The following is a 72089-nucleotide window of genomic DNA, read 5'->3' as shown; positions in this document are numbered from 1 at the left end:
GTGGTATGCGGCTGAATCTTTCTCACATAAGCTCTCAGATGCATCTGAGGACAGGACGCACCATCGTACTTAGTGAAAGTGGGGATTTTGAATTTGCGAGGAATGGTCACATCGGAGACCAGACCCAAACTTTCGAAATCTAGACCGGGTGCCTTCTGACCCTCCATAGCTAGCATACGTTCTTCCAGCAACTTGTACTTATCATCTCTTGGAGAGTACTGTTCATTTTCATAATCTTCATCGTCATCCTCAGGGTTGGAGAGATCAACATTCTCTTCCTCTGAATCATTCTCCGCCCCCTCTTCTGGACCATTCGGGATTCCAAACTTGACTCCTGTGGCCTGTCCTTTACGCCTTCTTCCCGGGTTAATGAAACTCACAACTTTCTTGTCTTTCTTCTTTTCGAGCAAAAGAGCCTTCAGTTCCTCCTGCCCCTTGGATAAGCTTAGCATCATCTCCTTGAATTGAGCATTCTGAGTCTGGAGATCTTTGACAGTTTGTTCGAGATCCATTTTTCTGTTTGTAATGAAGACCGTGAGAACATTGAACTTGTAGAATACCTGTTATGCAGTGTTATGTTATGTTATGCAATGCATGAAATGTTTTCAAGGACTTTTGGAATTTAACTTTGCGTAAATCACCAACAAGAGAGAAATGTTTATTGCTAATTTCTTTGATCAATGTTCATTACAAAAGGAATAATAATAAAAATACAATGAAAGCTCAAGTCTCCCAGGGGCGACTTCTTTTTGGGCGAAGATATGCATTGAGTCTTCGTTCCTCATTAAGCTGACTGGTAAGTTCTAGCACTTTCTTCCTTTCTGCGACGAACTGAGTCTCGAAAGTATCCCATTCTTCTCTCAACTGGATCCAGGATCTCTTTAGTTCCTCAACATTGGTAGGCATATCTGGATAAGGAATGATCTGAGGAGCACCTCCTTCAGCTTCAGGTTCGACAATCTGAGGTCCGATTGCAAGATATGGCATGACAAGTTCATGAGCTCTGGCGCGTACCCATCTGAGATAAGGTTCCATAGGAATAGAATTTTTCTGTCCTAACGTACCTCTCTTCACCATGCCCCAAGCTCGTACAAATCTTTGACGGAGGCCTTGGGAATCGTTATCATAGTCGAACATGATGCCTTCGATGATCATTTCATGTGGACCATCTCTTCGAGCACAACCAAACTGTCGCAGAGCTAAAGCAGGATTATAAGTAATACCTCCTCTTATTCCTAGGAGTGGTACATTAGGGAACTCGCCACAACGGTCAATGATGGTAACATTTTCCTTGAACTGAGGACACCAACAGATGTCTGGGTGGGAGAGCGACATTATCCTTTGAGACCATTTCAAATTCTGCTCGTTCTTCAAGACTGATTGAGGAAGGTGCGAAATAAACCACCTAGACAACAAAGGTATGCAGCACATGAGAGTCCCTTGCTTCTTCATGGTACGAGTGTGGAGGGAATGCAAAATGTCTCCCAGCAAGGTAGGTACAGGGTTATGAGTGAGAAATATCTTAATAGCATTCATGTCTATGAATTGGTCTGGATTAGGGAATAACACCAAGCCATAGATTAGCAATGCCAGGATGTCTTCGAAAGCACGGACATTCATAACTTTTAAGAATTCTCGGGCCTTATTTGTCATGAATTTGGCAAGTAAACCCTTAACTCCACTCCTTGTTACCCAATTAGCTTCAATGTCGGACTTCGTCATGTGTAAAGCTGCGGCAACTTCTTCAGACTTCGGAACCTTTTCTAAACCACTGAAAGGTATTTGATCAAGGATAGGTATCCCAAGCAGTCTGGAGAATTCTTCCAGTGTAGGTACCAACTGATAATCTGGGAATGTGAAGCAATGATGTTTAGGGTCGAAGAACTGGAATAACTCTCATCATATCTTCCTTGAAACCAGTGGTAACCAAATTGAGAAGAGAGCCATGTTTCTGGATGAACTAAGCATGATCGGGAAGTTCTGACACTAAATTCTTGAGTTGCGGAGAGATTGCTACAAGATTAATCCGGATGGTCTTCCTGGGAGCCATAGCCTTACAAAACAGAGCAAAGTTAAATCCCTAAGTCCTTGAAATGGTTAGTACAATGTTATGATGTCATGATGTTATGATGTTATGATGTTATGATGTTATGATGTTGAATAAATAACAAGCACAAGCAAGTCACACAACCATCATTCCTAGGTTTTAAGGCTTGCATGAGTTCCATAGGTAAGTACCCTCCCCACTGAAGTTTAGTTGGTTCAACCTGTCCTAGAATAGTAACCGGGTTCTAAAAGGATCTCAAATCATCGACCTTTCCTTAAGTCCACTTCAGTGCAACATCAAGTGGTTGACCGAAGCTTCCCTAAAGTCCAATCTCAAAAAGTGTAGTATCGAGTCTCAACCAACCCCAGTCGGAACCGAAGTCAGTTATCTCACTACTTTCTAATGGCCAGGATGAGTCAATTAGGGTTCTAAAGGTCTGGTTAATGCTTTAATGACACCACGCGGAAGCCAAATTTTTACTCAAGTGAACATGAGGAACATCAGGACAACCAAAGTGTCACATTAACCGTAGCCATCATTTTAACCATTCCAGTATACGCCGGATAGTCGCGATGATCTATTGCTACTTACCTAAGGTACACTAGATCCGGGTGTAGGATCTTTCACTCAAAAATACCCAAGCAATCCCTTAAAAGTAAATCAGACAATTTGGAATAAGTGATCTTGTTTTTAAGGTAACCTCTCTTTTTAAAGTGTCCCCAACAGAGTCGCCAGTTCTGTCATACGGTGAACTGACTTGGGGTATTTTGCTTTTTATCGCAATGTCGCGGATAGCAAGAGTCGCCACCGACTTTTCTTTTATCCAATAAGGAAAGGTGGAAAAGAACAGGAAAGACCTCAATAGATTTTGGGTTCGGGAGGTACATTATACAAAGGGAAGGTGTTAGCACCCTTTGTATCCATGGTTATCCATGGGCTCTTAATTGCTGGATCACTTATATTTTGTCTGAAAAAGTGTTCGTGAATTGCTTAAAATGTTTTGAAAAGAGAGTTTAACTTTGTAATGATTCTCGTATGAATGTATACAAAGTATTTATCTCATTTGATTTTGAAAACGATTTAGAAAAATATAACTTGGTAATGATTCTAGTATGAATGTATACCAAGTGGTGATTTTCTAGGATTTGCAAAGTGTGAGGGGTGGAAAATGTTTTAGGTTATGATCCAGTAATTGAGAGTTATACCTTCCTAAGGTCGTTATGGGCATTTCCTATCCTTATGAGGGTAAAACTGTCCTTACTATTGAGAAGTAAGTAATTTTACCCTTTGGATGTTTAAGGGTCATCGTAGGGTCATCGATAGGTCATTGAAGGCAACAGTTGTAAGGATACCTTAGCATTCGAAGGGACGATCATCATTTAACCGTAGGCTACACCGAAGGGTCATCGAGGGACAAAATCGTATTTTCGAAGGCAACATCCGAGGGACCATGATTTATTTTATGATGATTTAATCGAAGGGTCTTTGCTAAGTGTATCCCTACATTCGCGGGACATGACCGTAATACCGTAATATCGTAAGGCAAAAGAGAGGTCCAAGATCACATATTTAAAGGTCATATTTTAAAGTTAATTAGGTAATTAGGATGAATCTCCACATTAAAATCAATACATTAAAAATAATACATTAAAATTAATACATTAAAATTAATTATTAAAATTAACACATTAAAATTAATTATTAAAATTAACACATTAAAATTAAGTAAGCAATTTAGGGTGAGCCTCCACAAGGGTATCCCACAAATAAAGTGGAAGACCTAACGGCGGTCTTTTTTTCTAGGACATATGAACCTTTGCAACATTCAACAAACGGGTTAGCATACCAAATTAGGGTGCAATCGAGGATTACACCGCAAAAGAAATCACAACAGTAATAGGATCAAATAAACAATGCCTGGCTATGATAAAACATGAATGAAAAGTCAGAACAGAAAAGTTGGCTACTGTCAGGTTCGCGCCTGCCTCGCCTAGCGAAGGCTTAGCGAATACTCGCTGCATGCTCGCTTAGCGATGTGCTAGCGAGCGGCTGCCGATTCCGGTTTTAATAACGATATAATGGCAGCAAGCTTCACACTTTATAGCATTCATTACAGAGATTATGTGGTTAGACATTCAACGGTTCATGCATACTTAAATTCATATGTAAAACTTAAGATAGTTTCATAAATTCAATCATGATACCATGTGCAAATTAAGAACATAGGGTAGTAATAGCAATGCCAACCTGTTTGTAATCGAATTGTAACCTTGAATTGGCTGATCGGATCGAATTGAGCGGAAGTGACCTTGCCGCCGCCGGCTTTTCCTTCAGGGCTTCCTTTAGGGTTTTCCGTCTGTGAGCGCTAGGGTTTGCTTGCAAGAGTTCTCCTCTCTCCTTTTTCGTTTTTTATTTTCATTACTGAAGTGCTGGTATTTATAATGCCCTTTTTCATGACCTAATGGGCTCAGAACGAAGCCCGAAATTTTTTGTTGTCTGTCAGCTTCGCTAGGCGAGCAGGTAGCGAACGTTTGCTTCGCTAGGCGAGCGTGTAGCGAACGTAACGTTCGCTAGGCGAGCGTGTAGCGAACAGGCCATTTTGGGCCATTTTCTGGATTGGGCCATTCGTGAGCTGGGCCTTTGTCCCTTTAAGATCAGTGTCATAAAAATGAGTCGGAATGCCCTGCAAAATGTCTTAAAATATTAATGGGCAAATTTTGGGGTATGACAGCTAGTTCTGTCATACGGTGAACTGACTTGGGGTGTTTTGCTTTTTATCGCAATGTCGCGGATAGCAAGAGTCGCCACCGACTTTTCTTTTATCCAATAAGGAAAGGTGGAAAAGAACAGGAAAGACCTCAATAGATTTTGGGTTCGGGAGGTACATTATACAAAGGGAAGGTGTTAGCACCCTTTGTATCCATGGTTATCCATGGGCTCTTAATTGCTGGATCACTTATGTTATTTTTCGTGTCTGAAAAAGTGTTTGTGAGGTGCTTAGAAAATGTTTTGAAAAGAGAGTTTAACTTTGTAATGATTCTCGTATGAATGTATACAAAGTATTTATCTCATTTGATTTTGAAAACGATTTAGAAAAATATAACTTGGTAATGATTCTAGTATGAATGTATACCAAGTGGTGATTTTCTAGGATTTGCAAAGTGTGAGGGGTGGAAAATGTTTTAGGTTATGATCCAGTAATTGAGAGTTATACCTTCCTAAGGTCGTTATGGGCATTTCCTATCCTTATGAGGGTAAAACTGTCCTTACTATTGAGAAGTAAGTAATTTTACCCTTTGGATGTTTAAGGGTCATCGTAGGGTCATCGATAGGTCATTGAAGGCAACAGTTGTAAGGATACCTTAGCATTCGAAGGGACGATCATCATTTAACCGTAGGCTACACCGAAGGGTCATCGAGGGACAAAATCGTATTTTCGAAGGCAACATCCGAGGGACCATGATTTATTTTATGATGATTTAATCGAAGGGTCTTTGCTAAGTGTATCCCTACATTCGCGGGACATGACCGTAATACCGTAATATCGTAAGGCAAAAGAGAGGTCCAAGATCACATATTTAAAGGTCATATTTTAAAGTTAATTAGGTAATTAGGATGAATCTCCACATTAAAATCAATATATTAAAAATAATACATTAAAATTAATACATTAAAATTAATTATTAAAATTAACACATTAAAATTAATTATTAAAATTAACACATTAAAATTAAGTAAGCAATTTAGGGTGAGCCTCCACAAGGGTATCCCACAAATAAAGTGGAAGACCTAACGGCGGTCTTTTTTTCTGGGACACATGAACCTTTGCAACATTCAACAAACGGGTTAGCATACCAAATCAGGGTGCAATCGAGGATTACACCGCAAAAGAAATCACAACAATAATAGGATCAAATAAACAATGCCTGGCTATGATAAAACATGAATGAAAAGTCAGAACAGAAAAGTTGGCTACTGTCAGGTTCGCGCCTGCCTCGCCTAGCGAAGGCTTAGCGAATACTCGCTTAGCGATGTGCTAGCGAGCGGCTGCGGATTCCGGTTTTAATAACGATATAATGGCAGCAAGCTTCACACTTTATAGCATTCATTACAGAGATTATGTGGTTAGACATTCAACGGTTCATGCATACTTAAATTCATATGTAAAACTTAAGATAGTTTCATAAATTCAATCATGATACCATGTGCAAATTAAGAACATAGGGTAGTAATAGCAATGCCAACCTGTTTGTAATCGAATTGTAACCTTGAATTGGCTGATCGGATCGAATTGAGCGGAAGTGACCTTGCCGCCGCCGGCTTTTCCTTCAGGGCTTCCTTTAGGGTTTTCCGTCTGTGAGCGCTAGGGTTTGCTTGCAAGAGTTCTCCTCTCTCCTTTTTCGTTTTTTATTTTCATTACTGAAGTGCTGGTATTTATAATGCCCTTTTTCATGACCTAATGGGCTCAGAACGAAGCCCGAAATTTTTTGTTGTCTGTCAGCTTCGCTAGGCGAGCTGGTAGCGAACGTTTGCTTCGCTAGGCGAGCGTGTAGCGAACGTTCGCTAGGCGAGCGTGTAGCGAACGTAACGTTCGCTAGGCGAGCGTGTAGCGAACAGGCCATTTTGGGCCATTTTCTGGATTGGGCCATTCGTGAGCTGGGCCTTTGTCCCTTTAAGATCAGTGTTATAAAAATGAGTCGGAATGCCCTGCAAAATGTCTTAAAATATTAATGGGCAAATTTTGGGGTATGACAGCTGCCCCTGTTCAATATTCTTGAACCGAGAGAGTCAGAATGGTATGTACGCCATTCGTGGTCTGGAGGTGGAAGATTATTGAACACTTAGAATGCCCCAAAAATTTGCACTTGTCAAGTAGTTAGTCTTGATGGAGATGGGCTTAAAGATGCCATCTAGGAAGTTTGATGATGAGAGCTTCAGAGTGCGTCGTACGTTAGACGATATCCGAAGTCATGGGTGTCACTGGGTCATACGCCAGACCGTATAGTGAGTCATTCATTAGGCCGTCGACTTCACTGGGGAGTTAGAATGGGTCATACGCCGTTGGGGATAACAGCTCAGAATGGATCATACGCTAGATCGTATCTGAGTTGCAGAATGGGCCATCTGTTAGGCTGTATCTGACGAAAAGTAGTCGTACGCTAGACTACACCTCGGGATGTACCGTACGCTAGGTAGTATCTGAGGAATGAAGACCCGAATGGGTCGTACGCTAGACCGTATTGTTGGAGGAGTAATATGCTGGGGATAAAGGATCAGAATGGATCGTACGCTAGATCGTATCTGAGTTGCGGAACGAGCCATCCGTTAGGCTGTATCGTTACTGGGGGTGAAGCATCAGAATGGATCGTATGCTAGATCGTATCTGAGTTGTAGACTGAGCCGTCCGTTAGGCTGTACCTGATGATGAAGGGGGTAGTCATACGCCAGACTACACTCCAGAATGTACCGTACGCTAGGTAGCATTTGAGGGGATGAACATCCAAGCGGGTCGTAAGCTAGACCGTCTCTGAGTAGCAGAACGAGCCGTCTGTTAGGCTGCATCTGATAATAAAGGGGTAGTCATACGCCAGACTACACTTCAGAATGTACCGTATGCTAGGTAGCATCCGAGGCCTTGAAGGTCCAAATGGGTCGTATGCTGGACCGTATTGGAGTTGTTGAAGGTCGGAATGGATCGTACGTTAGATCGCATCTGAGTTGAAAGAGTCATATGTTGAGCTGAATCAGAATGAACCGTACGCTAGGCTGTATCTGATAGTATTTGAATATGTCGTATTTGCAATAAATGTCTGGGATGGGCTTATAGATGCCATCACTAGGAGGTTGTCAGAATGAATGTTGACATGGAGTATATCTGAAAGATGTAGTTGAATCCTAAACGTAATTGATGAGGATGTCCGTCTGAATGGACCTTTGTTTTGACTGTATCAGGGGAATAATTAACCTGAAAAATAAAGTTAGCTTCATGCCATGTCATGATGCATGAGATGTTTTATGCTTTCGAAAATAACTGCGAACGATGTATGCATGCGTATGTTGTGAAATGATGTAATGAATGAATTATGCATCGGAAAAGTTCTTCCAGGGGACTCTACTGGGGAAAATAACTCTCAATCCTCTGGTTGGGAGATACTGGTATCGATGACCCTTTCTTAGCCGGGGATGCTTGATTTCTGTCTGATGGTAGAAATGTTCAACAGAAGCCTGGCTGGGGGTGGAAGAGATGACCCATTTGTCTAGTAATGCCACTCTCTTCTGGGAATGACTGGCTTTGCTGGGGAATAGGATTAGCAACGGATTCATTGGAAAGCATGATTAGACCTTCTCCTCGATCCTGAAGCCTAGTAGTAATCGCTATTTCTATTTTATGCACGCATTTTTGGTAAACATCGATCATATCCAAATGCATATATTAATTCGAATTAAATCAATGGACGTTTATGCAAACAAAACAGAGAAAGTAAAACAAGAGCATTTTTTTTTTGAAACTAAAATTATATTGATTTCGAAAGAGGGCCTATAAACAGGCAATCTGTGTACAAGGAGACAAAAATCCTAGTAAGAGGAAATTGTCAAGAAAACAAAGAGAAAGCTATGCCGAAAACGTCCTATTGACTTTAATTCCACTACTGCCATTATGTCTTCAAGCCTCTCATCTCCTGCTGTCGGATAGAAGTGATTGGCTTGTTCAGTCCTTGGAACTTGGTGGAAGCTGACAGAGAGCGGGACATAGTCATACGCTTTAATCCCTAATTTTTGCCTGGACCGCCTTTTCAGGTTTTCAATCCACCAGGATACCCCTTTTTGCCCAAGCCGCCTTTTCAGGTTTTCGACTTGCCGGGTGCACATTTTTTTTGTTTATCCCTAATTTTTGCCCGAACCCTTTTGGTTCGCCGGGATGCCCTAACTTTTGCCTAGGTACGTCGACCTAGCGGGTCTCTTTTATGCGTAGTATTTTTTGACTATGTCTGCGTTCACGGGATGCGGGAAGTCTTCGCCGTCCATTGTGACTAGTATCATGGCTCCACCAGAGAATACCTTCTTAACTACAAACGGCCCTTCGTACGTGGGAATCCATTTGCCTCTGGGATCACCTTGTGGTAGAGTGATGCGCTTTACCACCAAGTCGCCAATTTGATACACCTGTCTCTTGACTCTTTTGTTAAATGCCTGGGTCATGCGCTTCTGATATATCTGTCCATGACAAACAGCCGCAAGTCTCTTCTCATCAATCAAGTTTATCTGATCGAGTTGAGTCTGAATCCATTCATCTTCATCTAAGCCCGCCTCTTTCATGATTCTTAGAGAGGGAATCTGGACTTCCACTGGTAAAACGGCTTCCATTCCGTAGACTAAAGAGAAAGGAGTTGCTCCTGTCGAAGTGCGTACTGAAGTGCGATAACCATGAAGAGCAAATGGTAACATCTCATGCCAGTCTTTGTACGTTACTGTCATCTTTTGTATGATCTTCTTAATATTCTTATTAGCAGCCTCCACGGCGCCGTTCATCTTTGGTCGGTACGGAGAAGAGTTATGGTGCTTTACGTTGAACTGCGTGCAGAGTTCAGTAATCATCTTGTTGTTCAAATTAGTACCATTGTCAGTAATAATTCTTTCAGGGATGCCATATCGACAAATGAGATTATTCTTGATGAATCGTGCCACCACATTCTTGGTGACAGAAGCGAATGAGGCGGCCTCTACCCACTTTGTAAAGTAATTGATAGCAACAAGGATGAAACGATGCCCGTTAGAAGCAGTAGGTTTAATCTCCCCAATCATATCAATGCCCCACATTGCAAAGGGCCAAGGTGCGGTCAACACGTTCAATGGAGCAGGAGGTGCATGTACTTTATTCGCATATATCTGGCACTTATGACAGGTTCTGGAGTGATGGTGGCAATCAGCTTCCATGGTAGACCAATAATACCCTGATCTCAGAATCTTCTTGGCCATCGTATGTCCACTAGAATGAGTCCCGAAAATACCGCCGTGCATGTCTTCCATAATCTCTTCTGCTTCCTTTTTATCCACACAGCGAAGCAAGGTCGAATCGTGGTTACGTTTGTATAATACTCCATTACTCAAAAAGAATTTAGCAGAGAACTTCCTCAGGAATTTTCTATCATCGATAGATGCCCCCTAAGGGTACTCCTGAGTTTCTAAATATCTTTTTACTTCGTGGAACCAAGGTTTCTCTTCCACTTCATCAGTATTAAGCTCATAACAATGTGCTGGTTCATCCAATCGCTCAATAGTGATCATGGGAGCTTCATTACCCCATCTGACTCTGAACATAGATGACATGGTAGCCAATGCGTCTGCCAACTGATTCTCTTCTCGTGGGATATGTTCGAATGTAATCTCTTCAAAGTATGGGATTAATGTCATCACCTGTTCTCGGTAAGGGATGAGATTCGGATGCTTAGTGTCCCATTCTCCTTTGATCTGACTGATTACTAATGCTGAGTCTCCGTACACACTCAAAAACTAGACCCGCCGGTCTATAGCAGCCTTGAGTCCCAAAATACATGCTTCATACTCAGCCATATTATTGGTACAATGAAAACATAGTCTAGCAGTGAAAGGCGTATGGTAACCCTCGGGAGAAATGATTACCACACCAACACCATTGCCCAATGCATTAGAAGACCCATCGAAAACCATAGTCCATCGGGATCCTAGTGCGGGTCCTTCATCCGGTCCAGGTTCTTCATAATCAGTAACAAGCATGACATCCTCATCTGGGAACTCAAAATTCATAGATTGGTAATCATCCACTGCTTGATGAGCCAATGATCAGCTAGCACGCTTCCTTTTATTGCTTTCTGGGTAGTATACTGGATATCATACTCTGTTAAAATCATCTGCCATCTTGCTATTCTTCCGGAGAGGGCAGGTTTCTCGAATATGTATTTGATGGGATCCATCTTAGAAATCAACAAAGTGGTATGATTCAACATATACTGTCTTAGTCGGCGAGCAGCCCAGGCCAAAGCACAGCAAGTTCTCTCGAGCAGTGAGTATCTTGTTTCACAGTCGGTAAACTTTTTGCTAAGGTAGTATATGGCATGCTCTTTTCGACCAGACTCGTCATGTTGCCCCAACACACACCCCATTGAATTTTCTAACACGGTCAAATACATGATTAGAGGTCTTCCTTCAACTGGTGGCATCAGAATTGGAGGTTCTTGAAGATACTTCTTGATTTTGTCAAAAGCTTCTTGACATTCCTCATTCCATATCATCTCTTGATTTTTCCTCAGTAGCTTGAAGAGGGGTTTGCAGGTGGCAGTCAAGTGGGAGATAAATCGGGCAATGTAATTCAAGCGTCCCAAGAAACCTCTGACTTCTTTATCTGTACTGGGAACTGGCATTTCTTGAATAGCTCTCACCTTGGCTGGGTCAACCTCGATTCCTCTGCCACTGACAATAAATCCCAAGAGTTTACCGGATCTTACTCCAAAGGTGCATTTGTTCGGGTTCAATCTCAACTTGTATTTCTTCAACCTCTCGAACAGTTTGTATAAATGATCGAGATGTTCCTCCTCAGTATGAGATCTGGCTATCATGTCATCCACATATACTTCTATTTCATGATGGATCATATCATGGAACAAAACCACCATAGCACGCTGGTACGTTGCCCCTGCATTCTTTAAACCAAATGGCATTACTTTATAACAGAACGTGCCCCATTGCGTCACAAACGTAGTTTTCTCCATGTCCTCAGGCGCCATCTTAATCTGGTTGTAACCTGAGAATCCATCCATGAATGAGAACACCTTGTGTTGAGCGGTGTTATCTACCAGAACATCAATGTGCGGGAGTGGAAAGTCATCCTTGGGACTCGCTTTATTCAGGTCTCGGTAGTCTACACACATTCGCACCTTACCATCCTTCTTTGGCACTGGTACCACATTAGCAACCCATTGAGGATAAGAAGTAACAGCCAGAAAACCTGCATCAAATTGTTTCATCACCTCGGCTTTGATTTTCTCAGACATTTCAGGACGCATGCGACGAACCTTTTGCTTAACAGGACGACATTCTTCCCTCGTTGGCAGTCGATGCACTACTATATCGGTATCCAGTCCTGGCATGTCTTCATAAGACCAAGCAAAAATCTCTACATAGTCATGCAACATCTGAATCAACCTTCTTTTGACACTGTTTTCCAAGCCTGCTCCTATTTTGACTTCTTTCTTGTCTACTTCGGCACCCAGATTTACAGTCTCAACTGACTCCTCGTGTGGCTGTATAGTCCTTTCTTCCTGCAGTAACAGTCTGGTAAGTTCTCCAGGTACTTCACAATCTTCCTCACTTCCATCCTCGGCTTGGTAGATCGGATTTTCAAAGTCATAATGAACAGTAGTAGAACTATTGTCAACAGGATCCAGAGTGGGTATGGATCTGCAATTCCTTACGTGAGTGTGTGTAAGAAAACATAGCTCGTTTGGAAGATGACAGAAAAGATAAAGAGCGCAATATTTGAATGCAAAAAGTCCATTGATTTATTGAATATGAATATGCTTATGAAGATGACAAAACCCTTAACAAATTAGCTATTGTGCCCCGGGCATGGACACAACGCTTGGAGAAGTTCAATTGTAAAAAAAACAAAATTTGCAACACTAAAATAGACAATAACAATTACTCCTGACTAAAGGAAATCGGGATAGTGTCTTCAGCATTCCAATTATTGAGTCCGTCGCCAATTGTTGGGAAAATCCAGCTATCCAGGTCGCAATCGCTGTCAGCGTCTTCTACAGCATTAATTTGACTCTTGGCTACCTTCTCAGAGCTAAACCCCAGGCCAAATTTGTCAGACTTGTACGGTACGTCGATCAGTTGACCCCAACCAGTACATCCACCATCTTCAACCACAGCTTGAGCGTCCTTCAGGGAAATCATAGCAGGAGGAGTCCGAATAACCTTGGGCACACCGGAAGTTGGCTTAAGGACAGGATTGGTCGGAGGAACTACTTCAAATGACTGACAAGGAGTCTCAATGAATTCACCATCCATCTCGATGTATCTGAAGGTATGCACACTACTGACAATGTACTCTTCTTCTCCACACACGGTGACAATCTTATCCTCTGTGGGATATCTCAACTTTTGATGGAGAGATGAAGCTACAGCACCTGCCCCATGAATCCAAGGGCGTCCCAATAAGCAGGAATAGGCAGGACGAATGTTCATTACATGGAAGGTAGTGTTGAAGACTTGCGGTCCTATCTTGATAGGAAGGACTACTTCGCCATGGACAACACTCTTCGCACCATCGTAAGCACGTACCACAATGTCACTAGGTTTCAGTTCAATGCTTTTACAATCCAGCTTATCCAGCACAGCTGTCGGCAGCATATTCAGGGAAGAGCCATTATCGATCAACACATGAGACAAAGTGATTCCCCTACACTCAATGGAGATATGCAGGGCTTTATTGTGATTCTTTCCTGCTGGTGTCAGATCAGCGTCGGAAAAGCCTAGGCCATTGTCAACAGCCAAGTGAGCAACATAATGTTCGAACTGATCGACAGATGTCTCCTGAGGTACATGAGCGGTCTTCAAGAATTTTATCAATGCATTGGCATGAGGTTCAGAAGATAACAGCAGGGATAACATCGAGATCTTAGACGGGGTATGCCCCAACTGTTCTACAACATCAAAATCACTCTTGCGAATGATTTTCAGCACTTCTTCCATTTCTTGTTTGGCAACATCTTCGGGAGTAACTTCGACCGGTGTCTCTGACTGAGAAGGATTGACTGGTTCCTTTCCTCGAGTTTCAAGGACAGGAGGTGAGATTTCTGGAGAGAAGATCCTTCCGCTTCGAGTAATTTTACTAGTCCCAACAATGCCACTAGTATTAGCAGCATTATCCACTTGCTTCACGCCATGGACGTAAACATCACCGCCATAATTCCACGGAATAGCTTTGCTTGAGGAATACGGGATCAGGCCAGGTGCAGTGATGATTAGGGGAGCAACCCTGGGCTCAGCAGTAATCTTCACAGGCGCCCTGGTAGCGGTAATCTTCACTGGAACTTTGGACCTAGCAACCACAGATATTTCTTCAATAGGGTTTTCCGCCTTAGGAACCCTTTCGAAGAGAACTGTACGATCGTCCATCAGCCGTTGAATACCATTCTTCAATTTCAAACAGTCCTCGGGCCGGAGTATGCAGAGATTGCAATCTTCAGCACAACCTGGAAATAAACCAGCTTGCAATAAATTCCTCTTTATGATCGGGAGAGGAGATGTTAAGTCCGCCACATTGGAAATGCGAGAATCGTCATCCATAGCATTAACAGTCTTGTCATGGTTAGGCATAGGAGCAGTGATGACATTAGAAGTCTCCGAAGGCTCAAACTCAATTTCTCCAGCTTCGATCATATCCTGAATCTTATTCTTCAATGACCAGCAATCGTTTGTATCATGCCCGGGGCTATCGGAGTGATATGCACACCTGGCATTGGGATTATAACGAGAAGAAGTATTGTTGGGATTCGTAGGAGGATCTCTGAGGGTGATCAAATTTGCCTTTAGCATTCCCTGCAGTGCCTGTGCCAAGGTCATATTGATCCTGGTGAACTGCCTTCTTGGCCTGTCTTGTTTGGGCTGGAAGTTTTGAGATGGTGGTGCTGCAATCGTAACTGCTCCAATGTCGTGGTCACGGTTTTTCTTGTTACGACCCTTTTGACCGTACACAGCATTTGATTCGTTCCTCCCCTGATAGGACCTTTTGGTGCTTGCAGAGGTAGCCGCCTGTATCTTTCCACTTCGGATGCCGCTTTCAACACGTTCACCTGTTAATATAAGTTCAGTGAAACCTGATGAAGAACTTCCCAGTAGATGGTTGTAGAATGGGCCGATCAGTGTGCCCATGAACATGTCCACCAATTCTCTGTCAGTCATAGGGGGTTTGACTCTGCCAGCCAAATCTCTCCATTTTTGAGCATATTCTTTAAAGCTTTCTTTAGATCCCATAGTCATATTCTGCAACTGTAGCCGGGTAGGTGCTAGTTCAGAGTTATACTGGTACTGTTTATAGAAAGCTGTTGCTAAATCAGTCCAGGTGCGGATGTCAGAGCTCTCGAGCTGATAATACCATTCCAACTGTGTGCCAGACAGGCTCTCTTGGAAGAAATGGATCCATCGCTTCCTGTCTGTGGTATGCGGCTGAATCTTTCTCACATAAGCTCTCAGATGCATCTGAGGACAGGACGCACCATCGTACTTAGTGAAAGTGGGGATTTTGAATTTGCGAGGAATGGTCACATCGGAGACCAGACCCAAACTTTCGAAATCCAGACCGGGTGCCTTCTGACCCTCCATAGCTAGCATACGTTCTTCCAGCAACTTGTACTTATCATCTCTTGGAGAGTATTGTTCATTTTCATAATCTTCATCGTCATCCTCAGGGTTGGAGAAATCAGCATTCTCTTCCTCTGAATCATTCTCCGCCCCCTCTTCTGGACCATTCGGGATTCCAAACTTGACTCCTGTGGCCTGTCCTTTACGCCTTCTTCCCGGGTTAATGAAACTCACAGCTTTCTTGTCTTTCTTCTTTTCGAGCAAAAGAGCCTTCAGTTCCTCCTGCCCCTTGGATAAGCTTAGCATCATCTCCTTGAATTGAGCATTCTGAGTCTGGAGATCTTTGACAGTTTGTTCGAGATCCATTTTTCTGTTTAGGAGGAAGACCGTGAGAATATTGAACTTGTAGAATACCTGTTATGCAGTGTTATGTTATGTTATGCAATGCATGAAATGTTTTCAAGGACTTTTGGAATTTAACTTTGCGTAAATCACCAACAAGAGAGAAATGTTTATTGCTAATTTCTTTGATCAATGTTCATTACAAAAGGAATAATAATAAAAATACAATGAAAGCTCAAGTCTCCCAGGGGCGACTTCTTTTTGGGCGAAGATATGCATTGAGTCTTCGTTCCTCATTAAGCTGACTGGTAAGTTCTAGCACTTTCTTCCTTGCTGCGACGAACTGAGTCTCGAAAGTATCCCTTTCTTCTCTCAACTGGATCCAGGATCTCTTTAGTTCCTTAACATTGGTAGGCATATCTGGATAAGGAATGATCTGAGGAGCACCTCCTTCAGCTTCAGGTTCGACAATCTGAGGTCCGATTGCAAGATATGGCATGACAAGTTCATGAGCTCTGGCGCGTACCCATCTGAGATAAGGTTCCATAGGAATAGAATTTTTCTGTCCTAACGCACCTCTCTTCACCATGCCCCAAGCTCGTATAAACCTTTGACGGAGGCCTTGGGAATCGTTGTCATAGTCGAACACAATGCCTTCGATGATCATTTCATGTGGACCATCTCTTCGAGCACAACCAAACTGTCGCAGAGCTAAAGCAGGATTATAAGTAATACCTCCTCTTATTCCTAGGAGTGGTACATTAGGGAACTCGCCACAACGGTCAATGATGGTAACATTTTCCTTGAACTGAGGACACCAACAGATGTCTGGGTGGGAGAGCGACATTATCCTTTGAGACCATTTCAAATTCTGCTCGTTCTTCAAGACTGATTGAGGAAGGTGCGAAATAAACCACCTAGACAACAAAGGTATGCAGCACATGAGAGTCCCTTGCTTCTTCATGGTACGAGTGTGGAGGGAATGCAAAATGTCTCCCAGCAAGGTAGGTACAGGGTTGTGAGTGAGAAATATCTTAATAGCATTCATGTCTATGAATTGGTCTGGATTAGGGAATAACACCAAGCCATAGATTAGCAATGCCAGGATGTCTTCGAAAGCACGGACATTCATAACTTTTAAGAATTCCCGGGCCTTATTTGTCAGGAATTTGGCAAGTAAACCCTTAACTCCACTCCTTGTTACCCAATTAGCTTCAATGTCGGACTTCGTCATGTGTAAAACTGCGGCCACTTCTTCAGACTTCGGAACCTTTTCTAAACCACTGAAAGGTATTTGATCAAGGATAGGTATCCCAAGCAGTCTGGAGAATTCTTCCAGTGTAGGTACCAACTGATAATCTGGGAATGTGAAGCAATGATGTTTAGGGTCGAAGAACTGGAATAAAACTCTCATCATATCTTCTTTGAAACCAGTGGTAACCAAATTGAGGAGAGAACCGTGTTTCTGGATGAACTGAGCATGATCGGGAAGTTCTGACACTAAATTCTTGAGTTGAGGAGAGATTGCTACAAGATTAATCCGGATGGTCTTCCTGGGAGCCATAGCCTTACAAAACAGAGCAAAGTTAAATCCCTAAGTCCTTGAAATGGTTAGTACAATGTTATGATGTCATGATGTTATGATGTTATGATGTTATGATGTTATGATGTTGAATAAATAACAAGCACAAGCAAGTCACACAACCATCATTCCTAGGTTTTAAGGCTTGCATGAGTTCCATAGGTAAGTACCCTCCCCACTGAAGTTTAGTTGGTTCAACCTGTCCTAGAATAGTAACCGGGTTCTAAAAGGATCTCAAATCATCGACCTTTCCTTAAGTCCACTTCAGTGCAACATCAAGTGGTTGACCGAAGCTTCCCTAAAGTCCAATCTCAAAGAGTGTAGTATCGAGTCTCAACCAACCCCAGTCGGAACCGAAGTCAGTTATCTCACTACTTTCTAATGGCCAGGATGAGTCAATTAGGGTTCTAAAGGTCTGGTTAATGCTTTAATGACACCACGCGGAAGCCAAATTTTTCCTCAAGTGAACATGAGGAACATCAGGACAACCAAAGTGTCACATTAACCGTAGCCATCATTTTAACCATTCCAGTATACGCCGGATAGTCGCGATGATCTATTGCTACTTACCTAAGGTACACTAGATCCGGGTGTAGGATCTTTCACTCAAAAATACCCAAGCAATCCCTTAAAAGTAAATCAGACAATTTGGAATAAGTGATCTTGTTTTTAAGGTAACCTCTCTTTTTAAAGTGTCCCCAGCAGAGTCGCCAGTTCTGTCATACGGTGAACTGACTTGGGGTGTTTTGCTTTTTATCGCAATGTCGCGGATAGCAAGAGTCGCCACCGACTTTTCTTTTATCCAATAAGGAAAGGTGGAAAAGAACAGGAAAGACCTCAATAGATTTTGGGTTCGGGAGGTACATTATACAAAGGGAAGGTGTTAGCACCCTTTGTATCCATGGTTATCCATGGGCTCTTAATTGCTGGATCACTTATGTTATTTTTCGTGTCTGAAAAAGTGTTTGTGAGGTGCTTAGAAAATGTTTTGAAAAGAGAGTTTAACTTTGTAATGATTCTCGTATGAATGTATACAAAGTGTTTATCTCGTTTTAATTTTGAAAGCGATTTAGAAAAATATAACTTGGCAATGATTCTATACCAAGTGGTGATTTTCCAAAAGAGGTTTTGAAAGGTGTGAGGTGTTGAAAATATTTTAGGTTATGATCCAGTAATTGAGAGTTATACCTTCCTAAGGTCGTTATGAACGTTTCCTATCCTTATGAGGGTAAAACTGGCCTTACTATTGAGAAGTAAGTAATTTTACCCTTTGGATGTTTAAGGGTCATTGTAGGGTCATCGATAGGTCATTGAAGGCAACAGTTGTAAGGATACCTTAGCATTCGAAGGGACGATCATCATTTAACCGTAGGCTACACCGAAGGGTCATCGAGGGACAAAATCGTATTTCCGAAGGCAACATCCGAGGGACTATGCTTTATTTTATGATGATTTAACCGAAGGGCCATTGCTAAGTGTATCCCCACATTCGCGGGACATGACCGTAATACCGTAATATCGTAAGGCACAAGAGAGGTCCAAGATCACATATTTAAAGGTCATATTTTAAAGTTAATTAGGTAATTAGGATGAATCTCCACATTAAAATCAATACATTAAAAATAATACATTAAAATTAATACATTAAAATTAATTATTAAAATTAACACATTAAAATTAATTATTAAAATTAACACATTAAAATTAATTAAGCAATTTAGGGTGAGCCTCCACAAGGGTATCCCACAAATAAAGTGGAAGACCTAACGGCGGTCTTTTTTTCTGGGACATATGAACCTTTGCAAAATTCAACAAACGGGTTAGCATACCAAATCAGGGTGCAATCGAGGATTACACCGCAAAAGAAATCACAACAGTAATAGGATCAAATAAACAATGCCTGGCTATGATAAAACATGAATGAAAAGTCAGAACAGAAAAGTTGGCTACTGTCAGGTTCGCGCCTGCCTCGCCTAGCGAAGGCTTAGCGAATACTCGCTGCATGCTCGCTTAGCGATGTGCTAGCGAGCGGCTGCGGATTCCGGTTTTAATAACGATATAATGGCAGCAAGCTTCACACTTTATAGCATTCATTACAGAGATTATGTGGTTAGACATTCAACGGTTCATGCATACTTAAATTCATATGTAAAACTTAAGATAGTTTCATAAATTCAATCATGATACCATGTGCAAATTAAGAACATAGGGTAGTAATAGCAATGCCAACCTGTTTGTAATCGAATTGTAACCTTGAATTGGCTGATCGGATCGAATTGAGCGGAAGTGACCTTGCCGCCGCCGGCTTTTCCTTCAGGGCTTCCTTTAGGGTTTTCCGTCTGTGAGCGCTAGGGTTTGCTTGCTAGAGTTCTCCTCTCTCCTTTTTCGTTTTTTTTTTCATTACTGAAGTGCTGGTATTTATAATGCCCTTTTTCATGACCTAATGGGCTCAGAACGAAGCCCGAAATTTTTTGTTGTCTGTCAGCTTCGCTAGGCGAGCTGGTAGCGAACGTTTGCTTCGCTAGGCGAGCGTGTAGCGAACGTTCGCTAGGCGAGCGTGTAGCGAACGTAACGTTCGCTAGGCGAGCGTGTAGCGAACAGACCATTTTGGGCCATTTTCCGGATTGGGCCATTCGTGAGCTGGGCCTTTGTCCCTTTAAGATCAGTGTCATAAAAATGAGTCGGAATGCCCTGCAAAATGTCTTAAAATATTAATGGGCAAATTTTGGGGTATGACAGCTGCCCCTGTTCAATATTCTTGAACCGAGAGAGTCAGAATGGTATGTACGCCATTCGTGGTCTGGAGGTGGAAGATTATTGAACACTTAGAATGCCCCAAAAATTTACACTTGTCAAGTAGTTAGTCTTGATGGAGATGGGCTTAAAGATGCCATCTAGGAAGTTTGATGATGAGAGCTTCAGAGTGCGTCGTACGTTAGACGATATCCGAAGTCATGGGTGTCACTGGGTCATACGCCAGACCGTATAGTGAGTCATTCATTAGGCCGTCGACTTCACTGGGGAGTTAGAATGGGTCATACGCCGTTGGGGATAACAGCTCAGAATGGATCATACGCTAGATCGTATCTGAGTTGCAGAATGGGCCATCTGTTAGGCTGTATCTGACGAAAAGTAGTCGTACGCTAGACTACACCTCGGGATGTACCGTACGCTAGGTCGTATCTGAGGAATGAAGACCCGAATGGGTCGTACGCTAGACCGTATTGTTGGAGGAGTAATATGCTGGGGATAAAGGATCAGAATGGATCGTACGCTAGATCGTATCTGAGTTGCGGAACGAGCCATCCGTTAGGCTGTATCGTTACTGGGGGTGAAGGATCAGAATGGATCGTATGCTAGATCGTATCTGAGTTGTAGACTGAGCCGTCCGTTAGGCTGTACCTGATGATGAAGGGGGTAGTCATACGCCAGACTACACTCCAGAATGTACCGTACGCTAGGTAGCATTTGAGGGGATGAACATCCAAGCGGGTCGTAAGCTAGACCGTCTCTGAGTAGCAGAACGAGCCGTCTGTTAGGCTGCATCTGATAATAAAGGGGTAGTCATACGCCAGACTACACTTCAGAATGTACCGTATGCTAGGTAGCATCCGAGGCCTTGAAGGTCCAAATGGGTCGTATGCTGGACCGTATTGGAGTTGTTGAAGGTCGGAATGGATCGTACGTTAGATCGTATCTGAGTTGAAAGAGTCATATGTTGAGCTGAATCAGAATGAACCGTACGCTAGGCTGTATCTGATAGTATTTGTATATGTCGTATTTGCAATAAATGTCTGGGATGGCGACTTCACTGGGGAAAATAACTCTCAATCCTCTGGTTGGGAGATACTGGTATCGATGACCCTTTCTTAGCCGGGGATGCTTGATTTCTGTCTGATGGTAGAAATGTTCAACAGAAGCCTGGCTGGGGGTGGAAAAGATGACCCATTTGTCTAGTAATGCCACTCTCTTAATTTGCACATGGTATCATGATTGAATTTATGAAACTATCTTAAGTTTTACATATGAATTTAAGTATGCATGAACCGTTGAATGTCTAACCACATAATCTCTGTAATGAATGCTATAAAGTGTGAAGCTTGCTGCCATTATATCGTTATTAAAACCGGAATCCGCAGCCGCTCGCTAGCACATCGCTAAGCGAGCATGCAGCGAGTATTCGCTAAGCCTTCGCTAGGCGAGGCAGGCGCGAACCTGACAGTAGCCAACTTTTCTGTTCTGACTTTTCATTCATGTTTTATCATAGCCAGGCATTGTTTATTTGATCCTATTACTGTTGTGATTTCTTTTGCGGTGTAATCCTCGATTGCACCCTGATTTGGTATGCTAACCCGTTTGTTGAATTTTGCAAAGGTTCATATGTCCCAGAAAAAAAGACCGCCGTTAGGTCTTCCACTTTATTTGTGGGATACCCTTGTGGAGGCTCACCCTAAATTGCTTAATTAATTTTAATGTGTTAATTTTAATAATTAATTTTAATGTGTTAATTTTAATAATTAATTTTAATGTATTAATTTTAATGTATTATTTTTAATGTATTGATTTTAATGTGGAGATTCATTCTAATTACCTAATTAACTTTAAAATATGACCTTTAAATATGTGATCTTGGACCTCTCTTGTGCCTTACGATATTACGGTATTACGGTCATGTCCCGCGAATGTGGGGATACACTTAGCAATGGCCCTTCGGTTAAATCATCATAAAATAAAGCATAGTCCCTCGGATGTTGCCTTCGGAAATACGATTTTGTCCCTCGATGACCCTTCGGTGTAGCCTACGGTTAAATGATGATCGTCCCTTCGAATGCTAAGGTATCCTTACAACTGTTGCCTTCAATGACCTATCGATGACCCTACAATGACCCTTAAACATCCAAAGGGTAAAATTACTTACTTCTCAATAGTAAGGCCAGTTTTACCCTCATAAGGATAGGAAACGTTCATAACGACCTTAGGAAGGTATAACTCTCAATTACTGGATCATAACCTAAAATATTTTCAACACCTCACACCTTTCAAAACCTCTTTTGGAAAATCACCACTTGGTATAGAATCATTGCCAAGTTATATTTTTCTAAATCGCTTTCAAAATTAAAACGAGATAAACACTTTGTATACATTCATACGAGAATCATTACAAAGTTAAACTCTCTTTTCAAAACATTTTCTAAGCACCTCACAAACACTTTTTCAGACACGAAAAATAACATAAGTGATCCAGCAATTAAGAGCCCATGGATAACCATGGATACAAAGGGTGCTAACACCTTCCCTTTGTATAATGTACCTCCCGAACCCAAAATCTATTGAGGTCTTTCCTGTTCTTTTCCACCTTTCCTTATTGGATAAAAGAAAAGTCGGTGGCGACTCTTGCTATCCGCGACATTGCGATAAAAAGCAAAACACCCCAAGTCAGTTCACCGTATGGGGAGGGTACTTACCTATGGAACTCATGCAAGCCTTAAAACCTAGGAATGATGGTTGTGTGACTTGCTTGTGCTTGTTATTTATTCAACATCATAACATCATAACATCATAACATCATAACATCATAACATCATGACATCATAACATTGTACTAACCATTTCAAGGACTTAGGGATTTAACTTTGCTCTGTTTTGTAAGGCTATGGCTCCCAGGAAGACCATCCGGATTAATCTTGTAGCAATCTCTCCTCAACTCAAGAATTTAGTGTCAGAACTTCCCGATCATGCTCAGTTCATCCAGAAACACGGTTCTCTCCTCAATTTGGTTACCACTGGTTTCAAAGAAGATATGATGAGAGTTTTATTCGTGGTCTGGAGGTGGAAGATTATTGAACAATAAGTAAAATACTAATAGGGTGCCCTTAATACGAGTTGTAGAACTTTACTCCCAAAACATCCCTAAACATACTAATTTCATCCATAATCATTTAGATTCATTTCTAATAATTCTCATCCATGATAATTCATCATTTCACATAAACACAATCATCAATAGTTCATTTAAACCTAAATCCTCAATCATGAAAATTATATTTTTTTCTTAAATAGATCAAGCTTAGAAGAAGCCCACCTTTTGAAGAAGACAACAATGTTGATGATGATACCTCCATGTATGTGAGCTCGGTTCATAAGCTTAACCATTTCCATTTTTCTTCAATTTTGCACCCTTCATCTTAGCAATAACCTTCATGTTATTTTCAACCAAAATTCAGGGCTTGAGCATGCTTGCAACACTACTGATTTTGATTTTAGCAAGTGTATTAAATCATGCAAGTAATAAAAATGATAGAGTTACCGAGTGTCAGACTCAAAGACTGCTAATATTGTTGATTTTAATTTCATGATTCAGATGAACAAAAGGTTATGGTTGAGGTGTTTGAATATTTATATAAAAACTGAAATTGATTTCTTTTGAATTTAATACGGGGCTAAAATATGTTAGGGATGGGTGGCATTGCCTCCCCTTAGTATGCTAAATTAACCCTACTGCTACAATCTATTATTCGATATGGTTACTATTCTTCCGTAGTATTTATCCCTAATTCTTTAGTCAATAGACTTTTAGCCCTAAACTAATCACTAAAGTTATTAGTGAACTACAAATAAGACTAAGCATTTCTATTAACAAGAGCAATGCAATTTCAACGTGCTATTGATAGGCTTATATGAAAACTATCAACAATATTTTCATCAAAGTATTATAAGTTGAAATTACCTTCTAACAGATAATTATAGAAAAATTTACAGTTGGACAAAAAGTAAAAAGCATTAAGCACAATTCAAAATAACCCATGCATGAATAATAATATTTCAATTACAAAGATCAATTTAGAATACAAAGGTTAATCAATTACAAAAACTTATCCTTAACACTAGAAAATGTAACTACTCATAATTCTAAACAGGATAACTGAATAATTAAACAGGTTACTTATGCAAAAGTAATGAGGAAGCTTCAACCTAGAAACTTGTAGAGTCCTGCCTCTTTAAGCCTCCAATGTGTTTTTCAGCTCTAAAAAATGTATCTTGACATAAAAATATGATCCCTTATAAAAATGACATCTCTCTTTAAATAGATAAGATTGGGCGTACGCATACAAGTTTGGGTGTACGTACGCCATTTTCCAGAGGAAGATAACGTATGTATGCTATCTAGGGCAGATGTATGTTGACCTAAATCTTAAGTTTGTGTATGTATGCGATCTTGCACATACGTACGTGTACATAAATCCTCATCATGGTGTATGTATTCTCCTTAGCGCGTGCATATGTAGGTATTCTTGGTCGCAAGGGCGTACAAACACAAATTACGGTGTACTTACGCTAGCCTATTTTCTTTGTGGATGCATGTCTGCTCGGAAAGGCGTATGTATGCTCAACATTAGGATTATGACCGCATTTTTTTCTCTTTCTTTGACTTCCCAATATCTATAAAATAACTTCAAACCTAGGGGTGGAAAATAGACGTGTACATCTCGTTTAAGCCCGCCCCGCAAAAGCCCGCAAAAAATAAGACGGGGCGGGGAGAACATAGTTGAGGGTGCGGACCTAAAACTTTGGTCAGTTGTGCAAAAAATTAAGGATGAGGCGAGAAGGGCTCACAGACACTACATATTTTAAAACTAAAAATATAAAAAATATATGTGAATGCCCGCTGTCGCATTACGCGAAAAACCGGCGGGAAAACAAGAACAACAGAGCCGCCACCGTGCGTTATTTATCCCAAAAGAGGGAAAGGAAACGCTCAGAGTAAACCTGGAAAACACGTGGTCTCGCGACCAAAGAGAATGGGATCGGGAGTCGGTTATGCGAAGGGAAGGTATTAGCACCCCTACGCATCCGTCGTACTCGACGGGATCCACGCACAAAAGGAAGGAAAAATGGTTGCTAAAACACTGCTCACACACACACACTGGCTGAAAGAGACACAAGAAAACAGACTGAAACTGACTCGGCAGGATATCGCATCCTGGGCCTACTTAGTCTATCAAGCATAGACATCAGAGTCTAAGTAGTTCGGACTGGGGAAACGACACATGCTCGCTAGGATATCGCATCTTATGCATACGTATCTCCTTTGGACGAAGGAGAATCAGAGCATTCGTAGCTCGGCTAACACGCACACAAACAAACACAGGCAAAGGCAAACGTGGAGCTTGAATGCCAATCACTGGACTTATATCAGCATCCGAACCAAAACACACACAGGAAGGCAAACGTGGAGCCTGAATGCCAATCACTGGACTTACATCAGCATCCGAACCAAAACGCACACAAGGGGGTTGAAACACAAAGGTTGAAAAAGAAAAAGGGCGCCCAGAGAGATCAGCTCATCTCCTGCCTACGTACCTCATCTGGTATGAGGATCAGGGCGACGTAGTTCCCCTACGAAGGGACACAGGTCTAGCCTAACCAGATAACAGAGGGAGACACAACTAGGGAGACTACGACTCGAGCCTAGATGTTATCATGCAAATTCATCCCTAAGTTAAGGTTTCTAGCTAACTTGCACAGGAAGCAAGCCTATCCTAAACATGACTTCACAGGAAGCAAGCCAAACCAAACCTATCTTGCACAGGAAGCAAGCTAAAGCAAACACACAAGCACAAGTAGCACACACTATATGCAAGCAATGGGCTCAATCAAGGTTAGGTTTTAGTCGAGGGGTCATATCAACCTCAACAAACAAACCACTGTAACTGGGTAGTGTTAGCTCTTAACCCTAACATTGAGAGTTAGGGTGAAGCCGATGAAAGGTGAGTGAAGATGAGACTTCACAGCTCTTATCCCTGGCCTGGGAGAGCTTAAGACAAGAATGTGTGGGTTCAGAAAGCGGGAACCCTTCTACACATATGACACTGACTCATTGTACAATGATCTTGGGTTAATATCTGCAATGCATCAACACAGTGGTGTGAGCAAAGCAGATGACACACAAAATAGCAGGGGATGGTTTGCACATCCCTTGTGTCTGCCAATGCCTCTTCACTTAGGAGGTCTTTGAATAAATGCAAGGACAAAAGTAAACAGTCACAAACATTGCCTCTTAAGGAGGACTTCAGACAGGTGCCTGGCCAAATAACAGGCCAGGTCTTCCAGACTACATGGAGTAAGGAAATTATACCTCAATGCAAATTGCTATCAAGCAAAGCAAATTTCTCAAAGAACTAATAGCAACTAATGTACCTGAAATCAGTCAAACACAATTAGTATACTAGACACAAAGTTAAAACAAACAGCATAAGCCAACAGACAACACAGTCAAGCATATGTGCAAAGCACAAGCTCATAACAAGTGAGCTAAGAAACCTACAAAACAAACAAGTTAGTTAATGATAAACAATCAAACTCATTCAACTTGTATTGATCTCTTTGAAGCATTTGTTGCTTAACCTGAAAAACCAAGCTTAAACATGAGCAACAAGACCACTAGGACAAGCCTAGGGTCAAAAGGGGATAAAAAATTCAAAACAGCAAGGGACAAGTGTCCAAAGTCAAGATAAATCAATCAAGAAACAAACCCAAGTGGTTTCACATTCACATCATTCATCATTATCATTTCACAAGCAAATTAGGTCAAAGCATGGCATAGAGAACCTCAAAGAAGTCAACATAATGTCTCAACTCAAATTAAATCACAAACATTCCAAAAAATCCTTAAATAAATCATGATCAAACACCATCCACAACATGATAAGCACACCAAATTTCAGCTCATTTGGATCAAAAGAAGTAGGTCAATGAAAATCAGAAAGTCAAAGCAAGTTCAAGCATACTCATACAAAGCATCAAAACATGCACCAACTTCAATTAATCATAAAACAGAAACAACATATGATAAATGAATGGGACTAAAACCATGACAAGATATAAGATGTCTACAATCCACATGTTAAATTTCAAGTCCATCCAATTAATCATTAGAATTTCACAAATCATATGGCATCATGTGTCACAAACGTCAACAATTTGGTCAAACAGGGGAGAAATTATCAATCAAATAGGAAATGCATTCAAAAATTCCATAAAAATTCACACACATTCTCAACATGCACAAGTGTCTTCATGCAAAAATTCAAACCATTTTGAGTTCAATAAGCAGGGTAATTAAAATCATGAAGTTGGACATGACTGGTGTGACACAAATTGTCACACCCCTACTCAAAAAATCATATCTCCACAACCAGAAATGATAAAATTACAAACTCTATACCAAAATCACCATGAACATGTCTAGTTTAAGCACAAAAACTTTGAGAGGCATTCGATCATGTATCATCATTTCACAAGCAAATTGGCAAAGCATACACAAAATGGACACACATGAACAAACCCTAGCACATTTAAAAATCTACACGTGCAAAAAATCTGGAAAAATCATCATAATAAACTAGAGGTCATGAGGAGCATTTCACAAAAAATCCCATCAAATTTGGATTAAAAATGAGTGACTTATGAATTTTCTAAGTTTGCTATGCCAAGTGAAATAACAATTGAAAAAAGAAAATGAATTAAATTAAATTAAAACCGGCAATGGCACAATGGTAATTATACGGCCACTTAAGTGAAACGCCGCGTTTCACTTAAGGGCGTGTTAGCTGGCGATTGGTCATGGCCAATGAAACAGGAAAATCCATGCAAAAACCAGCCAAACGCGATCTGAAAAACGCAGCTAGGGTTTATGCGCCATCTTTAACGTGTTCATCATCTGGATGAACTTTTGTTCCAGAATTGGGCAAACAATATACCAATCGAACCATCTAAACATGCTCAATACTAATCCAGCCTCAATCGAACTTAATTCAAGCTAAATAACTCGGATCGATCCAAAACACATTTGAACATAAAACTTCAAATCCTAATATCTCCTTCAATACTCGATGAAATTCCATGGTTCAAAGTTCATTGCAAACTACATTCAAGGATCTACAAGAATCCTACAATAATTTCATGAATCAAGACTATGGAAAACTGACCTCTAATTCATGGCAGAGCTGGAATCGTGATCCTTGAGCTATGAAAGCTGAAAACAGAAGCTCCTCCAGGTCTAGGTTAATGAATGGATGAAGTATCTCAGTTCACTTGTGCTCCATTTTCCTCTAATCACAAGCTGCCATGGGAGAAGCTAAGCATAACAGTTCCACGAATAGGCTTTACAGTGGCAAATCCTTGCTTGCAGAAGCTTTAACCACACTTGGAGATGAAGAATCTTTGATAAACAATGCAAGTTTCTTGAAGAATTAGCAGAAAAAATGCAAAAAGAAGTTGAGAGAATTTTGATCTTTTTGATTCTAGATCTGAGTCTTTGTGGATGTCCCGTGTATTTTCTGTTTTGATTAACCATATATGTCCACTGTTAATGAAATGTGTTAATCCAACTTAAGCCAAACTTTGCCAATTAGTGAAAATGACCATTATGTGCAAATTGCTAAATCCAACCATTATGCATGGGGGTGCATGCTACTGTACGAAAATGGGCTTGGGCACACTCCAAATGTAGTTTTTGATCACTTGTAATTGGTAGAATGTGTAGGAAATGGTTAATTTGAAAGTCCATTTTTCAACTCTCCCTTTTTAATTCAATGCACTTGAAAAATGCCATTTTGATTGGATGACTTTTGGTGAATTGTGATGAAGGATTTGGATAGAGCATATCAAATGTGACTTGTAGCAAAAAACCTCACTCAATTTGGCCAAATGGTTTGGAAGATATGCCACTTTGAAGTTCAAAAATTCTTGAGAGTGATTTGATCATAACTTGCCAACCATAAATGAGAAATGAGTGTTCTTGGACTTTTTGGAAAGGTGAGAGCAAGATCTTCAACTTTCATGTTGGACAAAATTTCATTTGAATCTTGTATGATGATGTAAATTTGAGGAGAAAATCTTTCTATTTTTGGCAGTTTCCAATTACAGGTCACCTGCCATTTTAGGAAACTTTTTGTCTGACTTTATTTTCTCCAATCCTGATCTTTGAAATGTCAAATGAGACTTGTATGGACATGAATGAACCCTTTCAAACCATCTCCCACCTTGAAATCCTTGAATTCAAGCACAGTTGACCACAGTTGACTTTCTAGGGTTTCTGGTGGAATTCAGCTTGACTGATGACTTCTGAACATCCAATCTTTGGCCAAACCACTGCAAAATGATCCCTAGGTCACATGAACTTGTTGAACCAACCCTAGGGCTTTGCTTCCTTGAGAAATGCACTTGCTTGCTTGCTTGACTGGTCCACTGATCATCTTGACCTAATCTTGCCTGAAGAACTTGCACTTGGGCAAAGGACAATGCAATGCTATGCAGTGGACTATGTAATGTTAATGACCTAATATGAGAATGTATGTACAAAAGGTAGGTGCAAATTTGAGGTGCTACAGGTGGAATGTCCAGACGTAGTCCCGAGTATTAGACCCAAGCTGTAAGAGCTTGTAGGTCACAAGTACTCGTCTTTCAAACTTCAAAATACCTAATTCCTACCTTAATACTTTTTCAATAAAGATGGAAATGGAACATGGTGTATACCATGCACTCCTGAGACTAGGATTCGAGATGTATATCTCGCTCATCCAAGTTCTCGCCATCACTCAAAATACACCCAACCAATCAAACTCTTTTTCGCCGTCGTGCGACTAATCAAAAAACATTTTTCATAAATGAAAGATATATTGTCTTAAGGTGATGCAAAACAATGTTTCGGCCACGATTGCTGAGTAGAGATAAATGACGCTTTTCCGAATGTAGATTTATAAATTCGTTCGATGTGTGGTATGCGTCTACTCCTCATCTGTTTTGGGTAAAATAATGTTTTCGTCGATTAATACAGTATAACTTTCGCTAAAATCGACCAACAAACAAACATTTTTCTACCCAGAATTACGTAAGCCTTGATTTCTCTATTGAGATACGTAGGAGCAGGATTTATGAATCTTGTCAGGCCCACTAAAAAAAAACTTAGGTTTAGTCCTTCGTTAAAAAAATCCAAAAACATTTCTTCTTTCTTCTGTTCTTTCTTTCCCACCTAATAACTTGAAAAGCCTAATATTTTAACTAACACTAACGCACACAACTGACCTAATGGTTCCCGTTGAGTACAACGGACATGAGGGGTGCTAATACCTTCCCCTTGCGTAATCGACTCCCGAACCCTGATATTGGTTGCGATGACCATATCTTATCCTTTCTTTTGTCTTGGGTTTTATCGATATTTCCCCTTTCCTTTTTAGGAATAAATAAAGTTCGGTGGCGACTCTGTTCAGTCCATCATTGCGAGCGTGCGATCGCGCTTCGCTTTGAGGTCGTATCCCCATTTTTCGAGGTGCGACAGATGGCGACTCTGCTGGGGAGTCCATCCCTAAGTGAGTCAAGCCTAGTTAGGTCGTTTGTGTGCCTTTGTTTGTTTACTTGTGTGGCTTTTCTTTATTGATTTTGTTATCTTTATTGTCATATTGATATAATCTGTTATATTGGTTCGATATGCTTGGGTACTTGGATACTCTGATTGCAAACCTTGTGGGAAAGACTTTTTACCCGAGTCTCGACTAAAAACATAAGATAGGACGAGGTTGAGTAGTACGGGTCCGCGAGATGTATTTCTCGTTGGGTCGGTACGAGAACCTTACTTAGAGTAGGTTCTTGAGAGGATGTTGTCGCTCGGCAAGTAAGTTGCCGTAAGCTTCGATGTTTTCTTTAGGATCCATGACTCTGAGAACCATTTGTAGAACCTTAGTTCTTTGTCCAACTAGGAAAGATGGTTGCGTAGTGTGGGTCTGCGAGATGTATTTCTCGTTGGATCGATGCTAGAACCTCACTTAGAGTAGATTCTTTGGATGGAGTTGATGTCCGACAAGTAAGTTGCCGTAGGTAGCAAACAGTCTAATGAATCCATGACTCTAGGAACCTTTGTAACCCTAGATCATACCCGGTGAGAACCTATTCTTGGAGAGCAATCTGATTCATCAGTACCTCAGACTTTTGAACCCGTGTATTGAAAAAAAAAACAAATGTGCATGGCTTGCATTGCATTCATTCGCATTCCATTGCATCTGCATCGCATCATAATGCATGTCATTTTCCAGACAAAATACCAAAAGAAACTCATCTATCCTTTGTCCATGATAAGCAAAGTGATTCCTGACACACGTTTAGAACAAAGAACCATGTCTTAGGAGATGATGGAAAAGCTAAGGAAAAGCCAAGAAGCACTGAAGGAGGAACTTAATCTTCTAAAGAGCCAAATGAGATGGGTCTTGGAAACCCTGCAAGTCTTGTTGAGAAAAGAGTGTCACCCAATATACGCTGCTGCAACAAAGAGAGCAACTACCCCACATCCATCTGGTGTTACCCCAAGTCAAGGGAAATTCTATGTGGCAACTCCTCGTCTACCGGCGTATGACCTTCCCTCAAGACGTCATCATCAACATCCTCCGGCTATTCCTCCTCAAAGTCACCGAAGCCAGGTTCAGAACAAAAATCAGAATCAGAACAAGAGGAACAAGGATCACAATGACTCGATTCCGGTGCCATATAGCAAGCTCTACCCGCAACTGATCCAAAATGCTTTGGTGACCCCTCGAGCTCTCACACCTGTGTCACCATACCTGTCATGGTACAATCCAAATGCAACACGTGAATTCCACAAAGGAGCATTGGGACATGACCTGGATTCTTGCTTAGCGCTGAAAGCCTTGGTGCGAGGGTTGATTAACAAAAAGAGCTTAATCTTTGAAGAAGATCATCCCAAGGTCAAGTGCGAATACCATACTGGGACAATGGGACACTCCATCGAGGAATGCAAGAGTTTTAAGCTCAAGTTGCAAGGATTGATTGACATAAGGTCACTAACACTCAAGGAGGAAGGCTCAGGTACATATACCTTGATTTCTGAGCCAGGTAATGAGAAAGGGAAAGGACCCTTGAAACCCCTCAAGGTTTTGTACCACAAGGAAGATGTCAGGGATGTGGCTAATGAGCTATCATTGTTTCCTGGTAAGAGCATTGAGATACCACCTTGGACTTCCAATGTCACGACCCATACCAATGAAAGAAAAGGAGAAGTGAGTAGTGGATCCAAGAGGGTTGCGTTCAACAATGAGATTGAAGGAAAAGAATTTGAAGATCATCATGCCAATGTCAAAAAGTTTATTGATCCCAACCTTCAAGTTTGAAGAAGTCAATTCCCTAAAGTTGGCAATCATTTGGCTGTCTCAGCATTTCTTTGTAGTTTCCTTGCATGTTGATTGTTAATTGCTTTTAAGCATTGTTGTTATTTGAATTGGTAAGATTAATGAAAGGATTATGCATCTTTTGAATTAATCCATTCGTATTCACTCGTTTTTCATTTATGTTAAAAAAACAAAAAACAAAATACTCCTCTCATTCATTTTTGTTTATCAAATCATTGTGTTAACAAAGATTGGAAGGAGGATGATGAAAATAAAACACCTGAAATTGTTGTGGTATGCTTTTGAGTAAAACCTTGTCGATGATGTAAGGCATTGTTTCAAATCCCCAAACACTGAAGAGATAAGGAGTTAATCCCTAGTCAACCACTTTGAGCCTAGAAGTTGGTGTTTATTTCGGATCTAAAACCCTTAATCTTAACCTGGGGCAAGGTAGTTATGTTCAAATAGTTTGATCGCGCATTCGATCTTTCAAAAAAATCGTCCATATGTACACCCTCCAATTAGGTTCAACCACACGTTATCTTTCGCGCACATGTTGAAGTGTCGAAGAAGCTAAGAAAAGCTAAAATTAGTGTTGGTTGATCCTTATCCACCAATAATGTGGCAGTCAACACCTTTAAAAAATAAAAAAGCCCGCTAAGTCAAATACCACAAAATGACTTAGGCAAAAGTTAAGGCATCCCGATGGACCGAAAGCTTCAAAGAAGTGGTCCAGGCAAAATTAGGGATAAAATAAATCAATCAAAGGAGGTCATTAAATCCTCAACAAAAACAAAATAAGATGACTGCCATTTCAAGAAATTCGTCTTGAATCCTCATCACACCTTTCAACCCTTTTGGAAGTCGAATGCGTGTATCGAATTAGCTGAACGTAGGATCTGGAGATCATCAAGAAGAAGGGGTGGGTAAAAATAATTTTTGAGCCTTATATCCTTTTGTTTTAAAAAAAACCGTGAACCAGACCACGTTACAACCCTTAAAAGACCTAATTGAGGCAGGGTTTATTTTGAAAGCATACTATAACAAGGTTGTGTTAACTTGACTCCAAACGATTTTTGTTAATCATTTGATAGCACCAACTTGCATACTGTGAATGACTTGATCACCATTGTGTTCTTATCAACGACTCTTTCATTGTATTTCACCCATTCATATCAATAAACTTTGATTTCAAATTTTGGCATAAGTATTGAATTAAAATTACCATTTTCAAATGAACAATCTTATTTGCGATTCAACACTTAGCATCAAGGAAATTCAATACACAGTTGAGGAACTTGATGGAGTGAAAGAAGTCTATTCAGGGGCAAATCGTTTTGAGCATCGGTTAATTCGAGCTAATCACCCTAAGGGTCATCTAGCCAAGAGTAATCTGCTTCAAGAATCAGACCGGGGCAAGCCACCTCAGAGCTCAGTAAGTCCAATCACTCCAAGGTTCAGTTAGACAAGAGTAATTTGCTTCAAGACTTAGACTGGGGGCAAGCCACCTCAGAGCTCAATGAGTCCAACTATCCAAGGAGAGTCAATCAAGAGTCTAGCATTCCAACATTTGGTTAGTCAAGTTCAGACCATTGCAAGTTTCAAACACTTGGGGCAAGCCATCTCGAGGTAGTCTCATGGAAATTTGTTTCCAAACTCACTTTCAAGGTGAACATTTTCAAAGTCCTAACAGACTGGGGCAAGATGAGCCACAGAGGGGCAGAACCTCTTTCTTCGTGCTTTCAAACTGCTCAAACAAATTCTGCCATACGTCAACAACTATTGAGTTTAAGACGAGTGCCCGAAAATTATGCTAGCACGACTCATTAATCCTCCAAAAGGATCCATTGGCTAAGCTGTGGCTATCAAACTGGATAGAATCCTCCTTTGGCAACATCTATCATAAAATATTTGGTTGAGTTCTCGGTGTTGAGGAATCATGAGCTTCCATAAAAAGCCTTTACAAACTCCCAGTCTGCCCAGTGTCAGCATTCTCATAATCATGATCATTCATATATCATGCATAAAAGGAAATTCAAATCATGCATAGCCGAAATGTACTTCGTGCTCATTTTGCATTGACCCAGGTCTTGTTGTCGATCCTATGATCCTTTGACCTTTGATTCCAGTTTGTATTTGGTGCCCTTAAACCCACATCCGGTTTTCGCAGTCATTTTCAAATCCAATTTTTGTTCAATACTATTCAGGTCATATATGAACCTGTTGTTGAGCCTTTATTCCGGGGTCAGGTCATACATGAACCTGCTTTGAAGAGTTTTTCCAATTTTTGTTCAATACTATTCAGGTCATATATGAACCTGTTGTTGAGCTTTTATTCCGGGGTCAGGTCATACATGAACCTGCTCTGAAGAGTTTTTCCAATTTTTGTTCAATACTATTCAGGTCATATATGAACCTGTTGTTGAGCTTTTATTCCGGGGTCAGGTCATACTTGAACCTGCTCTGAAGAGTTTTTCCAATTTTTGTTCAATACTATTCAGGTCATATATGAACCTGTTGTTGAGCTTTTATTCCGGGGTCAGGTCATACTTGAACCTGCTCTGAAGAGTTTTTCCAATTTTTGTTCAATACTATTCAGGTCATATATGAACCTGTTGTTGAGCTTTTATTCCGGGGTCAGGTCATACTTGAACCTGCTCTGAAGAGTTTTTCCCATTTTTGTTCAATACTATTCAGGTCATATATGAACCTGTTGTTGAGCTTTTATTCCGGGGTCAGGTCATACTTGAACTTGCTCTGAAGAGTTTTTCCAATTTTTGTTCAATACTATTCAGGTCATATATGAACCTGTTGTTGAGCTTTTATTCTGGTGTCAGGTCATACTTGAACCTGTTCTGAAGTTTTTTCCTTTTGTTCAATACTATTCAGGTCATATATGAACCTGTTGTTGAGCTTTATTCCGGTATCAGGTCATACATGAACCTGTACTGAAGATTTTGTTTCTCTGTTTGTTCAATACTATTCAGGTCATATATGAACCTGTTGTTGAGCTTTATTCCGGTATCAGGTCATACATGAACCTGTACTGAAGATCTTGTTTCTCTGTTTGTTCAATACCATTCAGGTCATATATGAACCTGTTGTTGAGCTTTATTCCGGTGTCAGGTCATATATGAACCTGTTCTGAAGAATTATTCTCCATGATTATTCCCCAGCATTGTCAGGTCATATATGAACCTGTTTGTTGTGTCTGAGCCGGTTGTGCATTTTCTTTCTTATTCAGGTCTGGTAAGTCATATGTGAACTTACTCCCTAAACCTCTTGTACTCTGAATGCTGCTTATCAAATCCCACTTCGATTACTCCCCGATGTGTGTTTGACTCTCCAGCAGGATTTGGTTTTCCCCAGCGAGTTTGTTTCTTACCACTTGTCTGTCTTCCTGTGGACCATTAGCATCCCCCACAAATCTTTGTTTCATTCTGTATCCATCATAAAGCATCATGCTAGGGTTTATCTTATGTCTGATCATATCCCTAGCAAATCAAATAAAAGAGGGTCATTCATTCAGGCACTCATCTCATATCATATCCTGTCATTTGCATTTCAGGATCAAAATTCGGGTCTTCTTAGTATTTAACTATCTCCCACTATGATCATATGAAGAGTGTACTTCTTCATATTCTCATGTTGAAGATACTTAAATAGGGGCAACTGTCACACCCCAATTTTGACCCTGAATCGTTGATTCAATACATTCATCATAGCTATTGCATGTCTACATAGCATACCATGCATTCCATACTGCATAGTGCCTAAAATATCAGTCGAAATAATTTTTTCGGATCTACAGACAAACCGGTTGAATTAATCAACGGATGTGCGTCAAATCAGTGGACGAAAAATTTTAAGATCAAGCTTCTAGACATCAATTTTATTAATCTATGTTTCGCGTAGTTTAATCTGGTATGCTCGATTTATTTTTCAGCTAATTTTTCGGCCACTTTTTTATCAGCTCAAGCTTGTTTAATCGGTCAAAATTTATTTCAAAATTAAAAGAAACGTTGTATTTTTCCAATAAGTTTATTTCGGATTGATCATTTTGGTGCATTCATTTTAATTTTTTGAGCACTTTTGCGCCCGACCTTTATCCATTTTGAGACATTTTATTTTTATCTCTTTGTCAGAATGTTTGATTCAATTAATTAAAATTTTCTACGTCTTTGTTTCAATTTAATATAGTTTTTTATTAGAATAATTTAATTTAATTTTAATTAGTTCTTAAAACTCATTTTGTTTTAAAACTTTGAAAAGAGGGGCATTTTGGTATTTGTGTCAAATTAATAACCCTAGTTTGACACTATAAATACTAAAGATGCTGCTGAATGAGGGGGGAGGGGAACGACATTCAGACCACAAACCAATCAAAGCCAGCGGCGCATCACTCAACTTTCCAACTCAATTCAAATAAAAAACTGAACGGAAAGGTGCTTCTTTCTTTTAACACATCACATAAACGTTATTATTCTTCTCATTTGTTTATATATAAACATCATTACTGTTCTTGGAACAACTTTTATAGTTTTTCATCGTTACATAAAAATTTCCTCAAACTAAACTAATATACTTATTAGTTTATACATACATATTAGTTTATTTCTGTTTTTCTTATATTGTCCATTTCTATATATATATATTTACTTCTTAGTTTTTTATATATTAGTTTAGTTTCAGTTTTGAGTTATATATATTTTGTTTAGTTTCAGTTTAAGTTTATATATTTTTTGTTTTAGTTTTATATATATACATGTATATTAGTTCATTTTCTATTAAATTTTTATAAATAGTTAGACGTTAGTTTATATATATATACAGTTTCAGTTTTAAGTTATGCTACTGGTTTTTATTATTATTATTATTATTTTATTTTTTTTGTTTTATTTATTATATTATGTTCTTATATATTAATTATGTTTAGGTGTATTGTTTGATTGGATACTGGATCCAATTTTGTTTGGTTTGCCCTCCCTCTTATTTTGGATATCCCAAGTCCCTGAATATATTCTTCTCTTTCTTTTGTTTTATTTTAATTTTAATTTTATTTATTTGTATTTTATTTAATTAGTTAATTGTTTAATTAATTATAGTTTAATTGATTAATTACATTTTTAATTGTTAAATAGATTTTTGGGGTTTATTTGTTTGCCTCGATTTCATTGTGTTGCAACCTCGGAGTTAAAATCCAATTTAACTTTCGAAAATCGTTTGAACGCATAAATCATGTTGTCCAGCTTCTTGTAGAGTGATTCTTACATGAATCCACTCTAAATTAGCTTAGAGCTAAATTTAGTTTGCTCTCGATTTCGGTTGGCTTTCGATCCCGTGGCTTACTCTTGGGTTTTCTTACAATGAGCTCTTAAGCAACATCAACTAAACTTTCAATAATTTCAAACCTCGATACTTTAATTGTTTTAATTTAATATTCAAATCGTTTTCTAAATAAAACGTGAAGAAAAAGATTACCTGGATGGAATGTCCAGTCGTAATCCCGAATATTAGGCTCAAGCTGTAAGAGCTTGCAAGCCGTTAATATTCGTCTTCTCTTTAATACTCCAATATTCAAAAATCATTTTCTAATTGAAAGTTGGAAGAAAAAGGTTACCTGGATGGAATGTCCAGTCGTAATCCCGAATATTAGGCTCAAGTTGTAAGAGCTTGCAAGCCATAAATATTCGTCTTCTCTTTAACACTCCGATATTCAAAATCATTTTCTTAATAAAGTCGGAAGAAAAAGATTACCTGGAGGGAATATCCAGTTGTAATCCCGAATATTAGGCTCAAGCTGTAAGAGCTTGCAAGCCATAAATATTCGTCTTCTCTCCAAAACACCTGTAAATATCTCAAACCATCTTCTTAATAAACGTGAAGAAAAAGGTTACCTGGATGGAATGTCCAGTCGTAATCCCGAATATTATGCTCAAGCTGTAAGAGCTTGCAAGCCATAAATATTCGTCTTCCCTCCAAAACATTCATAAATATTCGAATCATTTTCTTAGCAATATTGGAAAGAAACAGACTGCCTGGGTGGAATGTCCAGACGTAGTCCCGAGTATTAGACCCAAGCTGTAAGAGCTTGTAGGTCACAAGTACTCGTCTTTCAAACTTCAAAATACCTAATTCCTACCTTAATACTTTTTCAATAAAGATGGAAATGGAACATGGTGTATACCATGCACTCCTGAGACTAGGATTCGAGATGTATATCTCGCTCATCCAAGTTCTCGCCATCACTCAAAATACACCCAACCAATCAAACTCTTTTTCGCCGTCGTGCGACTAATCAAAAAACCTTTTTCATAAATGAAAGATATATTGTCTTAAGGTGATGCAAAACAATGTTTCGGCCACGATTGCTAAGTAGAGATAAATGACGCTTTTCCGAATGTAGATTTATAAATCCGTTCGATGTGTGGTATGCGTCTACTCCTCATCTGTTTTGGGTAAAATAATGTTTTCGTCGATTAATACAGTATAGCTTTCGCTAAAATCGACCAACAAACAAACATTTTTCTACCCAGAACTACGTAAGCCTTGATTTTTCTATTGAGATACGTAGGAGCAGGATTTATGAATCTTGTCAAGCCCACTAAAAAAAAACTTAGGTTTAGTCCTTCGTTAAAAAAATCCAAAAACATTTCTTCTTTCTTTTGTTCTTTCTTTCCCACCTAATAACTTGAAAAGCCTAATATTTTAACTAACACTAACGCACACAACTGACCTAATGGTTCCCGTTGAGTACAACGGACGTGAGGGGTGCTAATACCTTCCCCTTGCGTAATCGACTCCTGAACCCTGATATTGGTTGCGATGACCATATCTTATCCTTTCTTTTGTCTTGGGTTTTATCGATATTTCCCCTTTCCTTTTTAGGAATAAATAAAGTTCGGTGGCGATTCTGTTCAGTCCATCATTGCGAGCGTGCGATCGTGCTTCGCTTTGAGGTCGTATCCCCATTTTTTTCGAGGTGCGACAATATGGAATTCCAAAGAAATTTGTATCTGGTTTCAAAGAAACAGTGTGTCACTAGGGTGAGCGGTTCAATGATTGAATGTAGATAATGGATCATGAAAGGCATGAATGATGCCCTAATGCGGAAGATTAATAATTAGGATTATGCTCGCCAAGGATTCACATCCTCGTGCATATGTATTATCATCAAGCAATGAGAAAGTTAGAGCATTTGTAGTTCGTGGAACCACGAAAACAAAGAAAGAGATAAGGAAGTGTTTGCCTAGGCAAATAGGACTAATAAGACAAACAACTTCAAGGGTATGATTGAAGTGATGAATAAGATAACTTGCACCAACAGAATGGTAACATGGGAACCCACAAAGGAGAGTGAACTTTGAACCAAAAAGTAAACAGGCGTCTTAGCCAAAAAGAAGGAATTAAGTGTTTGGGTACGAGCTAAACAACTATTGGTTCACAAGGTGGACTGCCGCTATATCATCCTAAAAGGGTATATACGGGGCCCAAAAGAAAGTATTGTTGGGTACAAGGAACAGTATATCACTGGATGGGGAACAAACAGTTTGAGATCAAAGATGAATGGTATCTTGGATCAATGAAGTAATAGACTCTGAACCGAGGAGTAAACGAGCGTCTTAGCCAAAAAAAAATAGGAATTAAATGTTTGAGTACGAGCCAAACAACTCTTAATTCACAAGGTGGACTGCCGTTAAATCATCCTAAAAGGATGTACATGGAGTCCAAGGAAAGGTGATATTGATCTCAAAAAGATGGTATTGATTGATGAATGAAGAATGAAGGATTAATAAATAAGGTAGCTCGCGGAGAATCTGAATTCTCGTGCCTACGTATTCTCACCGTGCAATGAGAAAGTCATAACTTTCGTAGTTCAGCCTATTAGGGATGACAACAATATGATTGATGAGGCAAGAGATATGAATGTAACGGAAGGTGAAGAAGACTTGGAAGTCATTGGATAACCATACTAAAGTCTATGAGTAAAGGTGAATACGATGAGCAACTGGGTCATGCGTCTCATACCCAAAGATATCCAGAATGAGTTTATGGAATTCTCCACTCTCATTCATTCTCTACTACTTAAGGCTCGTGACATATGATTCTCATCATAACTTTCAAGTTGTTGGAAAAGAATCTTTGATGCTCCTTGTGTTGATGTTGCTTGCTGGAGAGAGACTTGACAATCATATGATTCGAATTGTGCTAAAGTCTATAAATATAGGTGAATACAGTGAGCAATTGGGTCATTCGTCCCATACCCAAAGATATTCAGAATGAGGATATGAATTATCCACTCTCATCCCTTCTCTATTACTTAAGGCTCATGTCACACAATTTTAACCTTGATTAAGAAGCTCTAGAAGAACCGTCTTTGATGTGCTTTGTATGATTCATTGCCTGATATGACTAGTATGCCTTGATTGAGAGTCTGACTTGAGGCCTCGAGGTCCACAGCTTAAATAAAAAGTCTTATCAAGTGATCAAGGGTTTTTTGATCACTTGAATAGACTGTGGGATTATACAAGATCAAAGGATTTAGTTAACCAAAATTGATTTTGATAAACTTGAATCGAGGGTTTGAATTAGCTTGAAAATGACTGGTTAACCTAATCTAAGGGTTAAGATTATTCACAAGTTATTTCTAAGGGAGCATGTCATGTTAATCAAAAACTTGATTAAAATATTTAATATTTTAAGTTAAAAATTAGTCTTAAAGGAGTATGCATTTATATGGTTAAAACAACAAAATAAATCCCTAAGGACAAAATGATCATTTCCCTAGGATATCCAATTATGAACATAAATTAAATTCTAATTAACATCTAACTATAGCCTAAAATTTGATTAAGTCTTAAAATTGGTTTTAACCTAATATTTAGAAATCAAACTAAATTCTAAATCAATTAAAATTTAATTAAACCTAATTAATTCTAATTAAAACTAAACTAATTCTAAATTCTAATTAAAACCTAAAAGTCTAATTAAAAATCTAAGCTAATATCTAAAACTCCTAATTAATCATAGAATTTGATTAAACTAAACATGTTGCTCATCAAAAATTAATCATGTTTAAAACCTAATTAAGTTAATTAACATGAATTAATCACAGCTTCATGTTCGAAGGTCTGAGGTCTCAAAGATTCGACAGCGCAAAGATTCGAAGTGTTCCATGAAGCTCAAAATCTTCGATGGTGTCGTTTGCTCTGGTGTCAACCGCACTTAAATAGAGGAAGAAGAAAAACGTCAAAGAAGAGTCGAAAACTCACCCGGTATTGAAATGTTTCTCTTCTTTCCTTCCGCCACGACCTTACTTCACTTCCTCTTCTTCTTGCTATGTATCGTGATTTCTTTTCTGGGTATTTTTGTTTCTTGATGATAGTCGAAGTGTATGGTTGTTCTGTCAGGATTGAAGAGCTCGGTTCGTGGAAGCTCAAGTGCGGCAGAGCCGAACGATGGAAGACAACTCATTCAGAAAGTAAAATGCATCAAAAGTTCTTTTGCAGATTACTTACCGGAATCCAACGCAGTTCCGACATCGTTAACAGCTTCGCAAGTAGCATTCTCTGCTTTACTCCATTCTCTACTTCTTCGTTTATGTTTCTTCTTCCTCTCTAACGTTAATTTGGGTTGCAGAGAATGCTTCAGTTCCCGTATCGATCCCCCAATTACAGAATCGATGCTTCGGTTGCAGAGTTAAATTCAGATTGCAGAGAATGTTGTGAAGGAAATGCAGAGAAATTTGTAGAATTACAGAGTGAAAAAAATGTTGTGTAGCCATTGCTGGGTGAAGGTTTGATCTGTTATATAGAGGAAGGAGAAGTTGCAACTGAATTAGACAAGTCGGGTATTGTTAGGGAAGGTTTAACTCTGTTAAATTTCACAAGATAAGTTTGTTAGTAGTGGAAATCTATTAGAAAATTATGTTATCCTTTCGTTAGTTTGTTAGGTTGGTTTTGATTCAGTTGGAAAATGGTTATAAGTTTGTTACCAAGTTTGTTAGGAGGTTGGAATGTAATGAATTTTTTTTAGTGAAATGTAATTTGAGAGTGAAATATTGATGAAATTCACTTCCTGTTTTTTATGAAATACCCTGCTGTTATGTTGGTTAATCAGTGAAAATTCAGTTTGTTAGTTGATTTAAATAAAGTTGGTTTTCAGTTTGAATTGCAGTAGCAGTGGCATTAACATGTTAATTTTGGAATGTTAATTAATTAGTAAATGTAAAAAACCGTTAATTAGTTTGAATGATTAAAATGGATAGTTAGCATTAGAAGGTCAACCGATGTACAATGTTATGCTAGTAACACTTAACATTTTGAGACCTTGCTGGAAATTCAATGGGATATTCCTACTGTTATGTTTTTAACCGTGTTACCACTGTAATTGAGTTACTTCCAAACTGTATGTTATGGATGAGATTAGTTGGGTTTTTACTACTTTGATCCAATGATTGGTTCTGTCATCAAACCCCTTTTTAGGTGAAATATTATTGAATTCTGATATACACTTATGCATGGTAGGATATCATGTTCTGTTAGCCATTGATGGCAAGTTGTTTTATTGGTTTGTGAAGTAGTCACGATTATTGGTGAATTCTTGGAATGTTTGTATAGCTGATGTTATGTATTGCTAGAAATGTGTGGATAATGAAGTTGGTTATGTTGGCATTGTATTGGTTAGTATGTGAATGTTAGCTATTGGACGTGTTGAAACATGTTTGTAATGTTGCAGGGCTGCTTGGATGGACTCGAAGTTGCTTGCTCAAGTTTGGATCAGTTACACGATTGAAAAGTGACATAGAACTTAGGATTGTCAATGGTTGATTTTCATGTAAATTCTTAAAAAATGACATTGTAAGGTTATGTATGGAAATGGTTATGTATTGGTTTATGCATTGTATTTGGGAAACTTTGAATGGTTTTGGTTTGGAATTGGATTATGAATTAAAATTAGATTATGAATTGAAAATAGTTCATGGAATTTGGTTTCCGTTTCATTTATGGGAAATGTCTTGTATTAATGAATTGCATTAATGAGATAATGGCTAGACTTGGTATGAGGTTTGAAAATGGTAAGGTTGGAAATGGAATGACTTGAAATGTTTGAATGTGGATTTTGAATATGATTTATGAAATTGGATTGGAAATGTATTGAATTAGACATGTTTGGTGGCCTAATTTTGGAATGTGAACTTCTGTAGGTTTTTGCATTTGGCATGGACATTTAAGAATCAAGGCTTAAAGATCAAAAATGGCTTAAGTGCTTTAGGGGAAAAGGGTTGACTTTGGTTAACAGTTGACCAAAGTCAACTGTAGGTTAGAAACTAAGGTTTTATATTATGATGTATATGTAGGGACTTGTGCAAATTATTTGATGGAATGTAATGTAAAATTAATTTTGAATGAATGAAGATTTGGTTTAAATTAAACAATGGTTTATGTTCAAATGCTAAGAAATGATAAATTAACCTTGACTTAATGGACTACAATGCATGGATAAACCACTAATGAATGACCTAAAATGGGTTAAGAATATCAATGGACCAACGACAAACCAAAGACCAAAAGACCAATGCACTAAATGCAAGCATGAATCCAAGAACCAATTGAAACAAACCATGGACTAGGGTTTAGTAGTCAAAGTTCAAAATCAAGCAACAAACAAGACCTCAAACCAAGAAGTAGCCAACACAGACAATTTATCAATGCCATGAACCAGGCTAGGGTTTCCAACCCTTCAAAACAAGTCACAAGATTTGTGAACCTCCTTGACCGAAAACTAGGGTTTGGTGTGAAATGGACACCAAGATACAACCTTCAAGTCCTCAAGATCCTAGTAACTAGGGTTTTTATGAATCCCAGATCAAAAAGTCAACCAAACAAGACACTTGAATACCAAATATCGCTGATTAGGGTTTCAAAAAAAGCACAAAGCTCTATAGGTAATATCTCAAACCACGGGCCCATAATTAGGGTTTAAAAGGTCAAGTCAATTACACAGAAGGTCAAACACAAGATCCCATAGGAGCAAAGTCGAGAATTAGGGTTTCACCCCTTAAGGTGTGCAATACCACAATCTTCAAGCAAATCCCTTGTTTTTATCAACCATAAGCATTGAATCTATGAGGCTTGTTAGGAAGTGTTAATCATGAATGAATGATGCACATGAATGAGGCATGAATGAGTATAGATGAACCTCAAGTCATGGGTCAGATGAAAAGCAAATGGGGAGGGCAAATTTTGGGGTATGACACATGCAAAACTCGAATTAACTTCTCTTTTAAAGACGATAAAGGGATACACAGTCAATCCCTTTAAAAAGATATCCATCTCGAATATGAAAATCTACATAAGGATGCTTTCCGCTGCACTTGGCCCATAAATCCTTGAATTCAACATCACTTTCACACAACTCTTTCAGGAACTCAAAGCCTATTATCTCCTACACTAAGTTAATTAGCAAAGAATCCATCCTACTTAACGCATTTGCTACCTTGTTAAGAGCCCATCACTTATAATGAATAATAAAAGGAAATTTATGCAAAAAAAACTCACTCATTGAGCATGCATCTTCTTTATCACCTTCTAGCTGTTAAGAAACTTCAATGTTTGATGGTCAGTGAACAAAATGAATTCTTTCTGAAACAAATAATGTTTCCACTTACGCAGAGCTCTAAACACTTCATAGAATTCCTGATCATTAGTACTCCATTTCTGATGAGCATCACTTAATTTCTCACTGAAAAAGCCATGGGTTTCTTCTCCTGAGACAACATAACTCCTATTCCCACTCAATTAGCATCACATCCAACTTGGAACACTTTATCAAAATCGTGAAGTGCTAATATTGGGGCAATACATATCTTCTTATTGATTAATGCAAAACTCTGCTCTTGCTCAAACCCCTAGTTGAACTTCCCTTTCTTCAGACATTTAGTAATAGGTGTAATGGTAGTATTTAAATCCCTGATAAACCTCTTATAAAAGATGGCTAGACCGTGAAAGCTATGAACCTCAATCATTGATTTATGTTCAGGACAATCCCTGATAGCACTCATATTATCTTTATTAACTTGAATCCCTTCTTCACAAATAATAAAGCATAGGAAGAGTAATTTATTGGTGCTAATTGTACAGTTTTTCAGATTAATGTATAGTTGGTTCTCCTTCAAAACTTACAACACATATTTCACATGCTCCAGATGCTCTTTCTTGGTCTTACTATAAATCAAAATATCATCAAAATAAACTTGCATCTGCCTCCGAACAACAATATTGTCTCACTAGAAAACATCAATACTCTTCGGCCTGATCGTCATCATCTTAACTTTTTTATTCTCAAGGATTCTCATGATGTAGAAGAATATTTCAATGTCGGTCTTTCAGTCCAAAAACTCATCCACTCTTATCGTTTCGTAGAACAATGGAATATCAATATTCACACAATAGTCATGGTTATACTTCCGGTTTTCGTAATCAACTATCTTTTTGTCGTCAAGTTCTTCTTCTTTCGAACTCGAATTTTCAGCAATAATAACATGATTGTTTCCTCCACATGAAACCCTAATAAGCCATCTCTCTTGTCTCTTCACTGGTTCCCATTGTTTTTGGCATTGTTTACCTTATTTGTTAAATTCGTGATATGTTCATTCAAAGTAGTTAGGGTCATGGTAAAAGTTGTGGTAATTCCCTTAAGGTTTGATCTAGTCATCGATTGATCTCCCATGACTGATCAATCTACGAAAATAAACTGGAGAAAACCTGCTCTAATGTCACCTAACGCAGCCAAAATCATGAAGGATTAGCAAGCGTTAAACCTAGAACAAAAACACAAGTTTGTAAGCGACAAACCTGTCATATAAAACTCTAGAATCCATCAAAAAGAGAAAACTATTTAATATTATTATGATAAAAGATAACCCTGACGACCACACCCAAAAGTGTTTAAATGCAGAAAAGAAACCCTAATGGGTGTTTAATCCAAAACAGAAATAAAATAGAAAATTGCGGAAAACATTAAAATGATGTTTTGGGCCTGAAACAAACTTGTATGGCTTAAAAAGACCCTATGTCATGGCGAGTTCATCATTTGTACTCGGAAGTCAATTACCTATCTGAAAAGGTATAATAATAGTCATTCTGACACCGGACGTAAAACTTACACAAATCTTGTTGAACCTTTCTAACTTACGAGTTCTTCTTTGATAGGCGCAACCAGCCTTCCTAAATCATTCTTGTGGATCATTCGTATTGGCATTACATTCACAAACAAAATGTCTTAGCTTTTGACAATTGAAGCATTGAACATCTCTTCTATCATCTTTTCTTCTTCCTCCTCTTCCTCTATTATAGCCACCTTTTTAATTGCTTGATCGACCACCTTTGTTGCAACTACTTTCACCATTTTGGAATGTTGAACTGTTGGAATTTTAGGAGTTCCTTCCACCATTTTTGTGATAGTTTCCTCTACCGCTTTTCATGGACCACTTTCACTCTATATTCTTGTATTTTCCTACCAAACGTGTTTGCAAAGCAATTTCATCCTTTGTTTTTTCAATAATCCTCTCCTCCATTACCTGCTCATGAGCCTCAAGAGAACTTTGCAATTGTTATTTGCTTATGATTGAAAGATCCTTGGACTCTTCAATAGCAACCACTACGTTATTGAATCTTTACGTCAATGATCTCAAGATTTTATAAACCACATATTGCTCAGTGATTGTCTCTCCATAAGCTTTCACTTGATTCACCAATCTTGTGGTTCTTGTAGTAAATTCACTAATGATTTTCTTCTCTTCCATTTGAATTAATTCCAATTCTCTCTTGTAAGTTTGTAACCTCGCCATATTTTTTTATCATCTCCTGCATAAATTTTCTTCAAGATTTCCCAAGCTTGCTTTGAGGATGTGTAGTCACCAACCTTCTGAAAGTTATCAGTATCAACACATCGATAAATGAGATACAAAGCTTTGAAATCTTTCGTCTTCACTTCCTTGTGTGCAGTCGTTGCACCTTCTACAAGTGGAATAACACCATTCTTGATCACTTCAAAAATATCTTGATAACCAAACAACACCTTCACTTGTTTGAACCACTTGTCATAATTCTTCGCATCGTGAATTAAGAGATCTGCATGGATATGCTCATTGGAGATGGAAAGTATTTTTGCAGTTTAAGTGTTCAATCGAAGAACCAGGCTCTGATACAAAATATTGGGGAAAACCCCAATCACAAGATGAAATGATGAACATTGGAATAATAAAGAGAGTGCGAGAATTAGAGAGTCAGGGTGAAAAATAGTGGTGTGCCTCTCATATTATGCGTTGATCATAAAAAAATGCCCCAACATAAATACTCCATCACGTTGATCCCCAAAGGATTGACGATCCAACAGTGATATCAGAAGTCGTTGGTTCGAGTGAAGGATCGACTTCCTTGTATTGAAAGTCAGGCATGTCCCATTAAAAAAGTGTCAACAGCGGTACAAGTGTATATGGATGAAAGAGATTTCACTTGAGTGAGAGCATTGTGGATAGACTCGCACTTGAGAGAGAGTGTTGAGAAAAACAAATGTCAATTGAAAGTGTTCAGAAACAAAAGTGTGAAGAACTCTCACATTAATTAGAAAAGTGAAGATTGAACATTTTATAGAACCTTAAGATTTTGGATTAATATGTAGTGTGTCTCTCACAAGATGGGTTGATCATAAAAAAATATTTAAATATAAATGTTTTTTCGTGTTTGACTCAAGGAATTGATGACCAATTAGTTTTGTTGTTTCTTTCCTATTTTTTTTAATAATTAATTTGGATTTTTTAATTGATGACCTATTAGTTTTGTTGTTTCTTTCCTATTTTTTAAAATAATTAATTTAGATTTTTTAAGTATAATAAATACACATTGTGATCACTATGAAAGTGTCATGGTGAAAATCAGTTTTAAACGTGGGTATTACTTCTAATATGATATCAATTGCGCCATTGTTGTTTCATTTTCAACCAAGTTGATTTTGTTCACTATGAAAGGAACTTATCAATTAATTATTATTTCTGGCTTATTGCAATCTTGGAAATGCACGGGGGAGGGTGGACCACTTCACAATAGTATTTGTTGTTTACAATTTTTTTTATCCCTTCAAATAATAAGGGTCCGTTTGAATCAGTTTTGCTTTTCACTTTTTAAAATATGTTTTATAAAATTGTTTTGGAAAAGTATTTTTAAGAAGAGAACTATTAAAAAATTTATTTGGTAACATGACTTTTCAAAACTGTTTTAAAAATGAGAAAATAAAAATATTTGTTTGGTAAATTATTTTTAAAAACAGTTTTAAAAATGAGAAAATAAAAAATGATAACTCAAATGAAAACAGAAATCCAGAAATCCAAAATTAAAAATGAAAAACATGTTAAACCTGTTTTTGTTTTTCACTTTTAAAAATAATAAAAATAAAAGAGTTTTTAAAAACAGTTTTCTAAAACATTGTAATCAAACAAATTTTTAATTTTATAATTTTTGAAAACAAAAAAACTGTTTTTAAAAACTAAATCAAACACACCCTAAGTATTCTATTTTTTTCCTTCCTCGTGTTCTGATTTTTTGACTATATGTATTTTTGCATCGATATTAGACAGAGCAATTTGGTCAAATTTTACAAAATTGATAAACAAATTTCAATGCACGTGCTTCATAAAATAGACAACCATTCTTGCAATTATAATATTTCTTTGTTCTAACCTTGATGATTTATTTGTGAAAAAAATTAATTATGATTATGATTGTCACAAACATTCTTACACGGGCAAAAAGTTCCGACCCACTATTTTTATAATAAGCATTAAACGGGTTAAAATTTTAAATTTGCATCCTCAAATATTTTTTTTATAATAAATATAAATACATTAAACACATAATAATGTTGATATAGTGAAAAATATATTTTAAATTTGCATCCTTTTAAAGGGACTAGTTTGATGTTTAATCTATGCTTAATTTTTTCTTTAATTTGTAGAATACAGTCTAGTTTTATATACACAGAAGAGAAGTTGGAAGGACCCATGAGAGACATAATTACCAACAAAGAACGTTAACATTAAACAAAACAAAACAAGACACAACAAAAAAGAAAGAAAAAAATCAAGACATTTATAACATATTTATGATCTTAGTTCACTATCACATTCAATAAATCTTCATTCTTTTCATGTTCCTCTGTCTGGTTACTCTAGTATACAAATACAAAGAAAACCCAATTCAATTTTGCGATGAATCATGATTAGGATTAGGATTAGGATTATTCAAGTTGAGTTTAGAAACAGGAAATTCCATTTTCATGGAAGCTGCAGCAACAGTTTCAGCTGGGAAATTAAGCAAAGCCTTTGAACCTCTCATTTCGAAAGCAGCTCTGTCATAAGCCATAGCAGCTTCTTCAGCCGTTTGAAAAGTTCCAAGCCAGATTCTTGTACCATGACGAGCCGAGTCGCGAATCTCCGCCGCGTATTTCCCCCACGGACGACGCCGAACTCCTCTGTAGTGTTTCTTGGTGATAGCTTTTGTGGGTTCTAAGGCACTCAGAGCTTGATGATGGTGGTTTCTTTGTGGGAGAAATGTGTTGGTTAGAGCATTGGCCTCGTGTAAGACTTGGTATATTACCATGTCTTGTGAATCGTTTTCGTTTAAGGGTAGTTCTGTTTGGGATTGGGATGATAAAACCATGGCTCTGTTTTTCTCTGTTTTGCTCTGTTTTTTTTTTGTTTGAGTTTGTTTCTCTCTTCTTGGGCCTTTGGTGTTGTTATGGTTTTTAAGGAGTGAATAAACTTGAGGAGATTGTGTCGAGTGGTTATAGGATTGCATTATATGTAGCAGTATAACAATTTGGCAAATGTGGGGCAGTAGAATATTATGTGGCTTAGAGGAAAGTTTATGGAACATGAGAAAAGTGGAATTCCTTTTTCCACTATGTTTATTTTGCAATCACTTTTCCTCTTATTTACAATATTGCACTTAATTTGGAAAATGTTTATTTTAGTGTTAATAAGAAAGGTGACATATGTTTAATAGATTTGGGGAGAGGTGTGTTATCTCTTTTCTATTGTATTTTTAAAGCATTAACAGTATCGGGTCTTTTTTTTTAAATCTTGATATTTGTTTCTGCAATCAACTAATTTAAAATGATCAATTTCATCGTCCGTTCGTGGGAACCCTATTTAAAATCAAAACAAAATTTTATATGTATTTGACCTAAGACATGAATTGTTTGTACTTAACAAGATTCAAATTTGAAACCTTAAGATAAATACACTCTCAAGACATAGATCTTCACTACTAAGTCAATTCCAGTGATTAATAATATCATGCTCTTGATATGACTTGACAAAGGAGCGAGAATTAGATCATGTGTTATATTCTATTATAATATGTGAAAGACTCGTATAGCAAAATTTTGTTGAGTTCAAATATGAATTGTTAAGTCTTCCATCAATTTTGAATGAGTAAAATATTGAATATACATACAAGAGTTGAGATATATATCTAATGTTTTAAGATTTTATTTAGAGATGTGGTATAATTCTTTCTTATGATTCTGGGACATTGACTCATTGTTGCTTTCGATAATCTCTAAACTCCGCGACATATTGTTGCTTTCGATGATCTCTAAACTCCGCGACATATTGATCAGTTGTTGTTGCTCCTGACGGTCTCCATACGCCCTCCAACATATATTAATGTATTAAGATATTTTTTGGTATACGGGTATTTTCCTACTAAATACTATAACGAAAAATCTCATTTGAAAATTTAGAAATAAATTAAAATTTTATTAATGACATTATTAATATAACTAAGTTGATTTGAAAAACAATAATCTCTAATTTTGGTTTTAATTATAATAAGTATTTAAAAGAACAACTTCATACTTTAATGTGCGTTTGTTGTGTAAAACAATTTTGAATAGTGAAAGAAATTAAAGATTTATTAAAAGATAATTCTTGATATCAATTTGACGGAAGAGTATTGTGACAAAAACATTTTGGTTAATCGAAGGAACGAAGTCTCACTTCATCTAGCACCATTTGGTCTAACTGGTGGAACAAAGTTTCACTTCTTCTATCACCATTTCTTTTGACAAGAGGAAAAAGATAGAAGAAAGATGGATATGAGAATATCATCTCTTATGAATGGAAGGATCATGAACACTTTAGAAGTGAATGTTAAAAGCTTGTGAAGGATAAATCAAAGAAGAATGGTTTCAAAGGCAACATAAATGTATCATGGAAACATGAGATGATTCTGATGAATCATATGATGAAGATGAGAATCAAGCAAACATGGCTCTCATGGCTAGACTTCCCATGGACAGTGAAGATGGTCAAAATGTTTCATTAGATGATGAAAATGAAGATGAGGTGTGTTTTCACTTATCTTAAGATGAGTAAATTATATATCTAAATAAAAATTTAAGTAAAATTAAAAGAATGTCTAATCAATACAAGAGCTTACAAAATGTTCGTGATATTTCAATTGAACATTAGAACAGCTTGAAAAAAATTGTGAAATTTTAAGAGTTGAAAACAATTTCTTAAAGATGAAAATTTCAAAATCTTCTAAGGAAATTGAGGGTAATTCTTTGAAATCTAAGAATTGTAGTCAAGATTTTTTTTCTTCTACAAATATGGATAGAGTAGTAAGCTTGCTTCTATAATTTATGGAGTTAATAGAAATATATAAAAAAGAAGACATTAATTTTCAAGAAATGAGAAAAGGCTCTTAATTCGATTTTTTTAAATAATCATATTTTTCAAATTAAATACTAAACTAATCATTTTTATAAAAAAATACGAAAAATAATCACATTTTTAAACAGATGCGCCAGTTGATCTGGTGCATCCATTTAGCCCTAAGAGGAAGCGTCAACTCCCTTGGCGTATGCTTCTAAAGTAGTGCATGGAGGCGTCAGGGTTGCTGACGCATGCATGTGTCTTTAGCACATGTGTCCATGCATCTAGCGCATGCATGTGCTTGTGTGTTTGGCACCTCCTCTTAAGGACATTTAAAATTTTAAAAAAAAATTAAGGTGTATGCGTCAGATCCATTGGCGCATACACCAATGCATAGACACATGCGCCAGCAACCCTGGCGCCTCCATGCAAGGCTTTAGAAGCATGCGCCAAGGGAGTTGGCACCTCCACTTAATATTAAATGGATGCGCCAGATCAACTGAAGCATCTGTTTGAAAAAGTGGTTATTTTTCGTTTTTTTTTTAAAATAGTTATTTCAGTATTAAATTTGAAAAATATGATTATTTTAAAAAAAAATCTCATAATTCAAGTGTTTTATGTTTCCAATGTATCAATGGAGATCATGATCACATGACTAACTTTAAAGGACTTGGGAAAGGTTAGATACCTAATAATCAAATAATATATGTTGCCTATTTACTTAGAAACAAGGTTAAGACACGAATCATGGTATTTTTATAATGAATGCTCACATCACATGATAGAAGAAAGGTATAGAAAGTGTTCTGCACGAGAACAAGATGATGATCGGAGGATGTGATATGGATATTCTGTTGCGGAAGACCTTTGGTTCTGATGAGGATCTTTGAATATTCTTATTTCTCGGGGCTTCTTAACGAGGAATCGTCGGACCAAGTAAGCTGAGTTAGCCTACCATGTTCGTCGTGTATTTGTTGTTTTGGCTTTCAGCGGTGTTGCTTGTAACACCTCAACTTTTTCGTTTATTTTATTTTAATTGAGCTAAAATGTTTTTTATGATTTTATTTGAGTGCTCTATTTAATTTATTGGTATCATTAAGGTTGGGTAGAATTTTATTAGAATTATTAGTAATTTTTAATTATTTAAATAAATAGAAATAATGAGAAATTGAGCTTTGGGGAGAAAATTAGAACTTTAATTAAAATTAAAGAAAAATGGTGGAATTAGTGAGAATTGGGGGGAGTTAGTGAATTAATAAAATTGATATAGTTTTATTTAAATAAACAAGAGAATTAGAGTTAGGGTTGCTGTTGTGAGAAATAGTTGTCAACAGAGTCAGAGAGAGCCCTAGCAGTGCAAGAGGAAGGAGAAGAGAGCTTCCATTGTCAAAAAATTTAACATTTGCTACAAATCGAGGCAGGGGGGATTGTTTATACTATAGGTATTAAAGCATGTAGGGTAGATAAGAATCATTATCCTCTTTCCTTTTCCCCTTTTTCCTCTTCCTCCATTGATGAGGAATTTGAGTTGTGTGAGGATTTTGCAAAACCTCTACAATTAGATTGATGTGTTTTCGTTTTGATTATATTATTAGTGCTTAGTTGTTGTTGTTGATATGAATTCCGTATAATTATATGTCATGGTGAAATTGAAAATGTTGTTGTTCATATGCTTATGTTATGTGCTGATGAAAAACATGATGGTTTGATGTGATAGTGTTAATTTGGTGTTTTTATGTGTTAATTATCATGTAATTTGAGTACTATGAATTGTTATGTATTTTGGGGCGGTTGGGACTCAAATAGGCAAAATAGGTGAATTTTGGATATGTTCAATAGAGAGTAAAACGCAGAAAATCGCAGGTAGACATAAAAGGGGATTAACCGCTTTGTTTCATGGGTAACTTGAGTTTCGTAAATCGGTTTGAGGTGTGGTCAGTTGCATTAGAAAGTTAACGCAATAATCTTTCTTTTGAAGTGGGGAAATTAGGTCTTAAGCGCTAAAATAGCAGTAATTATCTATTTTTTTATATCAGAAGCGTAGTCAAAATTTCAATCATGTGTCGGTTGTCTTATTTCACACATAACTTGATTTTCATAAGTCCTTTAAGAGTAAACTTTATATCAGAAGAAAATAGACAAAATTTGCTACATATCTAACTTAATACTAGTTACAAGTCTGGTGAAACATTTTTCCCGGTGTCGGTACCAATTTTCATTATTCGATTAAATTGTACCAATTGGGACCTTAAGTACAAAAATAAAAATTAGTCTAATAATAGACATTCTAACATTTTTGAAACATATTCATTTGCTTGATTCTGACTCCGTTTGATATTTTAAATAATTATTCAAATATGATGTATGACTAGCAGGAAACATGATTTTGGGATTGTTTTGATAAGATTTTATGTGAATTAAATGAGTTGAGTTTTGAGTTATTTGATATGTTTAGAGCTGAGTTTGATATGCTTAGAGTTGTGTTGAATTAAATGAGTTGAGTTTGAGTCATCTGATATATGCAGAGTTGAGTTGAGGAGTAACTAAGTTAATGTTAGAATATGTCTGATGACTCTTAGCCTATGAGTAAAGTTGTTGTTGTTATAGTTAATTGTGAGCTTTGTTGTGTTATGAGTATGCCTTGATGAACGTTTATGGTTGTTTGATATTATTTTGATGGTGTTGATGAGCATTGTTAAGAAATTATATAATTTAATTATTATGATGAGTTATGATGAAATTGTTGAGTTATGCTACGGTGTTTAGTTTAGAGAGGAACCATTGTTGTGGTCTTATATTGGTCATGTTCATGTTGAGTTTTAGGTTCAAAGAGGAACTGATGATGAATGTTGGAGTTGGAGGTTTTGAGACGAGTATTGCATTTTTTTGTTGCATTTATGCATCATGTATATCGTAGATAGGTGACAGACTTCGGTCTAGTGACGAGTTTCAGGTTCAGAGATAAAATGTGTGACGAGTCTAATGGTTTAGAGATGGAACCCCAGGTTCAGAGATGGAACTAGTGATGAGTGGATTAATTAATAGCATACCTCTAATATCCAAAAGCTTTGGTACCACATGCATCGGAGTATAATAGATGAGATACATTGCATACATAACCACATTTGTGATTAATTATTGTTGTGGATGATTTGTATGATTGATGAGTAATGTTATTTGAATTATCCTTGTTGTTTTATGCACTATTATATATTGAATGCATTTCTCGTCCCTATTTGTTTGTATATGTTGTTCTTTATTGTTTGTATGTTCTTCTACGTCATTTATTGTTTTGGGGTTTGTTATAGTTTATGCGTGTCACTCTGATAGTGTAACACTAGGATGAGTTATCTTTATGTTTTATGTTTCTAAGAGTTGTTAAATATTTCTTTTATAAGTTGAAGTGAAGTTGATTTTTATTCATGAGAAAAATGAAAATGACTTGTTATTATTTATTTTCCGTTGCAATAATATGTTAATTTAGAAAGATATTTTATGATGAGAAAATGTGACACCCTTTTGTTGAGTAAATTATCCGCATGTTTTTATAAATTAAGTGTTTGGGGTTTAGGGTGTTACACTAGTCAGAAAGAGGTTTTTCTTCTCGATCACTTTTGTAGAGAGTGAAAGGTTGAAGAAGAAGTTTGGAGACCTTACTCTTGAGAGGGACATGTGTTTAAAGGAGGTTCGAGATGCTTTCGCTTCATTCTGAACTATAGAGGTTGCCTTAGAACCTTTGGGGTATTTTGGTTCCTTGAGTGAAAGGCTAAAGAAGCTAGATTAGGTAGTACTTGATAAGGATGAAACTTTGAAGAATTCTTGAAACCAAACTGAAGAGTTGGAGAAGAATTTGAAGGATTCACAGGACAACCACCGGAGGACTGAGGTAGGCCTTACCAACACGCAGGAGGTAAACTTTTCCCTTTGTAAAGAGTTGTATAAGTCTTTATAGGAAAGTTTATCTATGATCAGGGAGGCTTTTGAAAATGTACTTCAACAATTTAAACATTTTTACTCGACCGACCCCATTTCTAGAACTCATATTTGTCTCACCCAGATGATTGTAGATGGGCAAATGGTCCTTTTGGATAAGTAGTTTACTTTTTTAAGCTGATTAATCAAAACCTGATGTATATAAATCTGGACTCTCATGGCTAGAATTCCCATGGACAGTGAAGATGACCAGAATGTTTCATTAGATGATGAAAATGAAGATGAGGTGTGTTTTCACTTATCTTAAGATAAGTAAATTGTATATCTAAATAAAAACTTAAGTAAAATTAAAAGAATGTCTAATAAATACAAGAGCTTAAAAATGTTCGTGCTATTTCAACTAAACATTAGAACACCTTGAAAAAAATTGTGAAATTTTAAGAGTTGAAAACAATTTCTTAAAAATGAAAATTTCAAAATCTTCTAAGGAAATTGAGTGTAATTCTTTGAAATCTAAAAGTTGTATTCAAGATTTTTTTTTTACTAAAAATATGGATATGGATACAGTAAGCTTCTATGATTTATGGAGTTAATATACATATATAAAAAAAAGACATTAATTTTCAAGAAACGAAAAAAAAACTCATAATTCAAGTGTTTTATGTTTTCAATGTATCAATGGAGATCGTGATCATAGAATTTAACCTTGATGAGAACAGGTAAAGAGAAAAAAAATCTCACATGACTAACTTTAAAGGACCTTGGGAAATTTAGATATTTAATAATTAAATAATCTATGTTGCGCATTTACTTAGCAACAAGGTTTAAACACAGATCATGATATTTTACAATGAATGCTCACGTTACATGATAGAAGAAAGGTACATGAAATGTTCTGCACAAGAACATGATGATGATTAGATTAGATGATATGAATATTTTGTTGTGGAAGATCTTTGATTCCGATGAAGATATTTGAATATTCTTATTTCTTAGGGCTTTTTAACGAGGAATCGTCAGGTCAAGTTAGTTGAATTAGCCTACCATGTCCGTCGTGTATCTGTTGTTTTGGCTTCCGGCGTTGCTGGTTGTAACATCATGATTTTTTCATTTATTTTATTTTAATTGATTTAAAATTCTTTTTATGATTTTATTTGAGTGCTCTATTTATATTATTGATGTCATTGAGGTTGGGTAGAATTTTATTAGAATTATTAGTCATTTTTAATTATTTAAATAAATAGAAATAATGAGAAATTGAGCTTTGGGAAGAAAATTAGAATTTTAATTAAAATAAAAAAATAGTGAAATTAGTGAGAATTGAGGGAAGTTAGTGAATTAATAAAATTAATAGAGTTTTATTAAATAAATAAGAGAATTAGAGTTAGGATTGTTGTTGTGAGAAATAGTTGTCAACAGAGTTAGAGAGAGTCGTAGTAGAGCAAGAGGAAGGAGAATAGAGCTTCCATTATCAAAAGTTTCAACATTTGCTACAAATTCAAGGTAACGGGGGAACTATTCATATTATGGGTGTTAAAGCGTGTATGATAGAGAGAAATCATTATTCTTTTTTCCTTTTTTTCCCTTTTTTTCTCTTCCTCCATTGATGAGGGATTTGAGTTGTGTGAGGTTTATGCAAAACCTCCACAATTAGATTGATGTATTTTCGTTTTGATTATATTATTCGTGCTTAGTTGTTGTTGTTGATATGAATTTCATATAATTATATGTCACGATGACATTGAAGTTATTGTTCATATGCTTACTGTAAGACCCCAATTTTGTCCCTAAGATCCCTCATGGCATCATAACATTGCATTTGCATTGCCTCAAGGATCATAAACATCTTGGTTCCCTTTACCTTTGGGTGAGACCTCTTGTGAGTGGTTTGAGAGCACCAGGCATGCTTGAATTGTATATTATTGCTTTTCTTATTTTGTTTACTAACCAAAAGCACAAAAATATGTCACTAACATCTTTTGTTTATAGTTTGAGCAATCACAAGGTCAAAAGCTTCAAGGAGATCATGGGTGCAAAGATAGGGCCAAGAAAAGAGGAAAGCAAACATGGCAATGGTTCCCAAATCTATCATCCATCAAATATGCCTCCCTAGCATCTCAATTCATCATTTTGATCAAAGCAAGTCAAAGGGTTTGGGGTTGGTTCCCCAAGGAAACCCTAGTTCATCTGACCATCCACAATGCCTTGCTCTTGAAGCAACCTCAACCCATGGTCAAATACAATCAAAGGAAGTTCTATAATTCATCATTTCATGCATATTTGAGCTTATTTGAGTTCCCTCAATCATCAATTCATCAAGATATGAGTTGTGGACTTGAGAAGTTGATCAGTCAATTCATCTGATTATTTTGAAATGCACTGAGACCTAACTTTTCATGTGTTGGCCAAATGGAGATGACCCCAAAATAAACAATGTTCTTAAGGACAATATGAACAACTTTCATGTTCATCAAAAATTGATTTGAAGCCTAGAAGGTCATCATCCATTCCAAGACATTATAGGTCATTTTGACTGAAACCCTAATTTTGGGTCAACTTCCCAAGAACATAACTCAATCATTTTTTATGATTTTTAGGTGGGATCAATTGAATTGGAAATATTCTGATGTCTAATTCAAACTTTATGTTGAACAAAATTTCAAAATCTCAAAGTAAATACATGTCATAATACAATACATTATAGGTCACTTTGGACCAAATGCATTGAAAGGCAAAAAAGTCCAACTTCAAGTGCCCATAACTCTTTCATCAAAAATCCAAATGATACAAAATTTAAGTCCATTTTGATTGTCTTGAAAATATCTACAACTTTGATGTTGGAGGTGTTTCCATTTGGGGCTTGCATAATCAAAACAGAGGGGCTTGAACATTGGCCAAATTTGGAAACCTTGCCTTTACATGTTTTGCACCTTACACTTTAAATTCAAAATTCACTAATTTCCACACTTCAAATGGATTTTTGCCCAACATAACATTTGTTCCTTACATCAAGACCTTTCCAACCATTACTCATATGCTCATGTTTGGATTTGGCAAATGGCATTTTCGAAGAGGAGAAGTTTTAGGCATAATTGTGCATAACATGTTGAAACTCATTACACAAGCCTATGCATTGCCAATTACACATCCATTTCAGCTCAATTATACTTCAGATTGCATTTGGCATTGGGTTTGGGCCTTCTACATGATCATGCAAGCCCATGCAATGAAGATCCTCTTGCCATGCACACGGATTTTCCACCTCCTTGCATCAGCTTCTACTATAAATACACTTGCTTGCTTCACTTGAAATGATCCATGAATCAACCTGAAATGCTGCTGAATTGAAAACCAAACCTCTCACCAAAGGAACTATTTCATTTTCATTCAAATTTCTCAGATCTGAAATTCAACTAAATCTGGTTGAATTTCTAGATCTAAAGTTCCTAAACCTCTCTCTCATAATCCATTGAAGCTCTGTTTGGCCAAAGGAAGCAAGGAAGCAAGCTCAGATCACCTCAATTCAAAGGTTCTCTTCAACTGGTTTTTTCTTCGAAACTCACTATTTCTTGACCTATTTGCTTGACTATTGTGTTGTCTGAAGTCCTCTCCATAGAGGCATCATTGTTGTGCATTCAATTTTCAAAATCTAACAAGTTCATGATGAACACCATCAAGTTTCAACCTCTGATTTCTCTCACTATGGAGATCTAGAGTAGAAATGGATGGTACAAGGGTGATGTACATCACCCCAGCTTTAATTTGGTACCTAGATCGTGGATTTTGGTTGAGTTTGGAGGACCTGCAACTCTGGCCGGAGCTTGAGTGCTCGCCGGAGAAGACGGTGGCACTGGCCACCGTCCACCATGCCAGATTCAATCTGGATCGTTGGATGCATCTCCCACGTTTTAATCTTAGCCATGCATTTTGTTTACTTTCAATAATGCCACATGTTTCGCATTGACTAAAGCCTACCATGGAAGCGCGCATGTGGAGCGTCTGATCAGCCACGTCAATTAATGAGGCTTGATCAGACGCTCCTGGTTTTTTTGATTTTATTAATTTTTGATTTAATTTCTTTTATTTCCTTTATTTTCAAAAATTCATAACTTCTTTATTTTTAATCCAAAAAATATGGGACCAATTGCATTCTTCTCCAAATAAATTCTAGTTTCTAAAAATGATTTTTAATATTTTTTGTTTTGTCATTTGATATTTTTTGTGAATTCTCTCTTTTCTGGTTATTTTTAATTCATTTTAAATAGTTTTCAATATTCAAAAAATACAAAAAATATTTTCCTAACCTATTTGAATGATGATGGATCTATGAAAAATATTCTCATCAATTTTTTAATTGATTTGAGATTTATTTGAGATTTTAGTTCAATTAGGTTATTTTTATTCATTTTTAATTGATTAAAAATAGTTTCTGACTTTTAAAAATGCTGAAATTTTTTGTCAAACTTTGCTTGACCTTGTTGAACTTGGGATAAATCACTTGGACCTTTCAAGGTTGATTTGAAGTGATTTTGAAGTTTGACCTTTCTTTTATTTTTTAATTCAAGTTTATTTTAATGTTAAAAATGCCAAAAATATTTTGATTATTATTTGACCTCCAATCTTCATCCCATTTCTGGTTTCTCATTGTTTGACTTTGACTTTCAATGTCATTTGGTCAACACACATGGATTGGTACATTTTATTTCACCTTATGCACTTTATTCTTTCCATTTCCTTTTCCATTATTCATCTCTTTCTTCTTCTTTTTCTTTTTCTTTTTAATCAATGAGTTGAAGGTTGATAAGTTAGCATTGATTAGGGGAACTTAATCTTCCTTGATTCAAATCTAATTCATCTTGATCAATTGATCAAGTGAATGGCTTTGCATTAAGGATAGGTTGTTTCTCAAGTCATGCAAAAGGCTTAAACCAATACAAGATCAATTCTCTTCTTCTTTTTGGCATGGCAAGTTGTTGGAACTTGGTTCACTAATCAAGACTTCTAACTTGTGTTGTTGCCTACATTATTATTGACCGGCCTCGGATAGTTGTGAGTTCTACATAAGTCCAATTACGATTGCTTAACATAGCGCTAAATTTTCCTTATGGCACACTAACTACTAACACTAACTATTAACCATTAACATTTACTTTTGCTCTTTACTTTTATGCAATTTACTATTCTTGCACATATTATCCATTTGCTTTTTCCTTTGCTCACTTGAGGACATGTTTATGTTAATGCAATTTGCCTTTTTGCTCACTTGAGCATATAATTGTGTATATACTATTGTGTTTGTGTTTTGTTTGATTGTTGTGGACCAAATGCAAAAAAAGGACAAAAGGACTTAGACTTTAGGACCTTCCCTATGCAAAATGGAGTCAAAGAGCAACTAGGCCTCATGCCTTTAGAATGCTTAAAACTTGAAGATGAACATTGAAAGGACCATATTCTAAACTCCCTCTTGTCCATTCTTTGATTTGTAAATAGAACCTTTTGATGTGTGTGTTTCTTTGTGCTAGGGATTCCAACTTGATCCAAATTGAGGAACCATTGCCATGAGCTTCTAAGAAAGAGGGATCCAAGATACCTTGAGGAACTTTTCCAAGAGCTTTATTTGATTGTTGATTGCTTGAGTTTATCATTATGGTGATTGCTTATTCCAAAGGATGGGAGCTACTTGGATCATCAATATGATCTCAAGAGAGGAACTCCTTTTGTGGTTTTGTTCCTTTATCCCTTACCTCTTGTATGCTTAGGACCTTAGCCCTTCTTCTTCTCCTCTCCACTCTAACCCAAGCCAAAACTTTTGTGCAAACATTAACACTTGTTTTCAACATTAGAAACCTAAGCCTTATGCTTTTGATTTTCAAACTTTCTTTTCATAACACTTATTTTGAATTGAATACTAAGACAACTTTGACCATATTTTGTAAATACTTTTCATTGGTAAATACCACTCATTCAAAACTTTTTGTGGTTTCAATGGCCACCCTCTTAATCAAAACTTTTTTCATGACCTTTAGCTATCAGGTTTGAGTTATCCTTGAGGTAGACGTAATACTCTCCTATATCCTTAGTGATGGACAATGAGTCTTCCATGCTTATTATAGGGTTAACCCCTCACTAGCATGTTGAAGCTATCCTCACATGGTGGATTTGTGGTTTTAGGTTGAGTTTTCTCCCTTGGATAACAAAAGATCTTAAGGCTTTTGGACCAATCAATTCACCAACTCATTTTGAGATTTTTACCCCGAACTACGAGGTTTTGATCCTAATCTTTTTATAAGATGGTGCGTAGGCAATGTGTTTATCCATCCAAACACAAAATGTAAATAACGTGTATATTCTCTTCTCATCTCTTCAATCATGTTTGCACGAACAAATTTTTTCCACAAAACAACAACCTTACAACAAATGTGAAAAGGGATCCCTAGGAGTACCTAGGATGTTTTGGGTGCCTAACACCTTCCCATTGCATAACCAACCCCCTTACCCAGATCTCTAACTCTCTTTTACTAGTTTTTGATTCGATAAAAATTTTAGGTTTTTGTTCGCTTTCTAACCATTCCTTTGGATAAATAGAAGTACGGTGGCGACTTGACTTGTATGATTTACCTTGGATTTAGTCAATATCTCTAATGGTAACGAATACCCCGCTACACTTACGTTGTGTGTTGATGAAAAAGCATGATGGATTGATGTGATATTGTTAATTTGGTATTTTGATGTGTTAATTACCGTGTGATTTAAGCACTGTAAATTTTTATAAGTTTTGGGGAAGTCGAGACTCAAATAGGAAAAATAGGCGAGTTTTGGATATGTCCAATAGAGAGAAAAAACCAGAAAATCGCAGATAGACATAAAAGAGGATTGATCGCCTTATTCCATGTGTAACTTGAGTTCTGTAAGTCTGTTTAAGATGCGATCAATTGCATTAGAAAACTAACTCAATAATATTTCTTTTGAAGTGATAAAATTGGGTCTAGAGCGCTACAATAGTAGCAATTATCTATTTTTATACCAGAAGTGTAGTCAAAATTTCAATCAGATGTTGGTTGTCTTGTTTCACGCATAACTTGATTTTCGTAAGTCCTTTAAGAGTAAACTCTATGTCATAAGAAAATAGACAAAGTTTGCTACATATTAGACTTAATACTAGTTATAAGTCTGACAAAACATTATTTCCCGATGTCAGTACCAATTTCCATTGTTCGATAAAACTGTACTGATTGGGACCATAAGTACAAATATAAAAATTATAGTCTAATAATAGACATTCTAAGATTTTTGAAACATATTTATTTGCTTGATCCTGACTCCTTTTGATATTTTAAATAATTATTCAAATATGATGTATGATTAGAAGGAAACATGATTTTGGGGCTACTTTGATAAGATTATATGTGAATTAAATGAGTTGAGTCTTGAGTTATTTGATATGTTTATAGCTGAATTTGATATGCTTAGAGTTGTGTTGAATTAAATGATTTGAGTTTGAGTCATCTGATATTCGGAGTTGAGTTAAGGATTAATTGAGTTAAGGTTAAAATATGTTTGGTGACTCTTAGCCTATGAGTAAAAGTTGTTAATTGTGAGCTCTGTTGCGTTATGAGTATACCTTAATGAACATTGATGGTTGTTTGATGTTATTTTGATGGTGTTGATGAGCATTGTTTAAAAATTATATAATTTAATTATTATGCTGAGTTATGATGAAATTGTTAAGTTATGCTGAGGTGTTTGGTTCAGAGAAGAACCATGGTTATGGCCTTATATTGGCCATGTCCATGTTGAGTTTTAGGTTCAGAGAGGAACCAATGATGAGCATTGAAGTTGGAGGTTTTGAGGTGAGTATTGCATTTGTTTGTTGCATTCATGTATCATGTATATCGTAGATATATGACAGACTTCGGTCTAGTGACGAGTCTCAGGTTCAGAGAAGGAATCTGTGACGAGTCTGATGCTTTAGAGATGGAACCAGGTTCAAAGATGGAACTAGTGATGAGTGGATTAATTAGTAACATACCTCTACTATCCAAAAACCTTGGTACGACATGCATCGAAGTATAATAGATGAGATACATTGCATACATACCTACATTTATGATTAATTATTATTGTGGATGATTTGTATAATTTATGAGTGATATTATTTGAACTATCCTTGTTGTTTTATGCACTACTACATATATGAACTCACTTCTCGTTCCTATTTGTTTGTATGTGTTATTCTTTGTGCATGTTGTGAAGATACTCAAGTAGATGAGCCTTAGCTGTTGTTTTGGTTTGGAGGATGGCGTGTTATCCTTCTACGTCATTTATTGTTTTTTATTTTATTATAGTTTCTATGTGTCGCTCTGATAATGTAACACTGGGATGAGTTACCTTTATGTTTTGTGTTTCTAAGGTTTGTTGAGTATTTCTTTTATAAGTTGAAGTGAAGTTGTTTTTTATTCATGAGACAAATGAAAATGATTTGTTATTATTTATTTTCTGTCGCGATAATATGTTAATTGATAAAGATATTTTATGATAAGAAATGTGACACCCTTTTGTTGAGTAAATTATCCGCATATTTTTATAAATTAAGTGTTTGAGATTTAGAGTGTTACACTGGTCAAGAAGAGATTTTTATTCCCGAACACTTTTGCAAGGAGAGGGAAAGGTTGAAAAAGAAGCTTGGAGTCCTTAGTCTTGAGAGGGACATGTGTTTAGAGGAGGTTTGAGACGTTTCCTCTTCATTCTCAACTATAGAGGTTGCCTTAGAACCTTTGGGATATTTTGGTTCCCTGAGTGAAAGGGTAAAGAAGCTAGATTAGGTACTACTCGATAAGGATGAAGCTTTGAAGAATTCCTGAAACCAAACTGAAGAGTTGGAGAAGAATTTAAAGGATTCCCAGGATAACCACCTTCGGACTGAGGTAGGCCTTACCAACACGCAGGAGGAAAACCTTTCCCTTTGTAAAGAGTTGTATAACTCTTTATAGGAAAGTTTCTATATTGTCGGAGAGGCTTTTGAAAATGTACTTCAACAAGTTGAACATTTTTACTCGACCGACCCCATTTCTCAAACTCATGTTTGTCTCAACCAGGTGATTGTAGATGGGCAGGTGGTCCTTTTAGATAAGAAACTTACTTTTTTAGGTTGATTAATCAAAGCCTAATGTATGTAAATCTAGACCTGTAATTTATAAATATATATTTTTATTCGCTTTTATTTAACTCGTACATTTGTTGGTAGATTTAGGATCATGTTCCTCGAGATTCATGATCGTGTGTTTATTGGGCATATATGGGGACCATGTCTAGCCAAGGGTTGGTGTCCCTTTCCATGCCCCGAGGTGTAGGTCGACTTATGTTTGCTTTAGTGTTTGTGCATATGGGCTTTGATCCTTTTGGATATAGCCTGAAACTTCCTTTACCTTTCATGATAAAAAAAGAGAAGTAATTCAGTGATAAATTTCTCTTTCTTAGGAAATTAGCAGGAATTAACAAATATCGTAATTGGATGGTTTACACCATCTCTCAAGAAATTAAAAGTAACTAACAGTTAACATAACCATGCATTATACACACTAATTATTTTTTCTAGGGTCCGGAGCATCTTGTCGTCAGCCATTTTTCCTTGCCAATTCCACTTGTGACATCTTCTTTGTTGGAGGTCGGACTTCGATCTCTTTCAACAGCTTGACCAACTAGGCCATGTTTATTTCCGTTGTGTTTGCTTCACCTTCTTTCTTATCATGTTGTAGAGATTGATAAATCCTTATGGATTTGTCAAGTCAACGCTGATTGTAACTAATTCATCGTGGATATTGTGATATTTCATCTTTAAGGGCATGGGAGGCTACTGCGTGCAACGTTGCTGCGAAGGGGCGACCAAAGATGTAATTATAAACACTTCAGCATGGGACGACCAGGAACTGGACGTCTACACTTCTAATGTTTTGCCTTTCTCTCAGGTGACTATCAGCTCCACATATCCCCATGGGTGAGTTATTGTTTAGTTAAAGGCTTGTAGATATGACCTTTCATATGGTAATAATTTTTATTTCTTCAGTGCCATTTTTTCAAATAGGTTAGAATACATAGAAACTTCCTCGTCAATTAGAACTTGGAACACATCAAAGTTGGCTATTGTCATTGTTATTACCAAAGGGAATATCCCGTTTGAGATCTCTCCCACCTTCTCACTATATCAAAATCCGAGGATATGCATTTTTGGGTTGGTGACTGAGGTATTCCCCCTTTTTTTGCTGATAACATTATCTTGAAGATCTTCCTTTTTAGTGCGCCTTTGGATGACACGCTTGATCTTGAGGCTCCCTCGGCTATGGAGGCAATGTACATAAACTTGCCTTTATGCCTTTTGCATTCTTCCCTTCTGGCTTCTTTACATGTTCCCACAGCCACGACTTTAATTGTTTTCTTGGGAGAATGCCCCCTTCTTTGGAGATTCTTCCATACTCATCTTCCCATCTTTGGTATACTTAGATAGTAGTCCCTTCTTGATAATCCCTTTTGATTTCATTCTTGAGCTAGATGCAATCGTTTGTATTGTAGCCATGGATTTTATGGAAACGAAAATACTTTGGGCTATTAGTTTGGAAAGACTTTTTGACCATATACGAATTTCTTATTTTGGTTTCCTTAAATTTAGTGTTAACACATTTCATAAGGATCCTTTCACGAGAGGAGTTCAATGGGGTGTAAGAGTCAAATTTTAAACAAGGTCTTTGCATGTGCTCTTTTCTAGATTTTTCAGATACTTTTTTTGCTATTCGCCCAAACTCATGGATACTCAGCCCTCGGCCCCTCCATTGGTGATAAGTGGTTTTTGAATCATTTTTATTAGTTGTTTTACTTATGTATTTCCCCGTTTTTGTCTGATTTACTTTCGTTTATCATGTTTTATGCTTTGTAATGTGTCTTTAATGTTTCCAGGATTTAATAAGTATCTGAAGAAAAAGAGGAACAAAAATGAGCAAAATGAGAAAAAAGGCAAAAATCGGGAACTCTCAGTATAAAATCCAGAGGCCTACTACGGGTAGCCGTAGCATCTGATACGGGCCGTAGTAGCCAAACCTAGTTTTCCCCCTTTTGAATGTGCCCATACAAGATTCCAGAGGCCTGCTACGGGCCGTGACAGGGAGGCGAGTTTCCCCCTGATTTGTTTCCTTTTTCGGCTCGATTGTTATTGTTTTGGAACTTTTTCATGTTTGGATATGATATTTTATGACGTAATTAAAATTGATCCCAAGGATTTATTTCAGCTTTAGAAATTTCTTTAAAACTGATAGGTAGTCTTGAGTTTTAGAAATCCAGTTTTGATTCTAGTTTTTTACGTACTTTGGTTTTCCATTCTCTGTACTCAAGTCTCCGTTGGAGCATAGGATCAAGTTTTATTCAACGTATTTCCTTGTCATCAGGTTTTATTTATTGTTTTCATTACAATTGCTATTCCATTTCCAATTATTTATTATGATTTCGATTTTGAATATTGCTATGATTTTGTTATCCCTTGCCATAAGTGAGTATTCCACTAGGGACTAAGGGTCATGGGGCTTATCTCATAGCTATTTGTATGATCTGTCACAAGTCGATTACTAAAGTCTTTGTTCATATTTATTTTAATACATGAGTTTTATCATTCCCATCCTTGTAGGGAAGTAAAGATTTTTCAAGTACCGATCGTAGTCTGAAAGGATATGTATCGGTACCCGAGTGCAGTTTTTTAAACAATCAAGTCCAATACAACGAAAGTGCTTGGATGAGATTGAGAAACACCCGTTTTTTACAGTTGTGCAAAAGTAACTAATTTTTTATGAATAATTCGGTTATGCGAAAGTAGACGAATTATTCGACATCGATAGGGGAACACGCTGGCGAAAGCATGTATTGTTCATATTTATATATTTTCTATAAATCGTGTCAGAACTCTCGTAATAGAAGTGAATTGGATCATACAGAGATGTCAGAGTAGGGATTGTGACCCTAAGTCCTGTTTGTTTCATTATAATTTAAGTGATTTTTGATTAAGTTATTTTTCTGATAAGTGCTTTTTAAATAAGTTGTTTTACAAAACCTCAACTTTTTTATCTCTTTAGATATACATCGATAGAGAGAAGTTTGGTATTCAATCCATTAGTCCTTGTGATTCTATAACTTTTACTACTTCGCACAATCGTGCACTCGCGTGTGTCAATCAGCTAATAGTTTTCTTCATACTTCACGTAGGGTTAAGCTCTGCTGATAAAATCATTCAGGTTGTAGGCCTCTTTGCGGCCCAACTTCTCTCATAATATGTTGTCAATTCAGAGCCCTCTTTCGAATATCCAACATCTAAGGCTTTCATCAGTTCCTTCTACGGTTACTACTACATTAGTAAATTGATCGATGTATGCACACAGGGTTTATTTCTTGCCTTGAGTTACTCCACTAAGGATGGTCGTACTTACTGGTTTTCTATTTCTAGAGGTGAAATGGGCCATACAAGTTTCGCAAAATCAGACCACGAATCTATGCTCCCGTCAGAGAATGATTTGTACCAGTCCCGGGAAGATTTTATCAAAGTGAGCATTTACGGTTTTTATTTAATGTCCTCGTCTGCATGGTATTAGTCCAAATGAACATCTACATGCTCGACTTGCTCTTCAGGATCTCTGTCCCTATTGTAATCTTGTAGTTTGGGGGGTTTCTCCATGGATCTCTTAATTTTTCCATCCAAGATGCAAGCGCTCAGAGGATTCTTCTTCTTAGGTGGAGCTGAAGTGGCTTCCTCCTTTTCTTCTGTCCTAAACGACTTATGAGCTTCTGGTGGAGTGTGGCCATCATTCCTACCTTTGGGGTCAGGTAAGGGTGTGTGTTGTCCATATTCTCGGTGAAATGGAGATTTCTAAAGCTCCTCATGTCCCTCTATTGGCTTCATGACCTTCTACGAGGCAGCTTCTTGAATGGTGCAGTATTTTGGTATGTCATTACATACATTGTATTATATTCGAGTGATTATGCCAATGATGGCTTGAGAAATTTGTTGTTGGATCATTTTGAAGATGTAATTCAATAGCTCGTGAGTAGCTTGTGTCCTAAATTAGCTTTTAAAAGTTAGATATTAGTAAATGTTTCACGTCTAGTAGCTATGACAAATGTACTTTGTCGGATGGATGGTCCCCCAGCGTGGAATTATTTACTATTGATTGCGATTTGAAGAGGTTGAAGAGCTCATTAGATCGTTTCTAGATGTACCGAATTTGGCTGTGGAGGAAGAGGAGTAGGTAGGCGGCATTTTTATGCAGCATCGGTTGTTGTCGCGACCAGTCATTGAGCGGTGAAATGAGTATTTTTTTTGCCATTGCTTGACAGTTCTGGTAAAAATATAATTTAGTCTTAAATTCGGTAGGATTTATTGGGAGGGTATATTTAAGTCTTGATTTTTATAGATCTATGTATAAGATAAATAAATTTTGGTGATTGTAGGATTCTGATGTCGGTTCCCACAGATAGCGTCAATGTTATACGTAAGAACAAGTTGAAGATCAGAGGAGTTGATCTGGATATTCTATTGCAACGATTCCTTAGTTGTGATGCAGTGGATGGAGCTAACCTGCAAGGTTAGCATTCCAACGCTCAAATTAGTATATGAAATGAATAAGAAAATTACAAATGGGAGTGAACTTACCTCTAAAATGATGCATTTTTCCCCCATTTTATAAAGGTTTTGTTTGTAATTGAAATGTGAGGAGAGGGCGGGAGATGTAGATTGTTGTATGATGAATATGTTGGCCTTGATCGTTCCAATCCAAAGGAATTACAAGTAACACTTATTTTTCCCTAGCCATGCTCTGCTTCTTTTGTGTTTGGGGCCTTGTTCTCCATTGGGCATTAGCAACCGACCGAAAACAAGAAGAATTACTAGGTATGACACTATAGGTAATAATTCTCTTCCCTCAATCAATAATGGTTAACATGCTCAAGAACTAATCCATAACCTACTAAGAATAAATCAATTAAATGACAATTGTTATGGTATTGTCTTTAATCAAATACATGTAAGATAATGAGTCAATATGATGGATTCATATTATTTAGTAGAAAGAGGAAAAACAATATTTATAAATTAAAACTTTATGATTTGGAAAAACAAAACAAAAAAGTTAAATATCGTATATCAGTGAATGAAGAGGAGGGTCTAATATTATTTTATCTCTTTAAAGTAAAAATATATTTATTAAAATATGTTTATTTGTCATCCTCGAATTGATCTGATTTGAAAATAATAATATTTAATTTTGGTTTTTAATGATTAAAAAAATATATGTCTTCGATGCGCTATAGATATTTTAAATTAATCTCATTATTAATCATATTTTTAGAATATGAATAAAACTTCCTCCTTTATTATTTTTCTCTCATCTTTTGTTATTTCCTAATTCTTCATTTTTCTATTACAAAAATCAAACTTTTCTTTTAAATACTCTTCTATTAACTATAACTATTTTTCTCTCTTATATGTAATTGATTACATACACACATTTAATATTTTCTCATGATTATCATTTTTAAGATTAATTTTTTTTCTCATAATTTATTTACCAATTAATACCTCTTTCCCCTAATTATAGACTCCATTAGTTTTTTTTTTCATTTTTATAACCCTCTTTACATTTCAAAATGTATTAATTGTTTTTTCTACACATATACCCTTAATTATATTACATCTTTTTTTTAATTTGCATTAAATATTCTTACATAAACATGAAATACTTTCCAGTTTTAAAAATAAATTTGTAAAAGTATAGAAATAGTTAACAAAATTAATAGTCCAACCAATTTTCTTAATTCTTGTGATTGATTTTAAAAGATCTTATATCAAATATTGCAAATTTAATTGGTTTTTATTAAATAATAATTAAACTAATAATTTTTAATATATATATCTTAAGAGTATCATATCCTAAATATTTTAAATTTCCTAAATATTTTAATGAGTGATTTATTGTCCTATCAAATACTCTAAAGTGTATATGCCTCATTGTTAGGGAATAAGACTGTTCAAAAAAATTACGAACCGAACTTGTTGGGGTTGGTTCAAAATATACATATTGAAGAAGTCTCATATCGCTTATTTTTTTAAATAGAGAGAGATTTTAAGACTATATAAAGGATCCAGGTTCTTCATTACAAGAGGCACTAGTCAAAAAGCACTTTAAATTTGTATTTGACATTCTTTATTCTCTTATACTCTTGTGTTAGAGTGTTATGAGATGTAGGAAATATTTATTTTGGAGGATGTGATTGTACTAAGGGTCTGAATTGGTTTAGAGTATATTATGTGTTGTAACAATTTTTACATAATGTTATTCTCTAGTTGTCATTTGATGACGGACATGGTTTTTTTTCTTCTGATTTTGGAGTTTCCGGATTATGTTTTTGTGTTGTGATTATGTTCTTTTTTTCTCTATGCACTTGCTTTTCCTAACAACTTGTATCATAGCTTTTGGTTCGATTTGGGTATTTGAGTTCTTAGTATGTTATATAGTTGCAGTTTTATCTAATCTTCCACATCAGAAAAGAAGGGCAGTGTTATGAAAAAAATTGTTGAGCTGTAGTGACAGGTTCCACTGTGTAGTTTGGGTTAGAGAAAACTGATGGAAGAATTATTTTTAACCTGTGGCAAATTCAAGTCAAAGATGTGTTGATACAATCAAATTTACACATAATGTGAGATTATCTTGGTGGTTGAAGAGTTCCTTCCAACATGGAAGTTACACCATAAAGTTTCAACTTAATTTTCGACATGTGAAAAATCTTGGAGTGGTTTAATTTCAAGTGAAATATGTTATTCATGATAGAGTATATAATTGTTGATGATGACAATGTGAACATTTTGGAGTGGTTTTTCTTCAATTGAAATATATTCTTCATGGTAGAATATGATTGTTT

The 72089-nt window shown here is 37.0% G+C and overlaps 1 protein-coding gene and 1 long non-coding RNA gene across 3 annotated transcripts; one reads left to right on the top strand and one right to left on the bottom strand.

Annotated features, from left to right (window-relative positions):
* Positions 1 to 36836: 36836 nt before the first annotated feature.
* Positions 36837 to 42661, top strand: LOC127081323 (uncharacterized). 2 transcript variants are annotated; one of them, XR_007788089.1, is made up of 4 exons: positions 36837 to 36936; positions 41607 to 41766; positions 41902 to 42050; positions 42131 to 42661. It is a non-coding gene; the product is annotated as an uncharacterized LOC127081323 (long non-coding RNA). The 2 variants fall into 2 exon arrangements; XR_007788090.1 differs by having other exon boundaries at positions 36839 to 36936; positions 41621 to 41766.
* A 6902-nt stretch (positions 42662 to 49563) lies between these two features.
* On the bottom strand, positions 49564 to 50542 carry LOC127081316 (pathogenesis-related genes transcriptional activator PTI5). Its single transcript, XM_051021587.1, has one exon. The coding sequence runs from the start codon at positions 50422 to 50424 to the stop codon at positions 49747 to 49749; it is 678 nt and encodes a 225-aa protein (XP_050877544.1). The 5' UTR covers positions 50425 to 50542; the 3' UTR covers positions 49564 to 49746.
* Between the last annotated feature and the right edge of the window lie 21547 nt (positions 50543 to 72089).

The sequence above is a fragment of the Lathyrus oleraceus genome, chromosome 1 (genome assembly GCF_024323335.1).
Source record: "Lathyrus oleraceus cultivar Zhongwan6 chromosome 1, CAAS_Psat_ZW6_1.0, whole genome shotgun sequence".
Lineage (NCBI taxonomy): Eukaryota > Viridiplantae > Streptophyta > Magnoliopsida > Fabales > Fabaceae > Lathyrus > Lathyrus oleraceus.
The sequence above is the reverse complement of the archived record's forward strand: the minus strand, read 5'-3'. Positions and strand labels throughout refer to the sequence as shown.

Bases quoted from the DNA above. Each gene is read 5' to 3' on its own strand.
- LOC127081316 (XM_051021587.1), bottom strand. From the start codon at position 50,424: ATGTTCCATAAACTTTCCTCTAAGCCACATAATATTCTACTGCCCCAC.